The sequence below is a fragment of the Sarcophilus harrisii genome, chromosome 4 (assembly GCF_902635505.1).
Source record: "Sarcophilus harrisii chromosome 4, mSarHar1.11, whole genome shotgun sequence".
In the NCBI taxonomy this organism is placed as follows: Eukaryota; Metazoa; Chordata; class Mammalia; order Dasyuromorphia; family Dasyuridae; genus Sarcophilus; species Sarcophilus harrisii.
The window spans coordinates 378727315-378790366 of record NC_045429.1 but is presented as its reverse complement, the minus strand read 5'-3'; the positions used below and the strand labels follow the sequence as shown (position 1 = coordinate 378790366).

At 34.1% G+C, this 63052-nt stretch overlaps 1 protein-coding gene and 1 pseudogene across 3 annotated transcripts in view; both read left to right on the top strand.

The window, feature by feature from the left end:
• The first annotated feature begins 14128 nt into the window (after positions 1–14128).
• LOC100914217 lies at positions 14129–15106 on the top strand (annotated as a pseudogene).
• A 35771-nt stretch (positions 15107–50877) lies between these two features.
• The window catches only part of RGS7 (regulator of G protein signaling 7), a 648000-nt gene continuing 635825 nt past the window's right edge, over positions 50878–63052 (top strand). For all 3 annotated transcript variants that reach the window (XM_003767790.2, XM_031966955.1, XM_031966954.1), the window contains exons 1-2: positions 50878–51144; positions 52304–52431. In XM_003767790.2, the coding sequence (XP_003767838.1) occupies positions 52354–52431 (78 nt within the window). In that variant the 5' untranslated portion in view covers positions 50878–51144; positions 52304–52353. The remainder of the gene's footprint in view (positions 51145–52303; positions 52432–63052) is intronic.

The following is a 63052-nucleotide window of genomic DNA, read 5'->3' as shown; positions in this document are numbered from 1 at the left end:
CCTTATATCCCTTTGTATTTCTATACATCAAGTTTTTCCTGCCTTAAGCTTTTCTTCCTAGCTAGTGAACTTTAAGAAAAGAATTTTCATGGTGTGTCATTATATATAAATGGTCCAACAGACATGATTATAGCTCTTTTTTTACTATAGCTTTTTACTGACAGAACATATCCATGGGTACTTTTTTTTAACATTGACCCTTGCAAACATTTCTGTTCTAACTTTTCCCTTCCTTCACTCCAATCCCTCCCCTGAATGGCAGGCTGTCTTATACATGTTAAAGTATATCTTAAATACAATATATGTGTACATATTTATACAGTTCTCTTGTGGCACAAGAAAAATCGGATTTAGAAAGGTAAAAATAACCTGGGAAGAAAAACAAAAATGCAAGCAAACAACAATAGAAGTTGAGTGTAATGCTATGTTGTGGTCCACACTCATTTCCCAGTGTTCTTTCACTAGGTATAGCTGATTCTGTTCCTCACAGATCAAATGGAATTGAATTGGATTCTCTTATTGCCGAAGATAGCCCCTTCCATCAGAATTGATGATCATAATTCTTAAATATGACTGCTGTAGCAAACAGTTGCCCTTTTCCCAGTCACAATCCTGGAACTATTCCTAGGAAAACAACTCCATGGCATTTACTGGTACAAGTTAGACCTTTTTTCCTTTAGCGGAGCTTCTCCAGGAACCTTTTGGGGACATGTGAAGGGATGTGGAGAACTGCCAGGGCCATTCATTCAGTGAGATAAGAGTCAGTGCTACAAGTTCTGGCTTAAGTACTTATATGGAGGCCAGTACTCCTTTAGACAAAACACGGACCTATTTAATAGGGATCAAAAATATCTGACATATTAGACATAGACATTGCTCTCATAGCCCAAAGAAAAAGAATGGAAATTCTTGGATGTTCTGCAAATGTCATCACTCTTTCTGATCAATTTTAGGACAGAGCTGCATGTTATCTATTCCCCACGGATCTTTCAGGAGATCTCATCATGGCAAAAAATTTGTTCTTCTATAGGCTCTGTCAAGTGACAGAATTAGGAGCAAAAAATAAAAGTTTTGGAGACATATTTTCAGCTAATTTTAGGAAAACATTTACCATTAATTAAAGCTATCTAAACTATCTGTCTTAGACAGGCCCCTATTATTGAATGTATTCAGGTGGAAAACTGGATGAGCACTTCAAAGGACATCATAGAGGGGATACTTGTTGAGACTAGAAAGCCTCTGAGGTCCTTCCAAATTTGATATTCTAATTCAGTGACTTATTATTCAATTTTCATCCTCACTCATAGATTTGTTATAGTAACACTGAACAGTTAAGTTTTCAGCTGTTTTAATTATATGCCATATCTTATCTTTGTGCTTTCTTATAATTTGACATTGATTTTTATTTGTGCTCTAAGAAGCTATTGGTTTGACAATTTCCAGAAAGCTGACATAGACATGATACAATGGTAACCAATCATTTCTTGTCTGTTAAAAGGTTTAGGATCATCAACCACAGACAGGACAAAGGGACATTAGAAGTCATCTATCCAAACTCCATAATTTTTCATATAAAGTAGTTAAGAAATACAGGGGTTGAATGTCTTACCCAAGATTATATAAGTAAATAACAGAATTAAGACTTGAACCTAGGTCTTCTGATCTGTCTAAAATTCTTATTCTCTTCCTCAGTTTTTTTTTTTTTTGTTATTTTGTTTGGTGTTGACTATTTTCTTCTAACTTTTCTGGAAAAGAATACCAATTATATATGTATATATGTAACATATATGTATATATAATATAAATATATTTTATATACATAAACTTGGCCTCTTTCATTTCTTGATTAAACTGAGTCACATTTTCCAATTTAGTTATCATCATTTAACTATGTCCACTTTTCCATTAAATTTTACCAAGTATTAAAATAAGTGTCACTATAATTAGGAAAATCTTGTTTTGTTCTTGATAGAAATTCTGTATTTCCTCATGATCTATAATAGATATAGCTCAATATCCTATAATTATCTTCCTGTCTACCAGTTGTATTCAGCTGCATAATGTCCCTTAAAGGAAAAAAAATGTACTGAAATTATTCAAGTTATTTCCAATTAAAACAACTAGAAAGCCACATTTCCCCCTCACATAATAAAATCTTTTCTTTCCTTACCCCAGAAGACAAGTGTTATTCATTAAAAAGTCCAGGTTTGAAAAATGTTTAAAATGGACTTCATCAAAATAGTAAAATCACTTATTTTTGGAGGAAGACAATCTGTAGAGCACAATTTCTTCTCAAGGCTTTTTATTCCCTTTATTTTGTTTCAAGTTGTTTTAATTCTTTCTTCCCTCCCAAAAGAATCATTCTCTTCCATTGGTTTTAATGGTTTTTGCTTTTCTCTCTAGTCTATAATATTCAGTCTATTCAGCATCTATCTATAGTAACCCATAAAAACCACAGAAGTTAGGGGAGCAAATAAAATATGAACAATCATATTGCAATTTCAGGGCTGAAATTTTGTCAGAAGTACTTAAGGGGAAGGGAAATTGCTGATAAGTGCCAGCGAATATAAAACTTTGTAACTCTATGACCTTTGGATATTATTGGTTTAGAAGTAGAGAGAATAAAGTACTGAGTATTGCAGGCAGTATGCCTCTGTAAGTATCTTAGGGAATCTTCCTTTTTTAAGGTGTTTTGTATGCTCTGTTGAGTACACTGACCTAGTAGGAAGGTGGAATGGAGACAGGATAAGATGACATTTTTGCTTTATCTGTTCTTCCTTCTTTGAAATCTTGAACATTACTTCTATGCTTTGTAACTGCCCAGACTTGTGAGTCCAAGATGACACTATGACTTAGATACTTGGGATGCTTATTTGTGAAAGTAATGTTGAAGCCCTATCTGAACTTCTGGGGATCTAATTAAGAAATCCAAATATTATAGTTTTGTTATTAAGGAAACAATGAATATCAGAAAGACCATTTTTCTAGATCAGTTGCCTCCAAAATGGGGATGTGGGATGACCTATGGAATTGCATAATTAATTTAGGGTGGGAAAATGGACCATACTTCACCTTTCCCACAATAATTAATTGCAGAGTATTTTCCCAACATAATCCCATCACTATATTCATTTAAAATTACCCAAACTCACCCATTTCATCCTCTGGCAGTTTTCCTTTTGTACCTGATATCTCCCCTTTGGAGCAAGTAATAATTTAAATAGAATCCAAGGATCAGAAACTCATGTATAGATGTTATTAGAAAAATCTACTTCCTCCCCCAGCTTATTTATACTATACTTCTTAGACCATTTTGTGGCCATAGAAAATGTTTCTTAATTGGGTCTGTTCCAGGATAATAGCCAGTAAGTTCCCATCCTCCTCTTTTCATATATGTTGGGATAGAATGAATTACACAGAAAAATCTGCCAAGGATAGATTTTGTTCCTCAAAAGAAAATGCTTGTCTTGATCTATAAACTCACTTTTTTTTTTAATGAACTATTGTTATGAAGGACAAAAACATCTTTCTAGTAGCCTGGGATAATAGCTTTAAAGTTATTTTCAATTCATCGCTATTATGTCACTATAATCCTCATCTCTGACCCCTAGAATCTTGACCTCTGTTTCTCAGTCACAAAGCCCTAATAGGTGGGCTTTTCCATTATCTCACCACTTATTGGTTATGTCCTTACCGGATCTTCATGCAGATCTTCTCTTCATCTGTCCACTTTTCAGCCTCCTTGTTTGTCATTTTCCTTATTTGAATGTAAGCTTTTTTGAGTCCAGAGACTTTTAAAATTGTATTTATATATACAGAGCTTAGTACATTGTTGCTATCTATATGTGCTCAATAAATGCTCTATGTACCTATCATCTCCCTCTGTCTGTCTCTGACTCTATTTCTCCTCTCTCATATTTATGAATCAAGTTTAAATAGAAATAGTCTAAACAAAAAATTCATCCTATTAGTATTGTTTTATATTTAATATTGCATCAATTATTGCACAGGTGGATCAAAGACTTCTTTTGGTAATTAGATAAGAATATTTGATGTAAGTTCATTTCTTATAGATTCTTCAATTAGCAGTGTCATAGGACTTCTCTTCCACTCTCTCTTTTCTGTCGACTGGCATGTCCTGGTCCTCCTTTTCCACCTCCTTTTGCTTTTCTTCTTGTTCTTGAGGTCCCAGGAGTTGTAAGGAGCAGGTTGGCACCCACTGTCCGGCTTCATTGGGACCTGAAATGATATAAATAAATAGCAAAAATGTCATCTTATCCCATCTCCATTCTACCTTCCTACTTAGGTCAGTGTACTCAACAGAGTATACAAAATACCTTTGAAAAGGAAGATTCCCTAAGATACTTACAGAGTCCTTCTTGATATCCTGCCTGCAATACTCAGTACTTTATTCTGTCCATTATGTTCACACATGATTTTTTTAAATTATCACTTTTTATATACAAAACATATGCATGGATAATTTTTCAACATTGACCCTTGCAAAAACTTCTGTTTCAACTTTTCTCCTTCCATTACACTCCCTCCATACATGTTAAATATGTTAAAGTATATGTTAAATACTATATATGTATACAGTTATCTTGTCGCACAAGAAAGATTGGATTTAGAAAGAAGGTAAAAATAATCTGAGAAGAAAAAACAAAAATGCAAGCAAACAATAACAGAAAGAGTGGAAATATTATGTTGTGGTCCATACTCATTTCCCAGTGTTCTTTCTCTGGGTGTAGCTAGTTCTGTTCATTACAGATCAATTGGAACTGATTTGGATCCTCTCATTGTTGAAGAGAGTTATGTCAATCAGAATGGATCATCATATAGTATTGTTGTTGAAATGTATAATGATCTCATGGTTCTGCTAATTTCATTTAGCATCAGTTCATGTATGTCTCTCCAAGCCTCTCTGTATTCATTCTGCTGGTCGTTTCTTATAGAACAATACTATTCTATAACATATACCACAGTTTATTCAGTCATTCTCCAATTGGTGGGTATCCCTTCAATTTTCAGTTTCTTGCCACTGTGAAAAGGACTGCAACAAACATTTTTGCACATATGGGTCCTTTTCCCTTCTTTAATATCTCGTTGGGATACAAGTCCAGTAATAACATTGCTGGATCAAAGGGTTATCCACAGTTTGATAACTTTTTGAGTATAGTTCCAAATTTTTCTCCAAAATGGTTGGATCCGTTCACAACTCCAATAATGCATCAGTGTCCCAGTTTTCCCACATCACCTCCAACATTCATCATTATTTTTTCCTATCATCTTAGCCAATCTGACAGATGTGTTGTTTTAATTTGCATTTCTCTGATCAATAGTGATTTGGAACACTCTTTCATATAAGTGGAAATAGTTTCAATTTCATCATCTGAAAATTGTTCATATCCTTTGACCATTTGTTAATTGGAGAATAGCTTGATTTCTTATAAATTAGAGTCAAATCTCTATGTATTTTTGAGATAAGGCCTTTATCAGAACCTTTAGTTGTAAATGTTTTCCCAGTTTATTGCTTCCCTTCTAATTCTGTCCATATTAGTTTTATTTGTACAAAAGCTTTTTAACTTAATATAATCAAAATTTTCTATTTTGTGATCAATAATGACCTCTAGTTCTTCTTTGGTTACAAATTCCTTCCTCCTCCACAGGTCTGAGAGGTAAACAATCCTATGTTCTTCTAATTTATTTATAATCTCATTTTTTATGTCTGGATCATGAACCCATTCTGATTTTATCTTGATGTATGGTGTTAAGTATGGGTCAATGGCAAGTTTCTGCCATACTAATTTCCAATTTTCCCAGCAATTTTTAATCAAATAATGAATTCTTATCCCCAAAGTTGGGGTCTTTGGGTTTAATCAAACACTAGATTGCTATAGTTATTGACTATTTTGTCCTGTGAACCTAACCTATTCCACTGATCAACTAGTGTTGGGGTCCTCAGCTTGTGCAGGCCTACTGACACCAGCTGGAGTCTGAGCACTTACCCACAATTATCATCGCCTCTATGACCTTTGAATGACTCTGGATACGACAGAGTAGTCTGACACCACTTATGCTGTTAGAGAAGCTTTATTGCTTGGTTACATCATTTTGTCTCTCCTTCCTGCTTCCTCTTTCACCCTCTGCTGTCCTGTACTTATACCCCTCTCATCTGCCCTTGCCAACATGCCCCAGCAACAAGTATGTGTATAGCTTGTGTATCCAGGAGCCCAACTCCTGAGACAGTGGGGGCTATCTCAATTTGGTGTATGCTTGATGCCTGTCCTGACATGTCTACAGGGTGTGGACCCTGAACTTTAGCCGTCACACAGAACATACATCCAAGGCCCCAATATCCATTCCCAAGAATGAGCTGACCAAGCTCTAACCAGCCAAAGATCACAAGGGTCAGGTTTGCACAAGACTTGTCTTTGCACAGACTTGTTGCTTATGCAAATGGAGCATTGTGTAAAAGGTACACAATGAAGGGTTACAAGATTAATGCAGACTCTTGTTATTCTGTTCCCTAGCATTCTTGTTGCTAAAGTTCCCTAGCATCTCCCCCTTTTTGTTTTCTATGAAAGGGGTGACATTTGGCCACCAGTCCTACAAGGGACTGTCATAAGAGAGAGAGAAAGCATCAGAAAATAAAAGGTAAAAGCAACAGCAATACAATAAAAAAGCAATTAACAATAAAATGTGAGACAACCATGAGGGTATTGGCATTGTATGTTGGTATATCCAAACAATAAGATCATGAGAAGCATTGTTAGGGAGGCTAAAATTTTTTGCTAATACAGTAATGTCAGCAACAAGCTTTGCTAATTCTTGGATTTGATTAGAGCAAGTCCAAAACACAGCCATTTCAGTCTTCTATTCTGCTCTCTCCTTTCTGTTGACTGGCATGTTCTGGTCCTCCTTTTCTGCCTCCTTTTGCTTTTCTTCTTGTTCTTGAGGTCCCAGGAATCATAAGGAGCAGGTTGGCACCCACTGTCCGGCTTCATTGGGACCTGGAATGATATAAGCATACCCTATCCCCCATTTGTGCACCATCCCTGGCCCCTTCCATGACCCGTCTGATATGTCTTTCCATATTGCTCACCATTGTGTTGGAGCCATCCTGGTATGGGGAGAAACCTATGAATCCTTGACCTGTGGTGTAGCAAAGAAGCGTGAAGCTGGTGTAAGGATATTGATAGCTGAAAACTGAAGAAAATTAAGTGTGTAGAGAGCAGCATCCAATTGAGACTGAGTTAAACATCCCATCCCTCCACCTCTACCTCCCCCTTTTTGCTTTTGCAGCACAGTCTTCAAAGTGTGGTTGGCACACTCAACCATTGCCTGGCCTGTGGGGTTATGTGGAAGGTTTATGAAGTGGTGAATCCCAAATTCCTGTAAAAAGAGAGCAAAGCCTTTAGAGGAATATGCGGGGCCATTGTCAGTTTTAAGGCATGATAAAGGGCCTGCAAGAGAGAAACAGTGATACAAATGTGAGATGGCATGCCTGGTCACCTTACCTGGCTGAATAGTCCAGATACCTAGAAAAGGTATCTACTGTAACATGAATAAGCTGCTTGCCCCAATGGGTAACATCTATTTGCCAAAATAGCATTAGGACGGTCACCATGGGGATTCTGTGGAGGGGGAACTGAAGGAGGAGGAAGGAAGGGAGCACATATAACACACTGGTGAATTAATGTGGCTGCTTCCTCTCTGCTAAGACCATATAGTATTCGCAGTGATCTGGCAGATAAATGGTACTTCTCATGAGCAGCCTGAGCTAAAGAAGGAAAAATATTTTCTACCGAAGAAGAGTATAGCAGAGCATCCACTGCTTGGTTGTCTGAAAAAATGGCACAAAGACCATCAGTATGAGATCGAATATGCAGGATAAATACAGGAGAGGTTCGGGCGAAGAGTATTGATTGAGCTGTCTGAAGCAAAAAAAGATATATTAATATTTCTATCTTCAATGAAAGGCAGAAGGCAAATGAAGAAGATCATATGGTTTTTGTTAATTTGGTTATTGATATAATCAATTATGCTAATAGTTTTCCTAATATTGAACCAACCCTGCATTCCTGGTGTGAATCCTACTTGGTCACGGTGTATTATCCTGGAGATGATTTTTGGTAATTTTTTGCTAAGATTTTATTTAAGATTTTTACATCGATATTCATTAGGGAGATTGGTCTACAATTTTCTTTCTCTGTTTTCTTCCTACCTGGTTTAGGTATCAGTACCATGTCTGTGTCATAAAAGGAATTTGGTAGGACTCCTTCCATCCCTATTTTTTCAAATAGTTTATATAGCATTGAAGTTAATTGTTCTTTAAATGTTTGGTAAATTTAGCATGTAAATCCATCTCTTCCTAGGGATTTTTTTGGGGGGAGTTAATTAATAGCGTGTTCTATTTCTTTTTCTAAAATGGGTCACACATGGTTTTGATTTCTTTTATTAGTCATAAATATTTTGAAATCTTTTCATGTTGTATAATTTGAGTTGATTATTTTATATGATAATATTTATTAAAAATTCTGCAGTTAATTTTTCATGGGCAAAAAATACTTTTTCTTTCTAAATGCTTTCATTGCTTATGGATCAATATTAATATGTCCAGGACACTATAGACACAGTTCTGAATAACATGATGTTACCCTTCTAGGACATTTTATTTGATAAATTCTCAAGGATATTTTAGGGTTTGTACTTATAATAAAGGGATTATTTTGTTTGTTAGTTCATATATAATTCTAGTTACCTAATCATTTCTTTCTAGAAATCTGGCAGATGCTAAACTTTTGCCTTGTTCACCAATATTTTGCATTTTCTACCATTTCATTGCATAACCTGATTCAAACAATAAACCTAGGCTCTTTAAAAGAACCTTTCTATAATTTTTGTTGACAATGATCTAATTTCGAATCACCATCATTCTATTATATTATTATAAACAAATATTCATGAATCAGTCATTTGTTAAATTTATGTGCATATATCCCAGGCAAGACTTTTTGAGGCAACTCTTAGGTTTTAGTTTGTTTCACAGGTTACATCTAGAGACAAATCACTTTCAGTAACCTTAGACAAAGTCACTAATATATACATACATACATACACACACACACACACACACACACACATATATATGTATCTATCTATCTATCTATCTATGTATATGATGTAAGTCTTTACTATTGCTTTTTGATGTAAGGTGTGTTTGTTCCAAAAGCATTTTTGCTAAATTTTGAATTGTTTTATCATGAATTCTAACAATGTCTTTCAAGTATCTTTTTTTTTTTTTGGACAAGGAAATGCTAATTTTTCTGTAGCTGTCTTGGACTGATTAATCCTGTGTTTTATTAAATGTTATCGATTTTTGTTTGGACACCTAGATCCATTGTCATTCATTTTATTATGTCTGGTATTACATAGATGTTTATTGCTCAAAATGTACTCTCCTCATTAAACTTTGATTTCAGGATTTCAGCCAGTGTCTTAACACAACGGTAAAATATTAATTATAAATATCCATAGAAGAATATATACCAAACAATGCATAGTGAAGGAGTTCTCCCATTGTCAGAAGGCTACTCAGTTCAATCAATAGTGAGTTTCAGATTTCACTCAAGGAACAATTCCCAGGAATATGAACATGAAGGAGACCACTAGCTCTTCTCATGTTGGCTTCTTCCTAGAGCCTTACTATCCTTTTAGCAACCTGAAGTAGGATGGATATTGTCCATGTTTTCCATTAAAACCAGAGGTGAAAAGTTCCCAAAGTAACTGCAGAATCCAAAGAAACTAAAAACACTGACAAGACCGAAGAAAATGAATTCTCTTCTAGCCCTTTCTCCAACTCCATCTTGTCCCTCAAGTAGGCTCAGAGCACTGATCTCCATCAAGGAAGATACAGTTCCATACCAATGGGCTTTGGGGACTTGTGATACACCAGAAAAATTCTTTAAATGCATAAATAAAATATATAGGATTACAGAACTTCATGAAGCATAGATCTGATCATTTTACCCCACAATTCAATAACCTTCAATGGCTCCCCTCTTAACTCTAGAATCAAAATTTTAAGATCTTCTATTTCTACATAACCTTTTTTCTTCTCCTTTCCCAACTTATAACTTATTTATTTCTCTTGATATCTTTTTGTTAACAAATATAGTCAGATGGTTAACATATATTGGATTACTTACTGTTTAGAGAAGGGGGTGGGAGGAAAAGAAGGAAAAAAATTAGAACACAAGGTTTTGCAAAGGAGAATGTTGAAAATTATCTATGTATGTTTTTAAAATAAAAAAGCTTTAATAATAAAAAATAAAAAAACAAATAAAAAAAGAAATATAGTTAGGCCTAAATCAAAAAAGTTAATAAAGTACTTTCATGCACCATTGTGAGACTCTGGAGCCAATAATTTTCATTCTTATTTGGCCGCCACTTTCCAGAGAAACCAACATTTTAAGCTGCCACACTTAACATAATTATTCCATCGATCATACAATTGATAGTACACAGACTCTGTTTTGCACTTTATCCAATTTATAATTTTCCAAACTTTTTTCTTTGGGTATTCTCCCACCTTTATTTCCTTTCTTTCCTATACTTCTAATATAGGGATTCTAATTTAACTTCTTAACTTAGGGTCCATAAATTTTTTAAAAAATTAATAACTAAATTTCATATAATTGGTTTATTTTGTAATTACATATAATTTTGAGTGATGTTTAATTATTTTATTCTTTGCACTGCTTTTATTCTTTTGTCACCTTAACATTTTGATTTTATTAAGGATACAAAGAATTTATGAGATACTTTCCCCTCCCCACAAATTCCATTCCATATATTTCTTTTTGGTTGTCTTTAGTCAGGCAAGGTTGAGCTTGATATTTTTGTTGTATCTTCTGACCAGATATTGATATAGCCTTCAAGGATCTTTGCATAGGTTTTTAGTAATTTTCTCAGGTTGTTTCTCCATGGTCTTATTTACTGGCTGACGTTAGAATTATTCTTAAATAGCTACACTTTTTCTCTTATGACCCTAATTAAGGTAATAGATGGAGTCTTATATTATTATACATAGGTCCTGAAATGGTTTTATATTCTCTGTCAAATAATGTTGGAGAATGTGCTCATTCATGAAGATTATAGCAGTTACCAGCTTTTTTTGAATTATTCTTTTTATAGTTGGTCAATTAGTTGTATTCATTATATCATACTGAAAAAAAAGGCTTTTTAAAATTCTAGTCTAAGTATATCCATTGCCTTTTCACTCACTTAAGAATGATAATATTCTTGCCATCTGTTTTCATTATTATGCAGGACTTCTGGAGTTTTGTATTAAATGTGAAATTTCAGTGTCTTCATCATTTCTCTTTTCACGTTTACTCACCCCTATATTTCTACTTTTGACTATTTGAGATTAGCAATGTAGTTATTACTAATAATTGCCCTGCTATCATCAGCAGTATAGTGTTGTGTAAATTGGAGCTAAGATATTGTTGAGAAAAAAGCTTTTGATTTTAAGAGGTAAGATCTCTTTCCACCTTTGTTTTGATGTAGAATATTTACAGACTCAAGTAGATACACAAGACTAACATTTTAGAAGTTCTTTTCAAGAATGTAGATCATAACTCATCCATGACTATCCATTCAATGCTATTTTTGTCTATGTCATCTATAAATCAGCCACAGGAAGTTTACCTGACATATTAAAGACTTTTGTCACTTTTGAGTCATAAGTGAACCATTCTGATTATCCAGTTAACATTACTTATTCTCAAAATGTGCCTATTTCATCTTCTCTTCTTTCATACAGTTTTTGATGAGTTCTTCTATTCTTTTGAGCTTCCTCTGTGATTAGGTGTTTTAGCCAATTCTATCCACCCTGATCTTTAGGTAGCTATGTGGCACAGTGTATAACAGTGGACTAGAGTAAGGAAGGCTTGAGTTTAAATCTAGCCTCAGACACTTACTAACTGACACTGAGCAAGCCATTTAACCTGTCTGCCTCAATTTCCTCATGTGCAAAATGGAGATAATAATAACACAACACCCTCCCAGAGTAGTTGTGAGGGTAAATTGACATAATTTTTGTGCGTTTTGTAAAACTCTAAGATTATTAATACTATTAAGTATGATTTTTATTGACTTTTAGTGATATTCATAGTTATTTCTCTGGAAATTGTATCCAGTGTCTCACTGCCATACATATGACAAAGAGTTTTAATATTAAAAAGATGAGCTTTCTTTTCATGGGAAGCCTGATTTCCTTAAAGGAGACTTGTAATTTAGCCTGTTCTCCTCCTGTTCACCTCCAGCCCATTTTATTGTTTTTTTTTAATAACTTTTTTATTGACAGAACATATGCCTGGGTAATTTTTTACAACATTATCCCTTGCACTCCTGTTCCGACTTTTCCCTTCCCTCCCTCCACCCCTTCCCCTAGATGGCAAGCAGTCTTATACATGTTAAATATGTTACAGTATATCTTAGATACAATATATGTGTGCAGAACCAAACAGTTCTCTTGTTGCACAGGAAGAATTGGATTCAGAAGGTAAAAATAACCTGGGAAGAAAAACAAAAATGCAAACAGTTTACACACATTTCTCAGTGTTTCTTCTCTGGGTGTAGCTGCTTCTGTCCATCATTGATCAATTGGAAGTGAGTTAGATCTTCTCTTTGTCGAAGAAATCCACTTCCATCAGAATACATCCTCATACAGTATTGTTGTTGAAGTATATAATGATCTCCTGGTTCTGCTCATTTCACTTAGCATCAGTTCATGTAAGTCTCTCCAAGACTCTCTGTGTTCATCCTGCTGGTCATTTCTTACAGAACAATAATATTCGATAACTTTCATATACCACCATTTACCCAACCATTTTCCAATTGATGGGTATCCATTCATTTTCCAGTTTCTAGCCACTACAAACAGGGCCACCACAAACATTTTGGCACATACAGGTCCCTTTCCCTTCTTTAGTATTTCTTTGGGATATAAGCTCAGTAGTAGCACTGCTGGATCAAAGGGTATGCACAGTTTGATAACTTTTAGGGCATAATTCCAGATTGCTCTCCAGAATGGTTGGATTCATTCACAACTCCACCAACAATGCATCAATGTCCCAGTTTTACCACGTCCCCTCCAACATTCAGCATTTGTGGTGGCTAGAAACTGGAAAATGAGTTCTCTCTTCTTACCTTTCTCTCATGTTCACTTGGGGTTTGTCCACTTTAATGGTCATCATTATCTACAGTAAAGTATTTCTACCAGATAGAATATTTTTTATTTCTTATTTCTTCTGTTGCATCTTTCCTCAGTGTGATATCAAAATTCTCCAGTGCCATTTGTTTTTCTGTCTTCCATATCAAACTGTTCATAATGACAGTTCTGAGGAGGACCACTCTGCAATACTAAGCTAGCTTGATTATTTTTTCTTTCTTGGATTTATAAATGTCATTATATCATATCAGTTCAGAGGATAATTCAATAAATGGAGTGACTAAAGGCCACTTGGCTGATGTTTCAGATTGTCTTCCAGACTGCCACAAGTACCACAGAGTATCCCTCTGTATGTGACAGTGTGGCACCTTTCTTACTTTACTGTCATCCTTCCCTTCCCCCACTCCCATGGAGATGGATGAGTTCTGCTTTGAGAAATATTATCATCCTCATCAATGTCCTTCATCTAATTTTTGAGTTCTTATAAACTGTCTTGCAAAAAGTTGTCTGTTTGACTTTTATTCTTTGATGTTTTATAGCTTGTGAACTATTGTGCAAGTGAATAAAATGAGTACGATTTGTAATCTTTTGGTGATAGGTGACTTTTTTTATAGGAAAGGTGGAATAAGGCTTGCTTTGGAGAAACTGGTAAAGTTATTTTTATTTTTACTAATATTATCAACATTTTTATCATAATCATCATCAACATCACTAAAATAAAATTAATCTATGGAGGAGGAGTGGTTAGAACTATAGATTTAATGTTTTCTAATAGCACACTATTTGAATTCAGTAGAAGTGAATCATAATATAATGACTTGGGAAATTAGTATCTAATAGATCTTCTGTATTATTTTCAAAATCAGTGTTCCATCCATCAGTACAGATTGCAATTCAGCCTCATCTCACTATGGATTGCTACTGAGCCTTATCTTCCGTGTGAGATTTTTGTTTTTGTTTTCCCATAAATCCACTATTCAACACAGTAGAAGTTTTTCTCCAGGATTTTTAATGAGAGTATATTGACTGTCCATCTATTATCCCCCACTTTTGGTACAAACCAACACCCAAATGTTCAGAGAAATGATTAAGTTCAGGAAGGACTCACTAGACAAACTTAAACAACATGTTGCCTCTCTTACTGTCAGCAACCAAGGAGCTGGCAAAAAAAGATCCAGAACATAGAAGCCATGACTGTAGAGAAAGTGCAGAAGCTTCTTTGGCAGCAAGATATGTTTGGGACTGTCATTAACACTCCAGATATGCAAACCATAGACAAATGCAAAACATGAAGAGCAAGCTAGAGAAGTGGGAAGCAGAGATAACGGTCAGAGTGAATGAACTGGAGCAGCAGTTGAAAAAGTTGAAAGTTAAAATTAATAATACCCAAGAGGAGCTGAATTTCCTGAGTACCTATATGAATATTAATACCCAATTAAGTCTATGCAGATTGCCGACCTCATGTGCCAGATCCAGGATGTGAAAGATAGCAGTCAGGATGAACTAGATGAGTTGGAGGAGATACTCAAGAATGTGCTTCAAACATTGTCAAAGAAGCTGATGATGAAGTCAGAGAAAGTCTTAAATGATATGGCCAAGAGAACCATCCTTCCCTATCAAATTGGTCTTATGAAGAAGACCTTAAGCAACCAGCTACTATTGGAACAGATGGTTCAGTTCAGAGTGCACATTGATCATATGAAGAAGGAACTTTCCAATCTGAAGACTCAGGTGAAAGATCTCCAGATGAAGAGAAAAGACCCAAGAGAGATGATCTTTGCCAGTGTCCTGCTTTGGAAACCCAAGTATACTCCAGACACGGATTTCATCCTCATTATCCCCCCAGAAGAAATTCTTTCCTTTTAGCTGTGCACAGGACAGGACTCTAGCTGGGCTGGCTGTGTCCAAGATCTTATCTTTCTTCCAGTCATCCTTGTAGGACATCTTAATCCATTTAGGGGAGTTTTCAGCATCATTTTCACTCTTTAATTTTCATTTTTCACTGGATGCCACATTCTCATTTTAACTAATACAATTAAATTTTCATTTGGTCAAAAAAAGATAATATGTATAAGTGTATTTATATACATTATACATCTCTTTATTCTCCCTTGAGTCATTCAAAATTCTGATTCTTCTGATATTATAGTATTCCTTTGTGAAGGAAGGGAAGGATATGGTTCTTCTCTCTCCCACAATACTTGGGATGTAATCATAGAAAAGAAAAAAGTAATAAGATGATGAGATGTTAATCTTTTAACAAGGAATTAATGTCCATTGATACTTTTATAAAGTGTGAACCTCTTTCTCTGATAGAACCAAAGGGAACAATTTCATTGAATAACCTAAATTGGACATGATTTTGCAGAGTTTCAAATAGACAGTTTGGGGGCAGTATACACTCACAAGGTTATCCTTAGAACCTGAAGTATCAGTTGTCTTCTCAGGATACAGTCTTCAAATGGTAAGGCAGAGTAGGAAATTAACTCATAAAGGGGCTACACCTTGATTAATAGACATGAAACATCATCAGGCTATATTAATGTTAAAATAAAAATGTTATTGAATGATATCATGCTAAACAACATGGAAATTGATATGTTCAGGTGCTATACAGATAGCATGATGCAATGAAAGGGAGTAGGAAAACCTGATTTTAAAGCTTGGCTCTGCTACTTAACTATACAACTTGAACAAATCCCTTCTTTTCTCTGGGCCTCAGTTTTTTTTTATTTGTAAAATGAGGGCGTTTGAGAAGATAAACTTCCCAGGTTGATTCCAGAGCTAAATCTATGATCTTATATTCTTACTGACAAAAATCTAGCAGTAGCTGCATGAAGATAAATGGCTTCCTTCAGAGGCAGTGTAACAACAAAGAGATAAAATTTTGGACCTTGGATCAGTAAGATTTAGATTTGAAACCTACCTGTGAATCTAGGCATGCAAACATGAATAAGTCAGAGGGAAGATAATTATTAGCATAATGGCATCCACAAATAGGACAATCTGAAAGATCTCACCATTCAATTCCCTATTCCCAGTACATCCTCCAATAAATTTGGAGACTACCCATCTCCTTTTTTATGCCTTGCTTAATATTGATAATCACATGATCATTAAATAAAGTTATCTCTGTGGTTATATCTATTAAGGGCCAGAAGGCCCATCAAGTCTTCCTGGAAGACATAATAGTATCATTTAGGAATGAGGTCAGGTTCTCAATTATGGAGCTAAATGACAGAAAAAACATTCTATTTATAAGGGACTAGATCTTATGTGCATGACCAATGAGTATTGTTATTTTTAAAGTTTCCTCTCCTCCTAAGATTATCCATATGGCAGGTCTAGAAAAAACATTAACAGACAATGTGACTTGAAGCATAGAACATGAGAATGGAGAGATCCAAGAGATCTATTATTTTTTTCCCCGGGCATACACATTATGGAAAGACTGGGTTTGCCTTTGTTAGATGTGACTAGTAGTATCACTATACATTTGAGTGAAGGCTTACTTGGACTCTTAGTTGGACACATAGGGGAATTGAGAGCCAAGGCTTTAATCTGTTAATACTATTGGTGATCAGATTATGTGCAAGAAATCTGGCAGCATGTCCAAGATTGCAAATAATCTCATTTCATAAAGAGCTGGTAGAAGTTTCAGTAAAGCCAGAATCACTGTAGAGTAGGACTTCATTTAATAACTGATTTATCAGCATAGCAATGAAACAATACCATTTTTGGTGAAAGAATAGTTAGAGTACTGGACCTGGAGACAGGAAGACCCTTACTAGCTATGTGACCTTGGACAAACATGAAACTCTGTTTGCCTTAGTTTTCAAAGAACTTGGCACACAGTAAGCAGTATATAAATGCTTGTTGTTATTGTCATTTTAATTATAATAATTAATGATATTATTATTGCTATTGTTATTATTTCAATGATAGAATTTGGTTTAAAAAAGCTAACAGATTTTTACATTTTACCCTTGGGAATTCTTTTTTTTTTTTGTACCCTATGACTATCCTCATAAATTTGGCTAATGTATCTTCTAGAGCAAGAGTTCTTTAACCTGGGAGTCATGAATTTATTTTTTTAAAATGTGTTGATAACTGTATTTCCATAAAACTGGTTTCCTTTGTAATTATACGCATTATATTTTATATTTTTTAAAAACAATCTGAGAAGGGGTCCATTGGTTTTATTGAACTTCCAAAGGGGTCCATGAAAGAAAAAAGTTAAAACTTCTAGATACTCATTAAAAAGATATCTAGATACTCTAAATGCTGATAGATTGGTGACAACTGCAAATGGGAATATACAGGACTAAATGAAATGATGCAGACACAGGAATAATAAAAGCAACAAAATGATAGACAAAAACAAAAATTCCTTTTTAAAATAAGTATATATCCAGTTAGATTACACACAGCTTCTTGTATGTATGATCTCTAAAATTTAGATGAGGTATATGAATACATTTATCATCTCCTGGAAATAGAATTCTGTAAACTTTGAATTGAGACTGAATCTGAACCTTAAAATTTACCCAAACTTCCATATTTGATACCTCACACAGGTATATTCTTCAAAACTTCCATAGCAACAGCAAAAATTGCTCATTTTTATGTTGGATCTCTAGAGAGAAAAATGAAATGTACATGATTTTAGATGGTAAAAAGATGCAAGAATGCTGGCAAATAGTCCTGTGTTAGAAAGGATGCATTCCATAGGTTTGTATATGAGAATTAGTTGAAGATATCTATTTTCCTTCCTTAATTAGATTTTACCTAAGCAACTAGAAAAGGCTTGAATACCTTTTTGTGGTAGAAATTGAAAAGTTCAGAACGGCTTGCTTTTGCCATGGTAATTCAAGGAATTATTTTCAACTCTCACCCAATGGGGGAAAAATGAGAAAAGCGGAGAGGGGCGGGGGGGGGGATTTTCACTATTCTTGGAGACATGTTTGGCTGAGATATTTTAAGAATAAAGGAAGGTAATTACTCTTCATGATAGATGTAAGACTCATTATAGTGACTCAGTTACTTTTGCAGAGAATTAGTTTAGAAGAAGAGAGAAGAAATGACCCTTAGAAGCCTTTAGCATAAGGAGAAAAGTTCAACTATAACCTTTGTATATGGTATGTATGTGGGGGAGTCATTCAAGAAATGTTTCCTTTTAATGTTTGGTGTTTCCTGCCAATGTGCTTATTCACTGGGAAAGCAGCTGGAGGAGCATTATGACACATATGTGCATCCCTCCCAGGAATCTGATACCGTGCTTGGTAACTGTCCCAGGGTTTGGGGCAATTCAGTGGGAAGGTAAGCTAAGCACAGTGAATGCTACATGATATGTGCTTAACAAATGTGTATTGTGCTGTGGAGGCATAGTAATTTACATAAAAACCCATGAATTAGTAAAATCAATTTAAGACTTCCTTCTTTCCTTTTAGGGGCAGACTTGAGAGCTCCAAGTCCTATCTATATTCATAATATTGCATTTATCTTTGTCCTTTCCTGAACTTATTCTGCTTGTGATTTATAGTTCTCACATTTTAATCTATCTGTCTATCTATCTATCATCTATCTACTTACTTGTTCATCAATCTGCTAAACTCAAACATTTGAAATTCCTACCGCCCAGATAAAGAATCTAATTTGAGACTTGTACTCTCAGTTTTCTGGATATCCCTGAGAAGTTAAGTGACTTGTCCATGGTCACATAATGTGTCAGTTAATAGTACTTGAATCCAATTCTTCCTGACTCCAAAGTTGGATCTTTGTATACTAGGGCCTCTCACCATAATTTATAAGTGCTGAAATTAGAATAATTATAGTCCTTAGAAAAAATACACTTATGAATACAGATAGGCAAGAAGCACAGAATCAATAATTTTCAAATATTCTAAGATGAGTTAAACATATGTCATTAGGCAGGATATCTATTCATCACAAAGATCAGGAATCTCTGCTGATCTTATTAATCAATGCACTTTGACTTTTGCCTTAAGCAAGGTCAGAGATTGGTTTGTTAATGAGAACTTATCGGATCTTAACAACTCAATGCTGCCATTTTCACCTTCATTGGAAGCTTTCATTAGGATGTCAAGAAGGAACTTTTCATTCAACTGAAACTGTATTTTCAGTGCCAAAGAAGTTATTCACTTGTAGACTGTTTTGAAGATTGTCAGTCCTTGGTAATTCATCAGAATGTGCACAAGATGGCGTTTATAATATGTTTGGATTCTATTTAGAAGCTAAGTAGAATAAATGTGTTTTGAACTGTTTCCTACATATAAATATCAATTCTTATTCCTCTTTATATGTTTCAGAATGATATCCAGTTGTACTGGCTTCCATAAATCTTTAAGTAAATCTTCCTCATATCTCCCTGACTGACCTTCCAACATGATATTTGGAAGTGAACAGAGTTAATAGGTCCTTAAAATGTGAATCTTGAAATCTATCAGCAATCTTGGAGAAAAGGCTAAAACAGATCATAGCATTCAGTTTGCCAGTACACTACTGACCATCTTCTATAGTCAGTTCTAGACAGTTATTAAGTGCTTAATCTTTATCAGGCACTATGCTAACTGCCCAGGGAAACAAATAAAAACACCACCTTCAAGAAGCTAATAGGGTAAGATACCACACAAAGAGAAACTGACAAGCAGGGGAGGGAACTCCTCTAGGGTTGCAGTGATGGAGAATATAAAATGGCTGCTCTGGATATTTATTCAAAATTAAATTCTCAAAAGGAACTTACCAGTGGAAGAAGGGATCTCTAAAAGCTGAGGGAGAAAGAAGCTGAGGAATAGTAACAAATTGTAGAGGTAGAAAGATGATTGGTTTGGGTCCTTTCTCAAAATATGACATTTTATTTTTGTTGAGTTGTTTCCAGGCATGTCTGACTCTTCAGATGACCCTATTTGGAGTTTTCTTGGCAAAAATTCTGGAATGGTTTTCCATTATCTTTCCCAGATTATTTTACAGATGAGGAAACTGAAGCAAACAGGATTAAATGACTTGCTCAGGGTCCTCTTCCTGACTCCAAGGCCAGCACTCTATCCACTGTGCTCCCACCCGATCCTAAAGTGCAACATAAAAAATAATAAACATGTTTTTATATGAAGAATTATAACATCTTTCTATAGATCAAGGCACTTAAAATATTCATCAATCAATTAACAAGCCTTTACTAAATACTTATTCTCTTCCAGATTATTTGCAAACTGTTGGGGATACAAAAGTACAAAAAATGAAAACAGTTTCTGGCTTTAAAAAGCTTACATATTAAGAGTCAAATGGAATGCAAAAACATAGGAACTTAGAATACACATTTAGAATAGGACAGTAGACATAGGAATCCTCAAAGTTCTGGGTAGACTGAGAAGTCCTCCTATAAAAGGCAGCAGTCTAGATGAGTCTTGAAAAAAAAAAAACTAGAAATGTCAAGCAACAGATGAATAAATAGGGACTTCCAGGAATGAAGAATAGCCAGTTCATTGGAATGGAAACAGGAAACAGAAGGTTTGTGTGAGGAAGGGAAAAAAAGACAAATATTATAGAATTGTGAGTGCGTGAATGAGAGTAAAATGTGAAGGAAAAAACCTGTAAGGGGAGGAAGGAGCCAGGATATGAAGAGCCTTAAATGCCCAATAGCAAATTTTATATTTGATCCCAGAGGAAATAGAACATCACTGGCAGTTATTGAGCAGTGGGGTGACAGTTAGACCTACAATTTATAATAATTACTTTGGCATCTATAAGGAAGATAGATTACAGTAGGAAGAGCCTGAGGAAAAAGACAAAGTAGAAGGTTTTTGTAATAATCCTGAGAGGTAATGAGGGCCTGAACTAGGGTGATAGCCATGTGAGTAGAGAGAAGCAGACATTAAATGAGAAATGGTGTGGAGATAAATGACAAGATTTAGTAAATGAATGGATATATAGAGTGAGAATTAGAAATCAAGGTGGATGCTGAGGTAGTGAACCTGAAACACTGTGATGACAATGATGTCCCCTTCAGTAAAGAGGAAGTTTGGAAGATGGAGGATTTGAATAAAAGGCAATGAGTTGGTTTGGACATGTTAAGTTTGAGATGCCATGGAAAGTGAGATCTACCACCATCAACCAAAGGCAAGTCACTACAACACTGTCATGTTTATCATGGAATGAGAAACAAAGAGAAAATGAAATAACCCAGTTCTCAAAAGAAATATAAATGAGGGATACCCCAACCACCACCCCTGCAAGGGTCAAAAGCAAAGAAATGTGGATTGGTTATACTGGCCGGTATGTCAGGGTCCAAGTGAAGGAAAGCCCAAAGCACTATTTAAAACATTCTGATTAAGTTAGAAGGGTATAAGCCTCTAGAGTTGTTGATGTAAAAGGTATTCTATTTTTAATTTCAAACCTAATTGCTGTATTAATGATTTGATCTTTATTCTGTTGTGAGACTGAAATCATTAGGGAATTAACTTTTGAAAATGAAGGTATTGCTAAAAAAAATCAGTTCATAGCACGGTGCAATATGCCATCTTTGCCAGTAACATTTGTTTTTATTAAGAAAACACAAAAATGTGATGTAACTATTATTTTTTCAGTTTGTAGATGAATTAAAAAATGAATGAATATTTTAAGTTAGTTCTGCCTGGTGTGTGCCTTCTATTGGTCTTTAGTTCTTTTATTATTTTTTTCCAAATGACATTTTTGGCAAACCTACCTCTATATTATTTGGCTGGGATTATTTTTAACATTTTTATGAACTCAAATGACCTTTAATTCTTACTGATGCCAACATGGCTTAATGGTATGCTCCTTAGAATTTCAAATAATCTCCAGAGGCATTAATAAACCTATAACTCTCATTAGAATATACCTCACTGATGAATTTCCCAGACTTTTCTCATTAAGAACTAGTAGTAAGATAAATGGAAAATGTCATCTTGAATCTAGCATAAGGCTATTGATTAAACTACCAGAGAAGATTTGATGTATTCCCACAAGTCATTTAATAGCAGTTTATTGAATATCTATAGTGTCAGAAATCCTACAACTAAGATCAGAGAAAGATGCCAGTTCACTTATTTGGTGATGCTAAAATCAAGATTGTGGCTTTAATTTTCTCTCTGGACCAATTGACTATATTACCTCTAGCAGCTTCTGGTTGTCATTAACAGCAAATGGATAAGTATGGAGCAATGAAAATCAATTTGCCCTTCTTGGAAAACAAACAAACAAACAAACAAACAAAACACGTCCAACAAATTGAAACTAAGAATGAAAGCTTTAAGGAACTTTGAGAGAAATTGTATCAGGAAGAGCCTTCATATGTCTCCTCCCTTTTTACACTTCTAAGCAGAAATGACCTACTATCAAAAATACTAATGACATAGCTTCCACATTACAAAATCAGCATTCAATTGATAATATTAACTTATTGCGGAGTTATTCTTATTTTTTATCTAATCTTTGAATTTAAGGTGCTAGTTTCTGTTAGAGTATATGTCTGTCTCCCTTTCTACCTCCTTCTCCCTCCCTCCCTCTCTCCCTTCCTTCATTTCTTCCTTTCTTCCTTCCTTCTTTCCTTCCTTCCTTCCTTCCTTCCTTCCTTCCTTCCTTGCTTCCTTGCTTCCTTCCTTCCTTCCTCCCTTTCTCCCTCCTTCCCCTTCCTTCCTTCCTTCCTTCCTTATCTATGTGCTAGTTATTGTTATTATTTCCATTTTTATGAACAGTTATCATGAAGTCAAATTTATTAAAAATAAGATTTTATTTAAATCTTTTGATATTTCCTAAATTCTTCCTAGAATCCCTCCCTTTCTCACAGAGGATCTTTTATAACAGGGGTGGGGAACTTTTTCTCTGCCAAGGGCCATTTGGATATTTATATTATCATTCATTGATCATTCAAAGTTATCAGCTTAATAGAACTCAACCAATGAAAGATTGTTGTACCCAGCTTTTAGCTCATCAGTGCTTGAGGTTGCCTAAACAATGAGGCTCACAGGCCAGATTTTCTCTACCACTGCTTTATAATAAGGGTTGGAAAATTTGGTCTAATAGTTAAATGTACTTGCCATCTATTTTGGTATGGTCCACAAAGTTGTATTTTTATGGCACATGAGCTAGGAATGATTTTTTATATTTTTTTAAATATTGGCTCATACATATAGAATTTGATTTGCAGAGCACAGTTTGCTGACCTTGCCTCATAACAAAAAAATAATTAAAAAAAAGACAAAAAATTCTGCAAAACCAATAAATACATTTCAGAAATCTGGAAACACATTTAATCATTTTTACTATAACTCAACATATGCATTCCTAAAAATCAATACACTGTAAAATCACACAATAAAAACTAGAGAGCTTATGAGAAGAAAAAAAAACATGGCTGGAGATACAACACTCAAAAACTTCAGTGACACATGAAAAAAAGAAAGCGATATAATAAGAATGGTAACATAGCTTTATACATATTAAATGGTCAAGGAATATATAAATTGGGGTGGTATCCACCTGCATTTTGGTTTCCACAGGACACAATTTGGCAAAATCAAGTTGATGCTGAAGGCTTGGTTACTCTAAATTAGGGAGCTTCAGCCATGATAGAAGGTATGGTTTAGGATTTAACCAGTCTTCTTCACCTCACAGCATCTAAGACATACAATAAATATAGCACTTTATCTTGAAAAAGACCTAAGATTTGCTTGGGGAATAAGGAAGTGGAGGGGTTCTAGTTTATGTTACTACTATAAACTGAAGAGCAATTTATTATGTTTTCTCACAGTTTCTCATGGATGAAATCATGTATAAACAAACATAAAATTTTTCTTATGCTTAAATCATTCTGTAATATATCAACCATATTAGAACAAATTCAACTTTTCAAAAGAAGCATTATAGCAGAAATGACTTACAATATTCCATACCTATGACTTTCCAACTCTGCAAAATAAGTGAGATTTCTTCTCATATCTTTTCTTTGGAGTCTTGCTTATTCATTGTAATTCTTACAAATTTCACTTTCATTTGTGGTTGTTCTTTCCAGTTATCTTGTAATTTATGTATTGTTTTCATGGTTCTGCTTAATTTAATCTTCAACAGTTCATGGTAATCTCCTTTTAGCAATCAAACTTCACGTATGAAAGGGATAGTACATTATACATATGTATATGTGCACATACAATATATGTGTACATACATGTAATATTCTTCTCTAAAATATATTGTTCTCTGGGAGCAGGTTTCTTGGGGGGCTTCTGGAGGCAGCTTTAGTTTCAGTTCAGAGTAATCACCCTAAATGAAGCCAGATATTAAAGTCAAAATCCTTTATTGTCTCCTTCAAAGTCTTGTCTCTTTTCCTGGGACTCGGTTAGCTTTCTTAGAGGCCTATCTCTCTCCTTGGTTCTGAGAGCTTCTGCCGCTAGAACTTTTCCTCTGCCAGTTTCTGCCTCTAGCTTCCTCCAAATGTCTCCAAATCCAAAGGTTTGTACTTTAGCCTCCAGCCACAATAAAGGTGGAAGATGGAATGAATCTGTCTCAGCCTCAGAAAGCTTCCAGTGGACTTGACCTTTCTGGCCCTGACAGCTCCTCCTTATATGCCCCACACTGAGTATACACCAATCATTATATCACTAGGAAACCATTATTTGTTGTAGGATTAAATCAATGCTAAACTAAATTTAACCATTGTCTCCTCAATTCCACTTACTTAGCACCTTATAAGAATCCTAACACAGGGGGTAAGAGGTGAAAAATTGGAACAAGAGGTTTGGCAATTGTTAATGCTGTAAAGTTACCCATGTATATATCCTGTAAATAAAAGGCTATTAAATTAAAAAAAAAAAGAATCCTAACACATACACACATATACACATATACAAATGGAGAAATTACAGAAATTATAGCAAATGGAGAAATTGTGAATCCTGTGGATAAGTTTACTTACCTTAGCAATAGAATTTCCAGGCATATTCTCTTAGAGGATGAAGTTGATGCATGCATTCCCAGAGCCAGCTCAGTGCTTGGGAGGTTCTGAATTCAAGTGTGGGACAGAAGGCTGTCTACCAAGCTGAAGGTCTACAGAGCTGTTGTGCTGTGTATCTGTGAAACCTGGATATTATACCAGTGCCACGGCAGGAAATGGAATTGTTTCCATTTGCATTGAAATAGGAAGATTCTGAACATAAGTGGGGTAGATAAGGTATAGGACATTGAGGTCCTTCTTGAGCCAAGCATTCAGACTTAATGTATTTTTTTTTTTAAAGATCTATCTTATGGAGAACTTACACAAAGAAAGTACGCACAGGGAGATCAGAAGAAGCAATACAAGCACACCCTTAATGTCTTTCTGAAGAACTCTGATTGTGAGACATGGGAGACACTGGCACAAGATCATATGGCATGCCCAAATCACAGAAGAATTACAGTAGCTCAAGAGAAATGCAAGATGCACAAATTTAGAGATATCTCTGTCTAAATATTCATATATGCCCAATCTGTGGTAGTGTCTTCCAAGTTCATATTGATCTGGTCAACCATATTAGGACATGCTGTATCTTATATAGCAGTTATTTTGTTTTTCTTTGAGAGTGAAGGACAACAACTAGTATGTGTATGTGCGTGTGTGTGTGTAAAGGAGAGAGAGACAGAGAGAAAGAAGAAGGGAAGGAGGGATGGAAAAAGAGAGGTAGAGAGAAAAGAAGAGAAAGAGGGAGGGAGAGAGAGCAAGCTTTTAATACATAATTGGCTATGTCACCTTGGGCAAGGCAAATCACAAACTCCTAGGCAACTAAGACTATAAATTGTGGGGAAGGTGCTGCCCTGCATTGGTAGAGGGAATTTCTCCACATTTTCCATTCCCTACAGCCTGCCTATACTACTGAAATTAATTCGTCTTTACCCTTGTCTGCAGAATTCTTTCTATTATAAAGTATTCCACTGTCTCACACAGCAGATGTATTATTGCTAGAAATAGTGGTGCTTTGGACCAATGAAATCACAGGTTCATTTCACCCAGACATATCATTTTGCAAATTAAAACCCATGAGGCTGAAGTGTCTTGCCCAAGAAAACATTGTAGTAAGTAATAGAGTCAAGATTCAAACTTGGGTCTTTTGTCTCTGCTATATTATGAAAGGAATAAGCCAATTAGAATGAAAATAGAATTAATTTTATTCCTTGAAGGAAAAGTAAGTTTGAAAATTCCCCTTTAAATTATTTTACCCTTTTTGTCTAATCCACTCACCAAAAATACATATAGATCTATGTGGGTTTGTATGTATTCTTTTTTTTTTCTGATGAAGAAATCAAGTATTTTAAATTAAGGAACCAGATAAACAGCAATGTCAAATTATTCAATAGGAACTAATTTTTGCTAGTTAGATAATTTTAATGTATGGAAGTTGTAAGTCATTTCTATTTTGATAGTGGGGCATTTCAATATGGAAAGAGGCACAAAGAACTATCCTCTGACTGTATTATCTTTCCTTTATGATACTACTGTGTATTTATGTATGCATATGTATTTGTCTAACATCACAAGGAAGAATTGATTACCCTTTAAAATGGCTCAAATAAAATATTAAATATTTGTCATCTTTGTAAAATTCACACTCAAACCTACTGTTGTGTTGTTCTCAGACAGCATTACTCATAGCTACTTTTGAATGCCAGGATTCATAAAAGAATTCAAGGTTAAGGCTTTTGTTCTACAATGGATAATAACTGATGCCAGAGTTAAAGAGAAATGAACAGAGAGTCAGAAGGCCTGAGATTCAGTTTCTTCTTCGATTGATGTACTGTGTATCCTCAAGCTTAAGGTTCCAGCTTCTCAATCTGAGAGAAAGTTTTTACTTACCTGTCTGAGGACTGTACTTGGAAATCTGAATTCTTGTTTCCTAAGCACATGTAGGGCCTAAAGTATAAGTTGCTATATAAGTATCAAGTATAGAAAATTTACTGTATATGAAATGACACATTCCAGCAAAGTCCAATGTAGAGTAAGATCTTTAAAATTAAATTCCCTTATAAAAGCATGGAAACATTATCTAGAAGAAAGCCCCCTAATTTCCTGAATTAAATACTTTGGGTAAAGTAGAAGTACATATGTTGGAAAGTGTGGTGCCATGCTTAATGCTATTATACAGAAGCATTATTCAGCATTTTCAGGAGTGGGACATATTTTCTTGACTTGAACTTTGCCCCTCTGTTGTCATTTAGCCTTCTTATAAGAACATAGGAATTGCTCTTGACCTCATGTTTGTAACTTCTAGGACTTTTCACTGTTTTTTTTTTCTCTTGGATTTTTGTCTGTAATTTCAAATGTGATTTTTACTATATTTTTAATTCAATTTAATTCAAACATCTATTAAGCACATATTATAGACAAGACACTGGGAACACCTATTCTTAAAGAGATTATAGCATGGTGCAGTTAAAAAAAAAGTGCAGTTCCAGAGGTCCTGGATTTGAATCTTGATTCTTCTGTTTAATTCTTAAAATGACAATGTGATCATAGGAAATAAGAGTTGGGAAGACTTAATTTCACACCCTACTTCTGTCCCTCATTAGCTTTGTGATCATGGGCAAGTCATTTAAATTTTCTTAAATTCAGTTTCCTCATTTGTAAAATATACATAAAAATACTTCTAGCACCTATCTCATAGGTATTTTTAAAGATCAAATTAAATAATGCAAATTAAATAAATCAAATGAAAAATGCTATATAAATGTCAGTAACTAGTGTTACCCTTTTGAATTTAGACAAGTCATTTGGGATTAGACAAACTAATTCTAAGTATACTTTTTGTTCTAAATCTTGTGATTCTAGTATTAATTCAAGAAAGACCATGTCTCACCTGTCAGATTAGCTAAAATGACAGGGAAAGATAATGCCGAATGTTGGAGGGGATGTGGGAAAACAGGGACACTGATACATTGTTGGAATTGTGAATACATCCAACCATTCTGAAGAGCAATTTGGAACTATGTTCAAAAAGCTATCAATCTGTGCATACCCTTTGACCCAGAAGTGTTTCTACTGGGCTTATACCCCAAAGAGATACTAAAGAAGGGAAAGGGACCTGTATGTGCCAAAATGTTTGTGGTGGCCCTGTTTGTAGTGGCTAGAAGCTGGAAACTGAATGGATGCCCATCATTGGAGAATGGTTGGGTAAATTGTGGCATATGAATGTTATGGAATATTATTGTTCTGTAAGAAATGACCAGCAGGATGAGTACAAAGAGGATTGGTGAGACTTACATGAACTGATGCTGAGTGAAATGAGCAGAACTAGGAGATCATTATATATTTCAACAATGATACTGTATGAGGATATATTCTGATGGAAGTGGATTTCTTCGACAAAGAGAAGATGGACAGAAGCAGCTACACCCAAAGAAGAACACTGGGAAATGAATGTAAACTGCTTGAATTTTTGTTTTTTTACCCCAGGTTATTTATACCTTCTGAATCCAATTCTTCTTGTGCAACAAGAGAACTGTTCAGTTCTGCCCACATATATTGTATCTAGGATATACTGTAACCTATTTAACATGTATAGGACTGCTTGCCATCTGGGGAAGGGGGTGGAGGGAGGGAGGGGAAAAATCTGAACAGAAGTGAGTACAAGGGATAATGTGAAAAATTACCCTGACATGGGTTCTATCAACAAAAAGTTATTTAAATAAAAAAAAAATTAAAAAAAAAAAAAAAGAAAGACCATGTCTACCATGGGCTTGAAAGTTTACTATGTACAGCATTTGTTATTATCCTGACATTTTTTAAAGGGCAGGTCTACATGAAGTCACATCCTACTCTGTCCCCAGAAACCAAGATCTGGAAATGTTATGAACAATATTGCCAACCATTTTCCTTTTCTTCCAGAAAGGATATTAATAAAGAAACAAGAAAATAAATAACAATTTGTTTCTTCATTTTTAGTACAGGATGTTTATTCATAGTCAAGACATTTTCTAGGCAACAACATCAGCTTCAGTTTTATAGTCTAATTTTCCAGAAATTAATATTTGCATATTTCCTAAGGAGTTCTTCTTTTCCAATAGGAAGAGATAGCTAATATAGCTTTTGTAACCTAATTTTGTTCCATAGAGAAAAAAAAATCTAAAATATTAGAATGGTTGAAATATTGAATGGGTTCCCTCCAAAAAGTCATAAACTTACAAAATTATATCTGGAAGGCATTTTAGAGGTCCTTGAATCAAACTCATTTTAAAGATGAGTAAACTGAGACTTAAAGAGGTTATGTAGCTTGCCCAGATTTACAAAAATCAATAGAGAGTTCCTTATTCCTAGAAGTATTCAAGCTAATGGACTGCTTGGAAAGGGTCTTACAAAGAAGGAGTTCTTATAGATTTCAAGGGTCCTTGATTTTAGATAGAAAAATACATCTCATTTCAATATATTGATTTTATTTGTAATGTTATGTTTGAAGACCGAGTTAGCACCCTGGATATCTTAGAATCAACTGGAGTCAGGATAAGCAAAAGTCCTTGGTCTTTATTCTTGGTCTTTAGAGGTAGAAATGAATATGATGGACGCAGGATCTCCACGACCTATCCTCTTTGTCTCCCACCCAAAAGTGACTCTGGCTAGTCTTACTCCACCCCTTAGTCCCTCCTACAATTCTCTGTATACACCAATTATAGAGCCAGCACAGAATAATGAGAAGGGCCATTTTCCAAGCATATGCTTATAGAGTATTGTCCAATCAGTAAGTAGCCTTAAGTGCTCGGTTGTCCGACCTCAGTGCATCAACACAAGAGTTTCAGCCCTTTACAGTTATGTACTTTACTTTTTCATTTAAGATATTGTTTGTCTTGACTCTTCTGTGAAACAGTTTAACTTTATATTGTCTTCTTTTTTTGAGTCTTTTGACTCTTTATCCTATTACCAGTCTTGTCCTGCCATAACCCAGTCTTGGATTATTCTCACTGTTTTCTATCTTCATTTCTACTCAGGTTCTAGAGAAGGTCATGAAACCATGCTGAACTGACCCACTCCAAATGGACCTCACTGCTACACCTCTTTAATTGACTCATTATGCCAAAGTAGCTTTTCCAAATCTTTGTGTCTCTCTCCAAATCTTCCAGATTTCAAAAAAATTGAGATCATTTGCAGAGAACTCTATCTTTTCCTTTCTTCTTCATTTTAAATCTTAAATGCTATCAGCTACTATCTCTTTCACCTGTTTCATCCCAGATTACCCACCTTATCATTATTACTTTCACTTATTTTGAATTTCTTAGTCTACTGTGTGCTTCCTACTACTATAAACATGCCTATATCTCCACTTCCCTCAAAAAGCCTAACTAAATTTATCTATTCCTGCTAGTTATTATTCCATATCTGTCCTCCATCTTGCAGCTAAGGTCCTTGCCAACTATAGGCAATGTTGCAACTCCTTTTCTAACTCTCCTCATGCAATTTCTCTAAAAATGATAAACTAAACCAATAGCAGAAAGAATAAAGAAACGTGATAAAAAATACTCACGTAAATATATTTATCATGCTACTCAGATTATGGAGAATGTTAAAAAATTTGACTCTGATGATTGAGTTCCATAAAAATTTATTAATTCTCAGAAGTCATAATTATTACTGGGCATCTAGTAATTCAGAATATTTTTAAACTAATTGATTAAATTAATTAGATAATTGATTTACTGATCAATGTACAAATCTTTATTAAGAATTTAATATTACGAGAAGCTGTGCTATGCCCTAGTGATACAAATATGGAAAACACAACACTCCCTTTCCTCAAGGAGCTTATGTGCTATTAGGTGAAGACAAAAAGAAATGAAAGGCAAGAGAGAGAGGTATTTAAGTTAGCAGTCCCAGGGGTGGAAAGCAGAAACAAAGGTCAATTAGCTGATACATCCTTTCCATGGTAGTGTGGATTTGATTACTTTTTCCAGAGCTAGAGATGGAAACTTGAGGTAGAAGGGGTCAGGAAAGGAGATAAGTGTGGCGATTTGGCAGGAAGATGGTTGGGGAGCAACATAATCTGGAAATATCAAATTTTCCAATCAGAAATTCCAGACCCCATGGGAAGCTTTTGGCATGGGATTGTATGGGTGAGGGTGGAGTTGGAGTGTCAGGTCAGAGATGGAGAAGGGAATACAGGAAAATAACTTGAAGATGACCAGAGAATGAGTACCTATTATTTATATCATCTAATTTTGTTTTTTTCTTTTATTTAACACCAGTTTCTGTAGTAATCTATGGATTCTGCTTTATTAATTAGGAAAGATCTATTCTGTATAAAGCATTATGCTAAGCACTGGAAGATATATAAAGATGAAAGCAGCATCTACACCCAAGAACATAACAATTTAAGAAGGAAGGTATAACATATATAAGAATAACTATAATACAAAGTATAATGTAAAAGTTTATAACTACAATATTATAATTATATGATGAAAGTATAAACTATATTAAAATATAATTTTATATAGTTATATATTTATAATATAGTTTACATAAACAGTATAAAGTATAAACTATATATGTTATTATGTGATGTATGCAGTATGAATGTATAAATATGTTATTTGTATGCATAGTGTTAAATGTACATACAGTTACTTAACGAAAGTATAGATATATAATACAAAGTAGACTTTCTTCCACTGTGAACATATCACTGGAGCATGTGGGATATCCATTAGTTAACTATCATTTTTGGCTATGTAATTGGCCTGTCTTTTCCCCACCTTTTACTCCACATATTTTATATGATTCTTAGTTGATAGTACCTTGCTGCCATCATGATAAACTTGTATGTTGCTTTTGGGTAACCTTAAGTTTCAATCCTTCAAAAATTAAAGTGTTCCATGACTCAAAGTTGCATATCACAAGAACATTGGTTAAAAATGTTGGCCTTTGTTTCCAGGAAAAACCTAGGATTATTAAAAGAATTTTACAAATTTCCAAATATAATCTCTCCTTTTCCTCAGCTCTAAGGACTAGCTCATTGTTCATTTGTGGTATCCATAATATTGATAGATATATGTATATATAAACAGAATATATATAGGTAACAATATTAATAATCTAAAAACAATGTGATTCTGAGTACTGTAGCCCTTAAATATACATATGTAGTCTTAATCTCACTCCTAAATGCAAGATTGACAGTACCAACTGTGTTTTGGACATCTTCATTTGGTTTAATTATAGGCATTTCAAACTCAAAAATATCCAAAACTGATCTCATTATCTTTTGCCCTCTAACCTCTCCTCTATCAAACTTTCCCTATTTCTGTTGAAGTCACTACCATCCTCCTATTAACTTCAGAGTCTTGGTTTTCTCATATGTAAAATTAATCTAGAGGACTGGTTTCTATGAGCATGATTTCTATGATCTCAGCTCAAAAATATTCAATGGTTCTTTGATATTTCTAGAATTAAATACAAACTTGCCACCTCCTTGCAGACCTAACTCTAATTTTTTTTGTCTTTATAATCCCATTCCCTAGGACAGTGCCTACCACTTAATAAATGCTCACTGATTGATTATATTAATACCCAAACTGGCTTCTATCTATTTTTTCATGTTTATTTCACATTAATTCCAGCATTCTGGTCAAATTGGATTATTGATCATTCTCTTACTTGGAATTCTATCCTGCTGCCTTCTTGAAGTTGAACAAATCATTCTCCTTGTCTGGAATACACTATATCTTATGTTACTTCAAAGATCATCAATATTAAATGATTTTAGGAAGCCTTTTAAAATATTTCTCCCATATTAATTGTTAGTATAATGCCTTCTTCCTCAAATCTTTAAAAATGATTTTTTTGTTTTAACATTGCCATCACTCCTACCCAATTAACAATACCTTTTAGTAAATAATGAAATTAGAAAGAAGAAATAAAGAGTAGTTCACAAAAAACCAATTTACTTACAAATCAAATCTGTATATGCAATATCACAGATTTATAGCTCCCCATTTCTCCAATTAGTGAGGGTTTTGAGCTCTTTTTGCAGAGTGAGGCTTACATTTCATTGTAATAATGTGATATTCTATTTCATGACTTTATTTTGCCTATTTACCTCACTTCATTATATACACTATTTATCTGGTGTTGTTTACTAACTCCACATCACTTCATATACTGTTTCTGCTCTCCAGTTTATGGACATCTAATTTGTCTCTAGTTCTTTGCTATCACAGGAATTGTTGCTATGAATATTTGTGATTATGTGAAATCTTTATTTTTGTCTTTCACTTTTCTTGGTGGTATATACCTAACAATTGGAACTCTAGATTAAAGTGTGTGGGCCTTTTATCCTTTTTTTAAACAATTTCAAATTGCCTCCTAGAATGATTGGACCAAGTCATAGTGCCATCAACAATGTGCCTGAAATACCTTTTAAAAATATGTATCTGTATATGTTATATCTCTCCTTTCCTCCAAAGTAAAAGGCAAGTAAGCTCTATTTCATTATTCTACTTGCATCCCCAGTGCATTACAAAATGTTTTGTTATGCATATAGTAGGAACTTAATCAATGATTACTGGACTGAATCGAATTTGTTCCCGAGAGCACTATGTACTAGCATTACTTTCAGACATACTATTCTCAGGAACCCAGAAAAATGGGCTAAAATATTTGCTTATTGATGGCTCTGAGCAGGAATGAAGAATTAGCTCCTGAAAAGGACAATTTGAATTCCCTTTTTCTTTTGTGGCAATTGTTTGATAAGAGTATTGAAGAGAAGGCAAATAGCCACAAAATGAACAGCACCAAAGCAAAAGAATCATGTGTATGTGTGTGTGTGTGTGTGTGTGTGTGTACATAAATCATGAAATAGGTTACTTTAGTTCTTATAATTGAGAGTTGGAGTGTTGCTTGTTGACTAGGAGGAATTTCTTAAAAATCTGTATCACTTGATTTCTGGAAACCAGTTTATTTTGTTTACTTTATTTCACTCATATCAACACAAAGTCAATTATCCTGTGAGGAGGTAATAATGTTGTACTATGGATAAGAGTTTCATTGATATTGCTCTACTTTTGTATTCACTCATGCCTCGTTGGAGCTGAGTTCTTTCAGATTATATATTTCTTGAATTAATAAAATGCTTTTTTCTAATAATATATAGGGCTTTTCCCATTCTACCACTTTATTAACTCACTCAGCATCCCTCCATGAAATGGTTGTGTAGCAGGGACATACTTTTATCCTTGGAAACAAAGGTACCTAGAATTAGATTATTTTTCAACAAAGTATCAGCTCTAATTAACTTGGATTTAAGTTGAATAGCTTATTCATTAGGCTCTACTGCCTCTCAAGAAAATCAGGCCCTTAGATGTATGCTTTTTAGTCACATAAATCTATTATATAGATTTTGGACCCTGAAAAATGGTTTTAGGGTAAGATAAATATTAAAAAGTATCTAAAATATTCTGTATTTTCCTTTCTGTACTTTTCCTTTTCTCCATCTTTGAAAATCATAACACTCCCTCAAGGTTAAACTTCAATGATATCTCTTTCATGGAGCATATATCCTGATCACTATAAATAAAATAAGCTCTGAACTTCTATAACTTTTATATCTATCTATCTATCTCAATTCATTTTTTATATTACATTTACAAATATATATATAACATCTAAATCACTCAAAGGCAGAATGGCATAAAAGAATGAAAGCCAGCCTCAGAACCAGGGTCTGGTTTCAAATTGTCCCACCCATAGCACATAATGTTTATGTGACCCTGGAGAAGCTATTCAACCTTGCAGTACTATAGGCAACTAAGATCAGAAGTGGTCATAATTATTTGTATATATTTTATTGCTCTTTATTAAATATCTGCGGTGTGTAAGATACTGTGCTAGGATATATATATATATATATATATATATATATATATATATATATAAATGTATACATGTATATGCAATATCCCATTCTTAAGGAAGTTGCACATCATTGGGGGAGGCACCACATATGCACTTTAACACACATAAATATACATTCATTATATATAATATATATGCATATACATACAACACATAGGGGATAATGACTACATTCTTATAGGCATGCATGTACAGGAACACTTACATATGGAAACATGTAGTACACATGTCTACACATACATGTAAGTGTACATGCATATGTATGTATATATATTTATTCAAAATATATGGGGAAGGAAGGCATTAACAATTGGGAGAATCAGTAATTATGGGAACAGTAAGAAGAGCACAATTTCTAGTAGGGTAGAACACTACATTGGAGTTAGATTGTCAATGACATTCAGTACCAAAAAGAAAAGTTCATGCTGGCTTTTTGGAGTAAGTGAAAGCCACTTGAATTTATTAAGAATGGCTATGACATGGTCAGAATTGTATGTTAGGAAAATCACCCTGGAAACTAAGTGAAAGATGGATTTGAGTCCAAAGAGATTTGAGGCAGAGAGATCCAAAGAAGGTTATTGAAAATAGTCTAGTTAAGAGATGATGATGGCTTGAATTAGAGTATTGGCTGTGTGAATGGAAGGAAGGACATTTGTAAGAAATATTGTAGGAGGTTCAGACCTTGTATTATTATAGAAGTGAAGCTGAGTGCCAGAAACATGAAATTAAAGGATATGCTTTTATCCATCTTTTTTAAGCCCTCATTCCCTTTTCTCATCACTTGCAAATCCTCATAATTGTTCTTTTTGCTTCAAGTATCTTCTCTATTTAGATCTATTAATCATGTCAATATGAAAGTTATTCCCCTAATCATAGTTCTGACCAAGTCACAATCCTTCTCAATAAATTCTAGTGGTTCCTTATATTTCTAAAATAAAATATAAACTATTTATTTTGTAAAATTCTTCATAACTTGGCCTTGTTCCAGATTTCCAGTTTAATTCTTGGTCCAGTCAATTTGGCCTTTCCCCCAAAGTAAAAGGCAAGTAAGCTCTATTTCATTATTCTATTATTATGGCATTCCATCTCCCGTTTCTATTCTCTTGAGTTGGCCATCCCCCATTCTCCCTTACTTTTATGTCATAGTATCTTAATTTCTTTAAGTTTCAACTCAAGAAACATCTTGTACACAAAGCTTTTCCTGATTCCATCAATGGCTAATGACCTCCTTCCATGACCAACTTTTTACTTATTAGACATGTACTTATTATGTACATATCGTCTCCCCAATAGAATGTAAACTTATTGAGTACAGACATTCTTTTTTGGTCTTTGTGTCTCTGGAACCTAGCACAAAGTTTAGCATGAAGTAGGTGCTTTTTATTCATTGAATGAATCACAGGATATAGTAACTGAGAATCTGTGTGACACAGTTGAGATAGGGCTGACTTTGGAACTAAAAATACCTGGATTTGAACCCTGAACTGACACATATTATCTAAATAACTGGGCAAGTCACTTCTCCATCAATGACCCAAGCAATTCTTTAATACAATAAGTTACAGAGGTAATGAAAATCTGTATCTGGAGAGAAGGTTCCTCTGGGAGTTCTTATAAAAATGATATAATGTCTGATTTTTAAAAGCATAGTACAAAAATCAATGATATGAAATACTTTATAATGTGATTTTACTATGACTGGGGAAATGGCGAGATATAAGCAGTGTGGTAGATGAAGTTTTGGCTATACACCTTATCTTTCTCACTTCATCATTCAAATAATCATTATTTTAGGCAATTGTGGATCACTTATGAATAATGTATCAGATCTCTTAGTCTTTGGCTTATCTGAATTTTTGATGGCACAGAAAGAAAAGAGGGACTATAGATTGGCAAAAATAACATAAAATGAAATCAGTGTTGGAGAAGATATGGGAAGATAGATATATTAATACTGTAGATGGAGCCATGAATGAATCTAATTCTTTTTTTAATCAAATTTAATACATATAAGAAAACTGACTCAACCCTCCATACTCTTTGATCTAGTAAACCCACTAGTGGGTGTGTATGTATGTATGTATATATATATATATATATATATATATATATATATTCCATTTTCTTTGATTAAAATTAAACTTCGGTATAGCTAAGACATTTGTAGTAGCACTCCTTTTAGTAACAAAAAACTGGAAATAAGATATGACTGTCAATTGGGAATTGACTATAAGTTATATGAATATAATAGAATATCACTGTGCAATAAAAATGATTAATTCAGAAAATATGGGAAGATCAGTCTGTTTGCTGCTCTGTTTAGTTTCTGCTCCATTAATAAGAGGCTCTTTCCCCATATTCCCAAGCTCATCACCTCTGATTTCATCCTTATGGTGTCATTTTAAGCCTAGGCTAATAAACTACCTCCTTCAACCTCCTCTCCCTTCTAACTGGAGAGTTAGAGGAAAGAGAACCAAACTTTTCCCAATGCTTTCCTTTATAGAGGATAGAAACTGGACCTTTTTTCATTCTACTCTTTTTAAAATTTTTATTGAATCTTTTTATTTTCAAAACATATGCAAGGATAATTTTTCACCATTGACCCTTGTAAAACTTTGTGTTCTAATTCCCCCTCTTCCCCCCACCTTAGATGGCAAGTAATTCAATATAAGTTAAACATGGTAAATATATATATGAATACATATTTATACAATTATCTTGTTGCAAGAAAAGTTAGATCAAAAAGAAAAAAAATGAGAAAGAAAATAAAATTCAAGCAAGCAATAATAAAAGAAGTGAAAATGCTGTGTTGTGAGTGATACAATTCCTACAGTCCTCTCTCTGGGTATAAATGGCTCTCTTCATCACAAGAAATTGATCATCATATAATCTTGCTGTTGCCATGTACAATGATCTCCTGGTTTTGCTCATTTCGCTTAGCATCAATTCATGTAAGTCTCACCAGACCTCCCTGAAATCATCTTGTTGATTGTTTCTTATAGAACAATAATATTCCATAACATTTATATACAATAACTTATTCAGCCATTTTCCACCTAATGGGTATCTACTCCGTTTTCAGGTTCTTGTCACTACAAAAAGGGCTGTCACTAACATTTTTGTACATATGGGTCCCTTTTCCTGCTTTAAGATGTCTTTGGGATATAAGCCCAGTAGAAACACTGCTAGATCAATGGGTATGAACAGTTTGATAACCTTTTGAGTATAGTTCCAAATTGCTCTCCAGAATGGTTGGATCAGTTCACAATTTCACCAACAATGTATAAGTGTCCCAGTTTTCCCACATCCCCTCCAATATTCAGCATTATCTTTTCCTGTCATCTTAGTCAATCTGAGAGGTATGTAGTGGTATCTTAGAGTTGTCTTAATTTGCATTTATCTGATCAATAGTGATTTAGAGTACCTTTTCATATAACTAGAAATGGTTTCAATTTCTTCATCTGAAAATTGTTCATATCCTTTGGCCATTTATCAATTGGAGAATGGCTTGAATTCTTATAAATTTGAGTCAATTCTCTATTTTAGAAATGAAGTCTTTATCAGAACTATTGGCTGTAAAAAAAAAAAAAAACTTTTCCCTAGTTTATTGTTTACCTTTATTCTTGTCTGCATGAGTTTTGTTTGTACAAAAACTTTTTAACTTAATATAATCAAAATTATTTATTTTGTGTTCAATAATGAGCTCCATTTTTTGATCACAAATAGTTTTTGGTCTGGCATACTAAGCTACCTTTACTAGCATTTTTTTTTCATTAATTCCCCTGAAATTCTTGACCCTTTGTTCTTCCAGATGAACTTTGTTATTATTTTTTTCTAGATCTGTAACATAATTTCTTGGGAGTTTAATTGTTATGACATTAAATAATTAGATTAATTTAGGAAGTATTGTCATTTTTATTATATTCACTCAGCCTACCCATGAGCACTTGATATTTTTCCAATTGATTAGATCTGAGTTTATTTGTGTGGAAAGTGTTTTATAGTTGGGTTTATATAGTTCTTGACTTTCTCTTACCAGAGACATTCCCAAATATTTTAGACTATCAACAGTTATTTTAAATAGAATTCCTCTTTGTATCTATTACTGTATCTATTGCTGACTTTGTTGGTAGTATATAAAAATACTAATGATTTATGTGGATTTATTTTGTATCCTGAAACTATGCTAAAGTTGTGAATTGTTCCGAGTTGTTTTTAGTTGATTCTCTAAGTTTCTCTAAGAATACCATCATATCATCTGCAAAGAGTGATAATTTGGTTTCATGACCTACTCTAATTCCTTTAATCTCTCTTTCTTCTCTTATTGCCAAAGCTAGCATTTCTAATATGATATTAAATAACAATGGTTATAGTGGGCAACCTTGTTTCACCCCTGATCTTATTGGGAATGGTTCTAGTTTATCCCCATTACATATGATGCTTGCTGATGCTTTTAAATAAATGTTACTGATCATTTTAAGGGAAAGTTCATTTATTTCTACTCTCTAGTGTTTTTAATAGGAACAGGTGTGGATTTTATCAAATGCTTTTTCTGAATCTATTGAGATAATCATATGATTTTTGTTAGTTTTGCTATTGATATAGTCAATTATGCTAATATTTTTCCTAATATTAAACTAACCCTGAATAAAATCTTTTTTTTTTTATTTAATAGCCTTTTATTTACAGGTTATATGTATGGGTAACTTTACAGCATTGACAATTGCCAAACCTCTTGTTCCCATTTTTCCCCTCTTCCTGAATAAAATCTTACTTGGTCATAGTATATTATCCTGGAGATAACTTTATGTAATATCTTTGCTAATATTTTATTTAAGATTTTTTCATTAATTAATTGATTTCATTAATTAATTAATTAGGGAAATTGGTCTATAATTTTCTTTCTCTGTTTTGCTCTACCTGGTTTGGGAATCAGCATCATATCTATATCATAAAAGGAATTTGATAGAACTTGTTCTTTCCCTATTTTTTCAAATAGTTTGCATAGTATTGGAATTAATTGTTCTTTAAATGTTTGGTAGAATTCACAGGTAAATTCATCTGGCCCTGGAGATTTTTTTCTTAGTGAGTTGATTAATAGTTTGTTCTATTGCTTTTTCTAAAATGGAACTACTTAAATAATTTACTTCATCTTCTGTTAATCTGGGCAATCTATATTTTTGTAAGTATTCCTCCATTTTACTTAGATTATCAAACTTATTGATAGTTGGGTTGGGTAAGATAACACGTAATTATTGCTCTAATTTCCTCTTCATTGGTGGAAAGTTCTGCCATTTCATTTTTGAGACTTACAATTAGATTTTCTTCTTTCCTTTTTCTAATCAAATTAATTAAAGGTTTATCTATTTTGTTTTTCATAAAAACCAATTCTTAGTTTTATTTATTAATTCAATAATTTTCTTACTTTCAATTTTATTAATCTCTCCTTTTATTTTTAGAATTTCAAATTTTGTATTTAATCAAAGATTTTCGATTTATTCTTTTTCTAGCTGTTTTAGTTGTAAATGCAATTCATTAATCTTCTTTTTCTTTATTTTATGCAAGTAAACATCTAGAGATATAAAATTTCCTCTAATTACTGCTTTGGCTACATCCCACATATTTTGGTATGTTCTCTCATTATTGTCATTCTCTTGGATAAAAGTATTGATTGTGTCCATGATTTGTTGTTATACTCATTCATTCTTTAAAATTAAATTATTTAGTTTCCAATTAATTTTTGATCAATTTTCCCCTGGCCTTTTATTGCATGTAATTTGTATTGCATCATGATCTGAAAAAAAATGCATTTACTATTTCTGACTTTCTGCCTTTGATTTTGAGGTCTTTATGTTCCAATATATGGTGGATTTTTGTATAGGTTCCATGAACCCTCGAGAAAAAGTGTATTCCTTTCCATCTCCATTCACTTTTCTCCTAAGATCTATCATACCTAATTTTTCTAAAATTCTATTTACCTATTTAACTTCTTTCTTATTTATTTTGTGGTTCTTTTTATTTATTTCTGAGAGAGCAAGATTGAGACCCTCTACTAGCATTGTTTTCCTTTCTACTTCTTGCAACTCTCTTAACTTTGCCTTTAGGAATGTGGATCCTATATCCTTGGTGCATATGTTTATTATTGATATTGCTTCATTGTCTATGGTACCTTTTAGCAAGATAGAGTTTTCTTCCTTATCTCTTTTAATTAGATCTGTTTTTGTTTTTGCTTGATCTGAGATCAGCACCTTTCTTATACCTTCCCTCTACTACTTCTGTTTTCCATTCTATTAGTCTCCCCCTTTCCTTTCTCCTTTCCCCTCCCCCTTCCCTAAAAGGTGAGAAAAGTTTCTCTGTGAAACCAAATATGTCTAATATTCTCTCTTTGAGCCACGTCTGATGAGAGTAAAATTCACACAATGTTCATTCCTCTGCCTTCTTTCCCTCAGTTATAATAGGTCTTCTTTGCCTCTTTATGAGATATAATTACCCTCATTTTACCTCCACTTTCTTCTTTTTCTAGTACAATCCCTTTTCCACCTCTAGTTTCTTTTTAATATCATCACAGTAAAATCAAATTATACCTGTACCCTCTAAGTATACCCATAACAGAGATATAGTTCTCAGGAGTTCTTTCCTTTTACCTTTCTTCTCTTGAGTTCTGCATCTGGAGGTCAGATTTTTTTATTCAGCTCTGGTTTTTTCATTAGAAATAAATTAAATTCACCTGTATCATTGAATGTCTATCTTCTTCCCTGAAAGATAATACTCAATTTAGCTGGACAGTTTATTCTTGGATGCATTCTAAATTCCTTTGCCTTTTAGATTATCAGATTTTAGGCCTTTCAGTCCTTTAAGGTAGAAGCTGCTAGGTCCTAGGTAATCCTGATTGTGGCTCCTCAGTAATTCTGGCTGCTTGCAATATTTTTGCCTTGGTCCAATTGTTCTGAAATGTAGCTATGATATTCCTTGGAGTTTTTATTTTGGGGTCTCTTTCAGGAAGTGATCAGTGAATTCTTTCAATGGCCATTTTACCTTCTTATTCTAGGATATCAGAATAGTTTTCTTTGATAATTTCCGGAAAGATAATATCTAGGCTCTTTTTTTTCCATCATGGTTTTTTGGAAGTCCAGTAATCCTTAGATTGTTTCTCTTAGATCTATGTTTCAGGTCATTTCCTTTTCCAATGAGGTATTTTACATTTTTTCTATTTTTTTTCATTTTTTTTTTGGTTTTGTTTGACTGATTCTTAAAGTCTCATTGATTTATTCACTTTCATTTATTCAATTCTAATTTTTAGTGAATTATTTTCTTCAGTTAGCTTTTTTATCTCCCTTTGCCTTTGGCCAGTTGAACTGTTATATGGTTTGTTCATCGCACTTCCATTTCACAAATTCTGTTTTTAAGGAGTTGTTTTCTTTTTCCATTTTGTCATTATCTATTTTGTAAGGAGTTATATGCTTTTTCCATTCCACTAAATTTATTTTGTAAGGAGTTTTCTTCAGATAATTTCTGTGTTTCCTTTTCTAAGCCCTCTTGCAAAGTCTAATTTTCTTTCTCCATTTTTCTTCTAACTCTCTTTTAAGATCCTTTTTGAATTTTTCCAAGAGAATTTTATAGGACCAATTCATATGACTTTTCCAGGCTTCATCTGGAAATGATTGCTTTTAGTGTCCTCAGGGTTTGAAATCTGTTTTTCTCTTTCTCCACAAAATCTATCTATGGGGGCAGCTAGATGGCACAGTGGATAGAGCACTACTCCTGAAGTCAGGAGGACCTGAGTTCAAATCTGACCCCAGACACTTACCACTTCCTAGCTGTGTGACCCTGCACAAGTCACTTAACCCCATTGCCTCAGCAAAAAACAAAACCAAAAACAAACAACTATCTATGGTCAGAATTCTTTTTTTGCTTTTTTGCTCATTTTTTTAAGAGGCTGAGGTATGCTTTTAGGGCAAAGGGGAAATTGTCCAAGCTTCCTTTATAGGCAACAGTGACTACGCTGTGTCAGTGCTTTCTAACTTGGTGATGTTGGGTGGGCATGGCCAGATCTCATTAAATTCTAGAGTTTAGGGGCTCACTATTTGTCTTTTGTATTTGTGTTGGATGTCTTATGGCTAATTTGCTAATCTATTGACTTTCAAGTGGGACAGAGTAGCCATCACTATTGTAGATTCTTCACAGTAGATTCTCTGGTATGCAGAGCCCACATTATGCTGGGACTGTGCACTGCCTGTACTCGGTGCCTGCACTTGGCCCACCTATGCTTGGCCTGCCTCCCTCCATTCCATATTGAAAGAGACCTTTTCTGGAGATCTTTCAAATTATCTTCTGGTAGAAATTTGTTATACTCCAAATATCTGTGGGTTCTGTCACTCTGAAAATCAGTTCAGAGGCTGGATTTGCTGTTAATTTGAGGGACATGTGGAGAGCTCAGAAAAAAGATGTGTCTCCTCCCCATCATCTTGGCTCTGCTTCACTCTGCTCTTTATTTGCTCCTCTGCCTGGTTTTAACTCTATGGAGCAAGATGGCCTTGCACCAGGTTCCTCCTGGTCTCTCTCCTCCTATCTCTCCTCCTATTTCTTGCCTCCTTTTATGTAATCTCTCTCTCCACTAGACTGTAAGCTTCTTGAGGGTGAAGACTGTTATTTCTTTTTTATTGATTATATTTTCAATGCTTATCATAATACCTATCACCATAATAGGTGCTTAATGTTTACTAGATTGGATTGGAATTGATATGGAGAGAAGTAAGCATAATAAAAAAATTGGGTACAATGATTAAAATTATAAATTTTGATAAATTTAAAAAAATAGTAAAAGGAATAGGAATTTTCAGAAATTACAGAACCAATGAAGATCCTGGCTGACAGATCTTTCTTTCTTCTCATGACAGAGATGGGGATTACATTGACAGAATGTTGTACAATAACAGCTAGCATTTATATAACTCCTTTAAGTTGTACAAAGTGGTTTACATTTGCTCCTCACAAGCATTCTAGTAGGTGTTATTATATCTCCATTTTACAGAAGAGGAAACTGAGGCTGATATAAATTAAGTGACTTTGTACAAGATCAAACAACTAATTAAATGTCTGAAGCAGGATTTGAACTCTGATATTTTAGACTCCAATCAGGTCCAAAACTCTGTCAACTATGCCATTAACTCAGCTAGTCAACTAGCATTTATTATACATCAAGCCATCTGCTAACACTGTATTAAGTGATAGATATACCAAAAGCCCTAGAAAACATCCTTGCTCACAAGAAGCTCACAGTCTTATGAAGGACACAGTGTGCAAACAACTATGTACAAACTGCGACAGTCTCAGAGGGAAGAGACTAAGACTAAGGAAGAATGGGAAAGCCCTATTGCTAAAGATGACACTTGAAGGAAGTGAGGGAATGCAGAAAGCAAAGATGGAGGGGGACAGAGTTCCAGGCATGGGAAACAATCAATTAAAATAACCTAGAGTCAGGAGATATAGTGAAGGGGAGTGTCATTGTATCACAGACTACATAACGGGACATGTAAAAGGTGCAAGGACACCGGAAAGACAGGGGAAGGCAAAGTTATGACAGATTCAAAAGTTAAACAGAGGATTTTTATATTTGATCTTAGAGATAATGTGGTGGATAATATGACCATATTTTCAGTTCGAGATCAATTTAACAGCTGAGTGGATTGGAATGAGGAAAGATTTGAGACAGAGGACAAGCAGTAGAATGTTGTAGTAATCTTGATGTGAGATGATGAGTGTTTGCATTAGAGTAGTAGCAGTGTCAAAGGAGGAAAAAGGTATATATGTGAGAGCTATTATAAAGATAAAATTGACATAATTTGACACTTGATTCAATATGTTGTGGGGAGAGAGAGAGGAAAAAGTTAAGGATGACATCTAGATTTTTAACCTAAAGGACTGAAAGGATGGCAGTGTCTTTGACAACAATAGGAAAGTTTGGAAAAGAGGTGAGATTTTTGGGGAAAATATTAAGTTCAGTTTTAGAAATATTTTGAATTAAAGTTGTCCATGGGACATACAGTTTGAGATATACAATAGTCATTTGGAGATTTAAATCTGGATATTGAGAGACTAGGGCTGATGAAGTATATGGGGACATCATTTACTTAGACAATAAACATTTATTAAGTTCCAAGTATTTTCAGGTACAGTGTTAAGTGCATAATCAACATAGGTCAATCAATCAAAGGTCAAGAAAAGAGGATCTGGGACAGAGCCTTAGTGAAACAGAGAAAGCCCAGTCAGATAGGCAGAGGAGAGCGCCTGATTGTATGCACTGTCAGATGTAGTTCCTATATCAAGAGCCTTTTGAGTAATTGTTTTCCATTGCTGTAGAAGATTGAATGTCAAGGAAAAGGAAGATTCCCTTCCCTCCATAGGAAGAAAGAAAGTAATGAAAGAAGGAAAGGAAGGAAGGAAGGAAGGAAGGAAAAAGAAGAAAAGAAGGAAGAAAAAAGAAAGAAAGAAAAAGTAACATAGGGAAAATACTAGATGTAGAAACAGAACCACAGATTTAGAGCTTAAGGAGACCTTAGAGGCTATGAAATCCAATCTCCTCATTTTACAGATGAGAGAACAAATGAGGCTGATACAGATTAAGGAACAACAGACTATGTCTCAGTTCTGGGTATTTTCTCTGACTGTCCCCCATGCCGGGGATGTTTTCTCTCCTGCACTCCACAGCCCCTCTCTGGCTTTCTTTAAGTCCCACTTAAAACCCATCTTTTACCAATAACCTTCCTTAGCCCTTTTTAAGTTTAGTGTCTTTCCTATGTTAATTATTTCCTATTTATCATTATATATTTTTTTCTTTGCATATTTTCTTTCTTTTTAGAGTGTAAGTTTCTTGAGTGTAGGAGTTATCTTTTTCCTCTTTTTGCATCCCCAGGGCTTAGCAGCCAGGCCTGAAATATAGTAGATACATAAGAAACACTTGTGGATTTATTAATTAAAACATAGAGAATATTAATATGTGTTTCTCTGTTTCTATTTGAGTTTGACACCATTTGGATAATGAGAGGGGAGGGTTCCAAACTTTGATTTCATTAATATAAGAAATTTCCAATGAGGAAACTTTTTTTTTTTTTTTAACCAATGCAAATATGTAGCTCCATTTCAGTTTACTGTTTTAGAATGTTGATTGAGACACTGAAAGGTTAGATGACTTGCAGGGTCATATAGTTAATATGTGTGAAAGGTGGGGCTTATACCTAAGTTTTGTTTTGCTTTTTTTTTTTATTCTGAGGCTATCACTATCCATTACACAATACTGCCTTTCCATTAATCCATGGTTGTGGATTTTTATAGTGTTTCAGCACGAAGATCAGCATCTTTAATAAACAAGAAGAAAAAACAGTAATGAAAAAAAAAGGATATGGTATTTAGTTAAGAATATCCTGAATTATCAAGACAAGCTATTGAAAAAGATTTTTAAATGTGGAAATAGATAATTCTTAGAAATAACATAAGCATAACAACTACAACAATAATAACTTAATTCAGAAATTTAATCAATGTAAATTAATTACTAATAAGAACAAAAAAAATCAGAAAACACCTCAGTCAGCAAACATTTGGCTTATTTACTAAATGGTAAGAGAAGATTGCCAAAAGCAGCATCAAGTTACAAAATAAATTTATTTGTAAAATCTAACAAAGAAATGATTGTAAGCAGTATTATCTCATGAAATAGAGAACAGTGATGGGTAAAACCAGTCTAAAGAAAGCTTAGTAAGATATCAAGTAAGCTAACCCATCTTATCATTCAAGGATGAAAATGGAAAGAGAACTACAAAGCAGAAAAATGTAAAAGACTTGCAAAAGTATTCAACAAACTCCTTTTTCTCTCAAGGATAATAAAATTACTACATTTAGATATTACAGTTCCTGAGATGTTTATAGAGGAAGTAAAAACAGCAGTAAAGAGAATCAAGACAGATTTGGAATAGGTATATCTAATGGAGATTTGAAGGTGATATAGTTATGAGGACAATGAAGAACTAACTTACATAGGAAGGGAAGATACCAAAAACATGGAAGGAGAACTTAAACCTTATTTATTTAGTTAGTATTTTTAAAATAGTGACTAAGAAAATTTCAACAACTACCAATATTTATGTATATTAATTTTCTTCTCTATACCAAATCTTTATGATGGACATCTATACACAAATTGAGGCCATCCTTGAGGAGGACATTAGTAAGTAATAATGCTTTTGCAAGTGATCTTCCCTGATGGACAGCATTTTCACCATATTATAAATGACTGAAATATATAGAAAACATAAGATTGCATTTTGCTTCTTACTTATGGATGTTGAAGAAGTATTTCCTGAAGTTGAAAAAATTGCTTTATGATATCTTTTACAAAAAGTTATTTTATATGACTATATAAAATATCTGAGGAAGCTTTGGAAATATAATCACAGAAATAATCCTGATCAATGAACTTTTGACAATAATATCACATGAAATATAAAAGAGAGGAAGTATTTGCTACTGTTACTGAGGAGATCCATCACAAAATTCACACTGAGGAAGAATTTTCTGTGAATGGTGAGCTCTTCCTGTTCCTCCTACTTACAGATGACTGTAGATTTCATCAAGCTCCAAGACATTGCAAAACCTCTGGAATATCTTTAATCTTACAAAAGGTGTTTGGTCTGAACATTCATACAGGAAAGATCATATACATATAAAATAAATGTCTACTGTCTAGATGTCAATCTACGTTTGAATAGATATCCAATAAAATGTTTCTAACATTGGGTACCAAATGTCCCAAAAGTCTTAGTGTAGTCTGAAACCTCAAGATTAAACTTCTTGAAGACTTAACCTACACTAAGATTTTTGGCACATGGAACAAACAATTAACTTGTATAATAATCTGTTTCCAGAGTTTAACAGGAGAAAAATGGGCTGGACTGATTCGTGGAAACTGCAAAACAATTTTTACTGATTCCTTAATAGCAGAATTCTATCTTGGCAGTACTATTGCACTTTGTTGCTTTGGGCTAGATTTCTCAATGCATTCTTCTCTTCTCCTACAATCCCCATTCTTACATACTTACGCTGGTAAGGAAAGAACTTTACTCACACTGAGGCCTCTTGATCTTAAATATTCTTGATTCACAAGTTAATTTAAGACAGTCTTCATTTTGTTTTTTACTGAATTATGTAGTAATTTCACATGTTTAAAGTCTATTGGGACTGCCTTGGATTACTGAACCCCTAAGAAAAACCAAGTCTTTCTAGTAGATCATCAAACATTCTTGCTGTTATTGTGTACAATGTATTCCTGGTTCTGCTAAATCTTTCCAGGCCTTTCTAAAATCAGCTTGTTCATCATTTTTTATAGAACAGTATTATTCTGTTATCTTCATATACCACAACCAGTTCAGCCATTCCCCAATTGATGGGTATCTACTCATTTTCCAGTTCTTTGTTACCACAAAAAGAGCTGCTACAAACATTTTTGCACATGTAGATTCTTTCCCCTTCTTTATGATTTTATTGGGATACAGACTTGGTGAAAGCAACTGCTAGGTCAAAGGATGTGCACAGTTTTATATCTCTTTGGACATAGTTCTAAATTGCTCTCTAGAATGGTTGGATCATTTCACAACTCCACCAATAATTCTAATGAATGAACACTAATGTGTTCCCACACCCTACTTTTGTGCTCCAGTTTATACCCTTCTAAACTTTAACACCCAGAACTGGGCATTGCCGTATCCTTTGTGTTTTATAAATAGGGCAGAAGACATATGTACTATATCCTACCTTGTTTTAGTAATTATGACTCTTTTAATGCAGTATAAAATGACAGTAGCCCTTTTAGTTACTTGTCACATTTTAACTCTTATTAAGCTTGCAGTTCCCTAAAATCTCTAGGTCTTTTTCACATGGATTATTATTTAGGCATTCCTTTTCCACTCTGGACTTGTGTACAGTAGTTGATATTTTGAAACCACATATAGGATTTTATATTTACACTTCTTAAATTTCTAATTTAGGACATGGGGAGCAACCTTGGAGCTAGCGGGACTAGATTTTAAGGCCTGTTTCTGGCACATACTAATATATGATCTTGGGCAGATCACGTAACTTCTCATTGCTCTATGTTAGAGAGAAGATGATGATCTCATGTGCAGAGGTCTTTATACCCATGACTAAATTTACCTTATTTTATCTTGTTGAGAATTTTTTTTTAAGAAACTGAATGTATTATCTGTCTATGATTTCTTCAGGTTTTGTATCATCTACATATTTAATTAAGAGGCATGCTATTTATACTTTTATCCAAGTCACTGATAAGATTGTTTAAAAGTAAAATACTAAAAATAGACCCCCAGAGCCTTTTCTTAGTGATCTAATTCATGGGTAACATCTATAATCCTTGGGTCTGGTCACTGAACAAGTTTAGAATCCACCAAATTGTGCTAAGATCCGGTCCACATGCCCCCCTCTTTAAACTTCATTACAGGATTCTGGAGAAAATGTCTATCATACGTTTTAAGTGTTAGACATAGCCGAGTGATTATTAGGCCATAAGAATTTGTCAAATAACTTATTGAAATCCAGGCATATTATGTTTATGGTATTCCTATATTTCATCAGTCTAGTAAACCTATCAAAAAAGAAATGAGGTTAGTCTGGCATTATTCTTGAAGAACCTCTGCTGCCCTGAAGTCATCATTCCTCTGCCACAATATTATGAACCATACTTAAAAATCATCCTTTCTGTAATTTTGTCAGGAATCATTATGAAGCTAGTCTCCTATTTTTTGAAGAATGCAATTTCTCCTATTTTTTTTTTTCCTTAAGAAGTCAGACATACATTCTATAGTAGCTCTTGCAGGAGAGTTAATGACAATTAATTGAAAAGAATCCTGATGAATCATCCCACGGTTTCTCCTTCCCCCACCTCTTGCATGTTTTAGAAGTGGTGGAAAATCGGGATGAAATGAAGTGTATGTGGGGGGAGAAACTTACTTTGCGTAGTCAAAAAATAAGATAAATATTCTAGAATTTTTTCTCACAGATAACAGGATACTCACCCTTAAATTGACCAAAATTAGTTTATTTTCATTCTACTTTTTAGGAAGCCTGGATTGCTTCAAGGAAACTGGATTAGATCAGTCCGTAGTCTTTCCTACCCCCACCCTCCTCACTCCACGGATGCCTCCCGATCTGGAGACTGGAAGAAAGAATTAATGTATCACATGTGAAAAATTGTATATATTAAAAATAATAGTAACAGTAATGCAGTTGATTAACTTCTTTTCCTACCTGAGCACTCCCACATCAAGTTAGAAAGAAAAACTACCAGTTGGATTGAGCCCTTCATGCCTAAAGCCATTTCCTTTCTTTGCTGTTTGCTCTCAACAGCACCGATCTCCATTACTTCCTACAGTATTAAAAGCAAAGATAGGCAAGAGGAAGAACTGGAGAAGACGAGCAGAGCAGAAACGCGCTTCAATGGGTTTCTGGCCCATTTCCTACTTAAAGGGAAAGGTGGTGTAGAGAGGGAAGGCAGGCAGGCGGCGGGCGGCAGAGGCAGCAGCAGCCACGCCAACCCGAACCAGCACCTTTGGACGCTCCGCTCGTCCACGTGACTATTCTCTTCCCTCCTCTCCTCCTCCCTGCCCCGGGCTGTCGCGCGCACAGGCCAGGGCGTCTCAAGCTCCTGCACGCGCTCGCGCTCGCTTTACCAGTCCTGAGGAAAAGGGAGCAAGCGAGTGAAAGACGGAACTGAGAGAGCTGCTGGAGCTGTTCCTGCAAAGCCAGCTGAAGAGGGTGGCTGGGAGGGAGGGGCACGAGGAGAGGAGGTCGCAGCACCAGGAGCAGCGCGGTTCTGCATTTTCTGTGTGATGAAGGTTCATTGCATTGCTCCTCCGTTTGTTGCTAGCTGACACTCAACTGCACCCAGTGCGCACCAGAAAGGAGACACCGCGGTGCCGTGACCTTGGCCGAGGAGGTAAATACAAGGTGGTGAGAGGGGAGGAGGGAAAGGAAATAGAGGAGCCCTCCCTGTTTCCCCCACCCCCTCCACCCCCTTCCCCAATCTGGCACTATGTGAAGCGAGTACGTTTGCTGTGCGTTGGGAGGCGGCTACTGCTGAGTCTCTAGCTTTCTCTCCGGGGCTGCTGTTGCCGCCTTCTGTGGCGCTGTCCACGGTTCTGAAAGCACTGGCTCGGGCTTTGGCGGCTTCATTGCAGGGCAAACAGACTCGCCTGCCATTTGCTGCTTCCGTGATCAAGTCAAGCAAAGAGATTCGGGGGTTGGTTGTTTGTCTCCTCCTTTGTTGATTGCTCTGACAGTTTGGTTTCTACTGACAATTGCCCAGGTAGCCATCGGAAATGTTTTCTCCTCCTTGGTTGCGAATCCGTGTCGTGGTTGAGACACATTCTAATGTTTTCCTGCAAAAATTGAACTAGAATGTGCTCCGACTTCTTTTAAAGTAGTGTGGGGCAAAAAAAGAACAAATAGCTGACACTAAGATAAAGTGAAACTAGGTGACCAGAACAAGCAGAAATGTGCTGTATTTCTCTCCCTATAGGAACCCCAGATGTAGAAAGAGAAAATACACGTGCTAGTTAGTGAATTGCACAGGAATATGGGTCTATTATTTATATGCCTAGGGTAGAGCAGGCACCTGAGAAGCACTGTGGAGGAGGGAGGCAGTTGAAAGACTGATGGTTTTTGTGTATTGTCCTACAGATCTCTTCGGAAAATAAAATCAAGTGGAAATGCAATTGGTTGTAATTTTAAAAAGATCCTCCTTTTCATAATTAGAGGAATTTTTTTTCATAATGTGACCATTCAGTACTTCTTCAAGTGATTCCTCTTTTTAAAAGTCTCAATTAAAATAGAAATCAGCTGAACGTGTATGATCCAAGTGGTAGGCATTCATAATCCCTAAGGTTACTTGAAGCTTGATTCTGTATGTTGTAGCTATGTTAATGTTGTAGTTTATGAAGTTTTTAGTGTATTCTTCTACCGAAGTGACAGAGTGGAAATATTCTAAAGTTAGTTTTTGAATGAATGACTTTTGAAAGAATGAAAATAGAAAGGGTCAAATATTCACCATTTGTGAATTATAAAAATCTTATTGGGATCTCTCTTACTTTTTTCAGTGGCAAGTTGAAAATTCCATTATTTAAGAGCCTATCTGATTTGGGGTGACATGGCACAGGGAAATAATTATGGACAGAGCAGTAATGGGGTGGCTGATGAATCACCCAACATGCTTGTATACAGAAAGGTAAGGGTTTCTTCTTTTCTTTGGGTAAAGGGAGACTTCTGACAATTATTTAATTTTTCTTTTTGTTTAGTCTTCTTAGTAAGGAGTATAGGTAAATGAAATAACTAGTAAAGATGTGAAAAAATATTTTGCCAAAAGTAATAGATGATATTATTGTTCAATAGTAATTCTATTAACACAAAAATGAAGTAAATGTGCTGATTATTAGGTTTTTCTGCATGTTTTTCATCAACTTATTTGTTACCATGATAACTGCAGAATATTACATTCCAACTTTTTTAGGGGAATACACATGATTATTTTTAGTCACACAACAGTTATTTTATCTCTGTCATAATCACCCTTAATATTTCAAATGTTAGCAAATGTACAGTATATTCAGTGTTTTATTCTAGGAGTAAATATAGACTAGGTTGCAGCTTTATGGTAATCAATTAAAGTATAAAATTTCTGGCATCTGTATGGATGTGAACATGAGTTATTTTTATTTATTAAACCAAGTAATCTTTGTACTTGATATGAGATTGAATCAAGTGATAATTTTGTCCTTGTGTTAATTTTATCTTGTTTGTGGAGATTGATTTTGTATGACCCTGAATCTATTATGAAAAAACAAAAAGAACTTTTGTATGCCAAAAGATATCTGACAGTTCTACTCATTCTTTAGGAATGATATCAGCAACAAGCTTCTAGACCTTGAACTACAATGATGAAAATGTATTTGATGACTATGTACATTTGAGAAGAGTTGCTTAGATGACTCCATTTCACGTATAATCACAAATCTTAATAAAATAAGGAAACTATCTAACTCCTCCCTGCAGTATGTTTACCATTGCATTTTATGCTGTTGTTATTTTAGAAATATTTTATTTGAGTATTTATTGTGGGAAATGTCTTAAAATGTAAACTTAAATTAACAAAGGTAAAGAGACAATTACCTTGAATATAAAAAATAATTTAAAAAATCTAAGCAGTGCAAGAGAGAATAAGTATGCTTTACTGAGACATTATCAAAGCTGAGTACAAATGAGAATTTGAAAATTATATCAGGTCTAACTCTACCTACACTAGAATTTGTCTTTTAGCTCATTAGACCAATAAAAAGTGGGAAAAAGTTTTTGGAAATAGTTATATTTGTACTTTTGATGCAGAGAAATATTGATGTTATGGCAAAGTTAATGAACTATTTCTTTCTCCACTATTTCAAACATCATTATGCTTTATATGCAGTATATATGTTTAGACTGGATATGGGAACAGCTGAATCTACAAAGTAAAAGACTGAAATTAAGAAATGTTTTGCCTCAGTCTGGACAAATCAAGCAAAGTAAAATTCATTTGGAATTTAAATACTTTATATTGGGTGCACCCATCCTTTCAGCCTATTTTGTTATGTGCTGGGTGGAAATATCCTTTAAGTACAAATAATCTTTCTTGAAGCTATATTATAGAACATATTTGAAAGTTTCTCTTCCTCCCTTCCTCCCTCCTTCCCTTCCTCCCTCCCTTCCTTCCTCCCTCCCTTCCTCCCTCCCTTCCTTCTTTCCTTCCTCCCTCCCTTCCTTCTTTCCTTCTTCCCTCCCTCTCTTCCTTCTTTTCCTTCCTTCCTTCCTTCCTTCCTTCCTTCCTTCCTTCCTTCCTTCCTTCCTTCCTTCCTTCCTTCCTTCCTTCCTTCCTTCTATGTTTCAACTAAGGCTAGCACTTTAAAGAATGCCTGAATTATACGATATTATCAAGGATATTTAGATGCATAGAATACAAAGTTTGGATTTTAAAACTTGACTTTAAAGTTTAATCAAAAAGTTGCTTTTAGGGGACTGAAATAGATTCAATCTTTTGTCTTCCTTTTGGACATTAAAGGTGCAAATGCTCTTTAATTTAAAGTTCATTAGTTAAAATTAAAAAAAAAATCTCAGCTATCTTTTCCCATATAAATATTACATGGTTAAAAGATATGAAGATAGTTTGAGAATTAATTGAGTGTTAATTTTAAAATAAACAAAAGTTATTTATATCATCTCATATGTTATTTTTTCTTAATGGATAGAAATTGATGAATTATGAGAAAGTAGAGTGAAATACCAATTTTCCAAACTTTCATAAGTGATATAGGCATGACTATAACCATTATGACCTACCTTCTTCATTGATTGATTTCTTTATTTTGTTGTTGAGTTTTAACAGCACATAGAATTTGCCTCTACAAGAATTTTACTTTTTTAGTAGCCATTTTAGATGTGGCAATCTTAATCACTAATATTTCTGGATTTTCTCTGATTGTCTGGTGGTATTTTATACACACACATACACTATGTGCATGTGTGTTTTAGATATGATTTGCTTCACAACTTCTAATTGTTAGATAATGTTAACTACAAAACAAAATACAAACTACAAAATAAATACAAAATAAAGGCACATTCTGTTTAATAATTACTGGCTATTAAAATAGGCTCATGTAATTAATACAGCAGTAAATATAGTTACCACATACTTCTGGCTTATATTGGACTCTATATTCTCTGGCAGCAGAGAAGCATTTATACTGTGACAGAAATAGTCAGAAGGACATAAGTTGAGCACACACATTATGGTGTTTCCACTATTTTACCATCACAGATTCATAAGTTCTATATAGAAAATTCTTGTTAATCAAGAAATAAAAGCAAGAATTTCAAGAAAAGTCTGATACCATAGTTTATCATTCTGTATCAGGAGAGGAAATGGACAGGTAAATTGCTGTTATACTGACTCACATCAATTTTCCACTTTCACTTCATTATTGCAACACAGTTCTTGAAGGCGTGTTTTGAACAAGAAATAGCCAGCACCACCCAGTGCTTTTTGCTCCCATATGTCACATTTTGGTTAGTGAGCTTAGTGTTGTGATAATTATTTTTACTCAGAATACCAATATGTTTGTGTAAGTTATTTATACTTCATTTTCATTGCTACTTACAAAGACTGGCTCTCAAAAATGTTAAAATGTTCCCGTGAAGAAGATGAAGTAATAGGTAGTTAAGAAAGTGAAGCAACACATGAAGGCCTCATGCAATATTTCAGATAATTGGATGTTTGTAGTTGCTGCTTCCCTTTTGACCAATTTTCCTTTTATGACTATTCCAATGTAGAGAGTAAAGGGTTGTCATCCACAATCTAGGGAAGACTGCAGAGCTTATTTTTTCATCTAAAGGCAAAAGTCTAATTTGTGTTATGAAGAATGTGTAACAACATAAAACTCAATTTCTAAGCAAAGAAATATATTGCAATTGAAAGGAAGCAATGATTATTTTATAAAATTAAACTAAACTGGTAGTAGCAAACCAGTATATAACGTGTAGTCCTAATGTCTTTAGGTATTTTGAAGAGTATAAAGTTCTAGACAAATATATAAGGTATTTAAAAAAATCTAAGCCAGACATTATTGACCAATTTCTCCCTGTTTTGATGTTGTCTTTTCTTTGATAAGGATAGGATATGTGATATTATTTATTTGTAAACATGTTGAAAGAAAGCGTGGTTTAGTGGAAAGAATGTGGTCAAGAGAATTATGGGCAAATCAGTTGGAATCTGTTAGCCTCAGTTTCCTCATCTGTGAAATGTACATAATAATAACTATAGTCTCTATCTCAGGGTGATTAATGAGGATGAGTAGAATAATTTATGTGGTGTTCTTTGAAAACAGAAACTATATTTTACTTTTGTTCTGATTTTTCTCTCTAAACATGATTCACAAAGAAATGTGTATTAAAAAAATTAATGCACATACATGACCAGAAAAAATAATGAAATTTAAAAATTAAATATAAACTGTAATAAACAGATGTAAGCAGAAATGTAAGCTGTCATTATTTTATAAAACCCAAATGCATCCAAGACTCATGAGTCTCCATTCAGGCAAGCTGCTCGTTATTGTGGTAATATTTACATCCTCTTAAAGAGACAATCAGCCTTGGCTTTCCCTGAAAACTGCAGTCTTTCAAAGGTATGTGGATTAGTGGCAATCTCTAGAGCTCCATTATAGCTTGATATGAATAGAATTATTTCCAAAGATCTTCCTAGATTTTACCCCAACTCCCTAAATGACACTGATTATATAGAATGGGTAGGCTAGACTCCAGAGGAGCAAAGATGTCTTATGGCCTGGGCTTTAGCTGATAGGCTGCCCGCTTGCATTTCATTTTCTAGTCTGGTAGCTGACATCTTACTATTTGCCATAATAATTTTCTTGAGGAGCATGATGTCAAAATTTCATATTAGCTGAAATCCTGACTTTTCACACTAGAAATGAACAATATATTTCTGATATCATTGCACCAACTGTTTGTGCTCCTGCTGTTATGAAACAAGTTGAAAATGTTTCCTTAATTCGATATTTTACTAGGATTATTATGCTTTTCTGAAACATAACTACCAATTTCATAATAGCACATCTTTTCATCTTTTTTTTTCTGTTAATAAATAAACATTAACCAAACCTTGAGATGATAATGAAGTTTTTGTATTAGATATTAAATGAGTTGTCACAAGTGTAGATTTTGAAAACAACAAAAGAGCTTTATGATCTTAATAGCAAAAGTCAAGACTTTTGTGCAACATTTATGACTTCAATTCCATTGATCTCAGTGTCTTCAGCAATACTTTTAAATGAAGGCAACTCCCAAGAAGAGACGCTGTCAAATCTGATCTTCTTAAGGGGATAGTAAAAGAGAATTAATTAAAATTCAACAGTTTTATTCTACTGTGCATAACTCTGTTTCTGATTTTCTGTGAGCACTTGAGTGAGGCAGGTTTAATACAGTGCTTCCTTTTCACCATCTGTGAAATGAAGAATGTGATAATGTTCCAACCTTAGAGTGAAGTGGACAGTGAGTTCATGATTTACTTATGACTTTAACTGCTTGTACAATTTTACAATCCAAACAACAACTGAATGTAGTTATCAATCAGTGACGTTATGGATAAGGATAAAAAAAGTTTTTGCTTATTAGCTTGATTCAGATGTTATATGAGATCAGAATTATTCATTCCTGGAACCATCCTATGTCTGGTTATGAAGGGATATCTCAAAGTGATATGATTAGTATTAATTTCTCAAAGAAACGGTTACAGTCAGAACTGGTCACATTAATCTTCCTGAGACTGAATGGGTGTTTTCTCAAAGTTCTCAGTGTTTGTTTATTTGTTTGTTTCCAGCCTTTATCTTCTAGATAAGGAATTGATCACACTGGCAAAGTTTTAGACCACACTCTTTCTCATATTTCAAAACTTGTTTAATCATATTTGAAGTCTTTATAACAATGACTTCTTTAGGATTTGGAAAAGTAGAATGTGACTTATAGGGGTTAATAAAATAGCAAAGAGATTTCTTCCAATGTGACATAGGCCCTTTATTAAATCTTACAATTGGAGAATCAAAATAACTCTTACACTTGAAAAGGGTGATTTTTAATTTTTTCCTAACTCACATGAGTGAATTTAGATACCTGATAGAAGATTTGGTGTGAACTATTTATCAGAGGCTGGGAGGGAGAAGGGATAATAACTGATTTGGGATATGGCTGTATGGAGTACTCTCCTTGTTCTTGGCATAGCCTTAGCTATATTCATTACTGTAAATTAAATCATACAGTAATACCTTTCTTTGAGATTTCTTTTTTTCTTTCTTTACAGAGGAATAGCTTCAAATAGTTCAAGTTTTAATAAAATTGATTGAGACCTGTTTTTCCCTTAGTAAAATATTGCTACCAATATTTACATTGTGGTAGGATAGGACAATGGTCTGTGATATTTCCATCCACAGAAACCAGATGGAACTCTTTCTAAATGATAATATGGTGATGAACATTGGATAATAATTAACGAGTTCAGTACAGAAAGGTCCTCAATGGATGAGCTCTTTCCTTGCCTTTAGTTTTTATAATAGTCAATATTGTTTGTAGGATTTAGATAAGGATTTATAACCTGATTTTTTTTTTCTTCCCACCTCTAGTCTTTCCCTTCTAATAGGTCAGAGGAAAGTACAGAAATTAATAACAATCTGTCTAGGGATTTTGTTGATTTCTAATAGTTTTAATAGTTCCTTTGCGTTGTCAAAATCAGTATTTTTAGTTTGCATGAACAATGGAATATATTATAAAAATATTGAAATATATAGTGATTGAAATATTTAATACCTGAATTTATAACATCCATTTAAAAGATAGGATTGTTGAAAATAACAATTCAAATAATTGGCAGGGATCCTAATTTTTATGCCACCAGTGAAAAGACATTTGAATGTCAGGGTTATAGTGACTTCCATTTTGACATAATGTCAACCTAATTATAAAATAATTGTGTATGATATAGCTAGTGCTCCAGTTTCTCAGAAGAAATAGTCCTAAATTCCCCTACCACTTGCCTAAGGAAATGTAAAAAAAAAATTAAGTAGTCATTTAAAAAATCATTTTTCCCTTGTGTCCAATCCAATCAACTTAGAAACTTGGGACATTGGTGTCTTGATAGACAGTCTTCATGGTGAATTCCCAGATTTCAGTTTTACATCTGTGCTTTTAACTTCATGAATATTACCACTTAGAATGAAACTTCATAATGAATGGAAGACAAGTTATTGAGTTCTCTGAAAACATCAACCATAACAAGAATCTCAGACCTGTAGAGTTGGTTTTAATCTCAGAAAAGAATCTCCTAAACTAATTAATTTCCATACCACATACTCCTTAATATGTATGTACACACATGTACTCATGCATATATAATATTGATATGTGTAAATGTGTGCTCATGTGTGTGTGTGTATGTGTATATGTGTGTCAAATTGGTTAAGGGATTAATATACTACTGTAAGTGTTCAGGAAATTTGAACTATTAATACTAATCAAGAGCAAATTCTATTACCTGGATTTGTGGAGAGAAATAAAAACTTTTATTGCACTGTTGTTGTACTATTCATGATACTTTTCACATCTTGTCTTCTATTGGGTTATTTTTTTTAATTATCTCCTTCCTGCCTAGATTTTGAACTCTAGAGAGAGTTACTTGTATTATATCTTCCATCTTTATTATCTACACAATGACTATTATAATGATTTCAGTATAATGGGTACTCAATAAAATGAATGAATGCATGATTTAATTTAAAAATTAATGCCATATTTGGAAAAAAATTAAATTTTCTTTGTTAAATGAGGGGCTATTCATAGAGAAGAGCCAAATGGCTTTCTCCTCTTAAACATAAGGAATGTGCTTTTACCACTACCTCATTACATCAGAATATGGCATTGATTCTAAGATTATCAAACTCTTGGAGGGAACATGAGAAGAATTTGTGCTCCAAAGACAGTTAGCTGGACAAATTTGGAATCTATACTTGGCAAGTTGAAGTTATTATGTTTCTATCCTTGTCCCTTTTTAAGGAAATGACTCTAGGAACCCTCAGAATTGAAATAAAATTTTGGACCTGTTTTCACATGGAGATTTTTTTGATGGAACTGTGGCCAGTTTTTGTTTGAAAAAACAAACAAACAAACAAACTAATAGACTTGATCATCTGTGTTCATTTGATAAAATAGTATCAAAAATTAGTTGAAAGTATCTACAGGTTAATGTCATTATAAAGAGTATTTAGTACAGAAACTTAGGAGGTGAGTGTAAAAGGGAATGACCCTGAATGCTCATAATGCTTTGAACACAGAATCACAGTATATTAGAATTGAAAGAAACATTAATGATCACTTAATCCAACCCACTTATATTAAATATGAAGTTACAGAGAATAAAAGAGGAGGAGTGAATGGACCAGGTGATGAATCTGGACTATACTCTATCTCAGTCCAACTTCTATTCCGTAATTTGAAACCAAATTATAGAGATTTGTTTAATGAAAGAATAACCACCATATACATTGAAGGAATGGTTCAAATGTTCCATTTGAAGCAGTTGTTAAATGAATATTTCTCCTCAGATCTATTGGACAGTATCCATTCAGACATAAGCATGTAGCCTATCCTTTTCTTGACAAGAGAGAGCAAAAACTTCAAGCAGTTGGGAAGAAAACTAGAACCACAAAATTTAAAACTAGAAGTTACCTAAAAGATAATTCCAATTAAGTCTTATTTTTACAGAAAAGACAACTAAGCACCCAAATGATAAAGCAGCTTCATAACACAGGTAGTAAATTTCCAAAGCCAGAATTTTAGTTACAGATAAGTTCCAAGTGCAGTTCTCTTTCTTCTCTGTCTTACAGGACCCTGGAGCAGGTAGAATCCTTGATAGATATTACAAGTTGTATAGAAAAGGATATTATGTTATAAGTTTTATGGAAAGAAGGGACTAGTTCAATTGTGGGAATGAAAGAAATGACTTCTTGATAGAATAATTTTTGTGAGAATCTTCCTGACTTGTTTCCTCTTGCTATCTGAAGAACTGCTTCTTAGCACAGATGTAGGTCAGACAAAACAGAACTGACATGATTTCTATTTCTCTCTAGTTGCAGGAAAATGTCAGGAGTAACACTATATATCTATATATATTCTCTGCTAGAAAAGGGATATTACTCTGAACCTATGGGCAACCACCCTGATTCTCTCCCAAATAGGACTAAACAATATGGACTTGACAAATTATCTAAACTAAATACAAATAGACTGCCTAGTCATAACAGGTCTCACAAACCAGCCTGTGAAATTTCAGCTAGCTCTCAATATCTGTGCTTCCAAACAGCTCTCACATTCCAAAGTACTATATTTTATGCCTGAATAAGGATACACCAAATGGAATAATAGATCTATCTTATCTGTCACAGATATAGACCCCACCTTATAGGTTGGCTCAATCTTTAGCTTCTTTATTTACCATTTAATTTTGTTTGGTTTAGTTTGGAAATTGAATATGTATTAAATTAATTGCCCCACGGATAATATTTTTGATTGTTTGGAGCATTAGACTGGTAGAATCCTATTCCTTTGCCTGCTGATTGTTAATGACTCATAATGTGTCATAATTTAATAATGATTGTGGAAATAAATATTTGTTTTATTTTTCATTTGCATATGTAACAAGGTCTCAGCATTTCTTAACTATTATTACTTGAAATGATATAATAGTTGACTATAGTCACTGAAGGGTGTGTATCTCTCCTAGAAATAATATGCTTTGTTAATGTTTTATTCCTTACAATTACTCAAAATATTTTCAAAGAAAATGAAAATCCCACAGAATTGTGACAATTTTTCAAATGGAGAGTTTTCAGGGAGAAAGTCTATGTTTTGCAAATTGAGTTTGGCATATCTGGGATAATGGTTCCTTTTTTGTATGTGCTATATATTTTTTCCCTTTATGCTATGCCTATTGAATAAATATCTTAATTCACTTATTTTGGAAGGGTAAAAAGAAATGAACTGTTCATCTCCATATGCTCTGTTAATATATTATAGATTTCATGACAAATTTTACCCTTCCATAAAATGACTGTTCTCACATAAAAGGGGAAGCTAAAATGTTATTTATAAATTTTTTCTAAGTGGTCACCTGTCACTTTTACAATTTGAGATAATATTCAAATATGGTTTAAGTGGTAATTGGCAATAAGCTTTTGTTTTTAAATCTCATCCAGTTGGTCCCTTTCCGTCTTTTCCCACCATTACTGGATCTCTTGTTTTCCATTCTTTTCTATTTCTGAAATACAGAAGGAGGCTTCTTTTCTAAGAATATGGGTAATATAAACTTCATTCATTCATTACAAAGATACCTGATTTAGGAGGAGATACCACTGTTTTAACATTGCATAATTCTTCAGTTTAACGATGAACCAAAAAATGTTTGAGAGGCTAATAATGTGATGATAATTGCTTTTCACATAAAAGCAATTCATCGCTTCCCATTAACTCATTAGTTCCCACAGTAGTGTTTTCAGAGGAATAAAGACTGGACCTGTGATTTCTTTCTTATAGGAAACTTTCAAGTCAGGAAACTACTATGAGTGCACTTTCTCACTCATAGTCTGTGGCACAGAGAGTTGGTTATGGCATTGATAGCTTAAATAACTTGTTCAGGGTCATAAAGAATGTGTCAGAGGTAGACTCTAAACCCAAATCTTCCTGATTTTGAGATGAACTGTCTGTCCACTTCACTATGCTATCTCTCTGACAAAGAAGCACTCAAAAAAACCCACTGTTTATGACCCTTCCAGGACAGATGAGTAAAATGAGGCACATAGTGAATAAATAAATTGTTCAAAACATCTGACTAAATAAATTGTTCAAAACATCTGACTATGACCAAAGTATCTTGATCTTGTATTTTACTACTCAGAAGTTTAGAATTAGAGATTGTTATACAATCCTCTTTAAAGATGTTTTATTATTACATTATTCAGATCCACAAGGGATTAGAAGGCAAGTAGCCTTCAAATTATAAATCTGCATTGACTTAAAAATAAAAAAAAACTGGTATTAATACTTTATTCTGAATGTGGTTATTAAACCTGTTAGCCTCTAACAACTATGTTGCAACTAACATTCAGATATAAGTATATACTTTGTTAAGCAGCTGATGAATTTTCTTGGTTTGATGTAGTATTACATTGTGGATCAACCAGAATATAAACTTCACTGTC